The sequence below is a fragment of the Phragmites australis genome, chromosome 12 (assembly GCF_958298935.1).
Source record: "Phragmites australis chromosome 12, lpPhrAust1.1, whole genome shotgun sequence".
NCBI lineage: Eukaryota > Viridiplantae > Streptophyta > Magnoliopsida > Poales > Poaceae > Phragmites > Phragmites australis.
The window spans coordinates 1,179,741-1,251,829 of NC_084932.1; the positions used below are offsets into that span (position 1 = coordinate 1,179,741).

General features: G+C 43.9%; 4 protein-coding genes and 1 pseudogene across 4 annotated transcripts; 2 read left to right on the top strand and 3 right to left on the bottom strand.

The window, feature by feature from the left end:
• Positions 1–13,034: 13,034 nt before the first annotated feature.
• Positions 13,035–13,820, bottom strand: LOC133887494 (small ribosomal subunit protein uS9). The gene has a single exon (XM_062327469.1). The coding sequence runs from the start codon at positions 13,716–13,718 to the stop codon at positions 13,269–13,271; it is 450 nt and encodes a 149-aa protein (XP_062183453.1). The 5' UTR covers positions 13,719–13,820; the 3' UTR covers positions 13,035–13,268.
• A 3,962-nt stretch (positions 13,821–17,782) lies between these two features.
• On the bottom strand, positions 17,783–20,844 carry LOC133887133 (probable arabinosyltransferase ARAD1). Its single transcript, XM_062327065.1, has 2 exons — positions 19,824–20,844; positions 17,783–18,639 (listed from the first exon to the last, which is right to left on the bottom strand). The coding sequence occupies exons 1-2, from the start codon at positions 20,748–20,750 to the stop codon at positions 18,124–18,126; spliced, it is 1,443 nt and encodes a 480-aa protein (XP_062183049.1). The 5' UTR covers positions 20,751–20,844; the 3' UTR covers positions 17,783–18,123.
• A 9,350-nt stretch (positions 20,845–30,194) lies between these two features.
• Positions 30,195–30,911, top strand: LOC133887054 (mini zinc finger protein 1-like). The gene is made up of 2 exons (XM_062326957.1): positions 30,195–30,620; positions 30,735–30,911. The coding sequence occupies exon 1, from the start codon at positions 30,302–30,304 to the stop codon at positions 30,563–30,565; it is 264 nt and encodes an 87-aa protein (XP_062182941.1). The 5' UTR covers positions 30,195–30,301; the 3' UTR covers positions 30,566–30,620; positions 30,735–30,911.
• An 11,512-nt stretch (positions 30,912–42,423) lies between these two features.
• Positions 42,424–49,576, top strand: LOC133886142 (uncharacterized; annotated as a pseudogene).
• Positions 49,577–67,314: 17,738 nt separating this feature from the next.
• On the bottom strand, positions 67,315–68,736 carry LOC133887009 (MYB transcription factor 69-like). The gene is made up of 2 exons (XM_062326917.1): positions 68,412–68,736; positions 67,315–68,311 (listed from the first exon to the last, which is right to left on the bottom strand). The coding sequence occupies exons 1-2, from the start codon at positions 68,672–68,674 to the stop codon at positions 67,636–67,638; spliced, it is 939 nt and encodes a 312-aa protein (XP_062182901.1). The 5' UTR covers positions 68,675–68,736; the 3' UTR covers positions 67,315–67,635.
• Between the last annotated feature and the right edge of the window lie 3,353 nt (positions 68,737–72,089).

Here is a 72,089-nt window from a genome sequence, read left to right on the forward strand (position 1 = left end):
AGTTCCCCGATGACCCGAGAAGACCAAGTGCTGGGAAGAGAGTGCTCGGGGTGGTGAACAGAGGCCCCCGAGCACTCAAGTCCCCCGACGACAAGGAAAGACTGAGTACCGGGAAGGGGGTGCTCGGGGCTGTGAGGAGTGGCCCCCGAGCACCCGAGTCCCCCGAAGACCCAAGGGAATTCAGTTTCGGGAGAGAGTGCTCGGGGTCGCGAGCAGTGGTCCCCGGGCACTCGGTTCCCCGAGGACCAGGAAAGGGCGTATCCAGGAGAGAGTGCTCGGGGCTATGAACAGTGGCCCCCGACCACTCGGTTCCCCGGGGACCTCAGAAGTCCTTCGCTGGTGGCCCCCACAGAGGTCCAGCGGTGAGGTATCAACCAGTGAAAGGCCCGATGCTGCATTTAAGAGGGCGCGTGGCCTGTCGCCTCCAACTGCTCCCCCCACGCTTCCTGACAGCCCCTGCCACGTTCTGGCAGGGGGGCGTGGAGACATTTAATGCACGGGTCCCATCCCGCGACATCCGGTGTGCCTCGGGATAACATCGCGAAGCCCAAGGCGCCCCGCCTGCTGCCCTGCTGTGGTAGGCGTGCAAGACCAAACGGGCACGCTGGGCTGCTCGGTGGCTGCCCGGTGCCCCCCCCCCCCCGTGACGCCCGTTGCAGAACGGCATGATGACGAACAAGACTGGACAGGGCGCGTTTTCAACCCTCCCTGTCACCTCGCGCAGCAGCCCATGATGGTTGCTCTCCATTTATGGTGCCTTGGAACTCGTGCCCTCCCTCTCTGGGCACGCTACCACCGGCGAGTATTTAAGGAAGCGCCGGTCGACACAAAAGAAAGGACGTGGATGAAAAGGATCTCGGGGAGATCATATTTAAATGTGAACAAGCTGGAGCACAGAAGCTGAGACCACCGAAGAACAAGGAGCACGAAGCTCTAGGATAGACAAACATTATTGTAACCAGCAAACATCTCTGAGAGACATTCTCAGAGCATTTATAGCACACACAGGAGTAGGGTATTACGTTCAGTGCGGCCCGAACCTGTCTAAAAAACCTCCTGCACATTTACTACTTCTGCATCCGATCGTTCCACACCACCTGCTATCGCATTTACGTCCATTTATTTCACCCGCAAAACAGGTTCAGAATCATCCCCTCGGCCGAATCTCAAAGGGGGTCCCTCTGAATTCCTGCTTGAGGAGTTCACCCTCCGACACCTTCCTTGGACTCTTTCCCCTCAAATATCTTTCGAATCGGGCCCGAAATCGGTGGGAATAGAGGGAGGGGGCACCAGCGGGCTTTTGGAGTCCTTGCTGCTTTAGGAAGAAAGGGTTGCGTGCGAGAGAGAAGGGCCAGCGCCCGGCCTGTATACGCCAGTGTCTAGCCAAAGGGGTTGGCGTGACTCCAATCGCGCCAGCGCCCTTGGCGTGACACAGGGGACAGACGGCCGCGCCTGTATGGCGCTCTGTCGCACCATAGTGGCTGGCGTGACTGGAGTCACGCCATGCGCCCTGGCATGACTGAGGGTTGCCATGTCGGCACGCCCACGTGGCACGGGGCCGACCGCCCGCCAACGTGGCACCGCAGTCACGCCAGGCTCCTTGGCATGATCAAGTAGTAAGTCACGCCAAAGCCTGTGGCATGAAAAAAGGGGCTAGTTTATGAAAATATAGATCCCGACGGGCTATTATTAAAACATTAATATTAAATAGGCTAAAAAAATTCCGAAGCAAATGGGAGGGGGGAAAAAATCTGTAAACTGAGCCAAATTCCCGGAAACTTCCCCCACCCACCCGTAGACTTTTCGGAAAGAGACTATTGTTTGTGAATAAATGCAAGAGCTGGACAAGAGAAAGAGACTGTTGTTTGTGAATGAACTTCTCGGAAACACGTCAAGCGAATGTAGGAGAAGCGGAAAATTCAAGAGAAACAAATTAACCTCCAAACAACAGGACTTGGCCTTTGCTCATCTTGGGAACAACATGACTTTGTACCCTTTCCTTTCCTTTCCTTTGGTTGTGAATTGTGATCGATGACAAGAGTCTATATATCTATGTGTGTGTTGTGGATTTGCTTTCTACTGTTATGCATCATATCGCATCTTTTGACGTGTTGGGTGTCAGAGATGGCAGTAGACGAACAAGAAACCAAGGCGGCTTACAGTTATGGCTAAGAACATAGTTATGGCAGCGTCTGACGTGTTCGCTATTAGCGTGACCATCCGGCAGACATTTTACCGATGAAGTGGCAGGAGACGGTTGTAGATCCTGTAGCCGAAAGAGGCAGAAGAAAATATGTGCTCGCAGCCATCGAGTGTATTTGGCAAAACTTCACTAGCCCAATATATAAACATTCTCAACAATGAGAGGTTACTAAGAATGACAGCTTACTAACAAGCGCCTCAAAAACCGACACGGACACTGAAATTCCATATGCTTACTAAGAAACGTGCATTTGATACAATATTGACAATAGAAACACTAAATTCCACATGCTAAACCTGATAAGAAAGGGCCACAGATATACCAAATCGAGATCTGGCAACAGCATCACCTAAGTAGTCATACTATTGATCCAACGAAGCATGAGCAAACAAAAGATAAACCAAGTGAACAATTACAGAACAAATAGAGAGAGAACAGTTTATAGCAAAGACCACATACAAGGACCATTAGGCGTCAGGCAATTATAACACCATGACATAAGTAACAAGCAAAACCATTAGCCTCAGAATAATACTACTGAGAATACTTCCTAAACTCTACTATATAAAACAGGAGTTGGTTCGTGTATCACCCCTCGCACCTCCCTTCCCCACTCCACCTAATAAAAAGCGTCCTCCTGCCTCCCGCCTCCCCTTCCCCCTACCACGCAAAAAACAAAAAAAACCATGCATACTAAAAAACCGAGAAAACTGGACCGTCTTAACCGTTGATCCTCCTTCCCCAACCACCCGCCCCGACCTCCTCGCCCCCATCCGCGCCTCCGCTTCCGTGCGCACATCCCCATCACCCTCCCCTCCCATCGCCCCGGTCTCACTTGACCCGCGGCCGTCGCCCATCCGCAATCAGAACATGAGCCCCTATTCGCCTTGACCACACCATTCTCCGTCACCACTGCGCCGCCCCTACGACAACCCCACCCTTTGCCGTACATAGCAGACCACTCCTGCTCGATTGAATCTCGTTCTTCTTTGTCACCATCATGCCGCCTCTGTGACGCCGCTGACCTTCGCTGTGCAGATCGCACCGCCCCTGCTCGACGCGACCACATGGCTGCCGCCCCTCCGACGCTATCGACCTTCACCATCCAGAGCGCGTCGCCCCTGCTCGACTTGATCATGTGGCCACCACCCTTCTATTTGTTTATATAGCTTTTTATGTTTGCAACGTGATCATAATTTGCACTCTTTCATAGCTTTTATATTTGTTTATATAGCTTTTATGTTTTATTTTGTCTTGAAGGCTGTAATAGAGACTTCAATGCTCTTTCTGAACAAAGGAGATACCATAAGAGGATGTTGCGTTGCTCTTCCTGAACAATTCTATTTAGCATAGCAAAATTGTATATGTGAAATCTACTAATTTTGATTCCCCTCCCCCTATCTGTGTCTAATACGGTAGATACAGCTCAGATCGCCCCAGGTCGAACATGACTCTTCCCTGTTTGACTTGGGCTCTCATCACACCAAGGATTTGGTGGAGAAACTCCCTTTTCTTTATTGATTCTTGCTTGCTTCTACAACTCAATCCGACTGCCTTTATATAGGCTCTTACATTATTTATGGAAAGGGAAACTAAGAAAGTTATTAATCTAATTATAGAAGTAACAACTAAAGAAACCATTTATTCCTAAACTTATCTCATGTGGCTACATCAGCAGAAGATTTCCTTGCCATGCGCTTATATACAATACCAAATTGCTCTTCCATATAATTTCCCTCCTCGCCATGAAATAGCTTGTCCTCAAGCTAAAATTCTGGATAATTTTGTTGGAAGGACTCTAATGTTTCCCATGTTGCGTATTGTGTTGAAGAATTGTTCCACTGAACTAGAACATCTTGCACCCCTTGATTGGTACGACCTCGAAGAACTTTGGACGGAGAAGGAACTACACGGCCATGGACAAGAGGAGGCGGAGCTACAAGATCAGTTGGTGGTGCACCTTCAAACTTCTTAAGTAATGCCGCACGAAAGACATTATGAATACGTGCTTTAGCCGGCAGATGAAGACGATAAGCAAATGGACCAATTCGTGCCTCAATCTGATATGGACCATTGAAATGAGGAGCCAATTTGGATCAAATTTGATCAGGTATGCCAATTGCGAGGCGATGATGTAAGCGTAGCCATACCCAATCACCTATTTCGAACTCCATATTGCGACGAGTTTGATCAGCCCTTTCTTTCATGTAATCTTGTGCCTGTAAAAGACGCTCTCAGATTTCCAATAGAAATTCATCCCTGCTACGCAGCTGTTTATCTACAGCAATAACTTGAGAAGCCCACATCTTGTAACCTGACAATGGTGGGGGGTCACGACCATAAACCACCTTGAAGGGCATCTCTTGAAGAGCTGATTGATAAGAAGAATTATAGTAATATTCTACCCAAGGTAACCACTACCGCCAATGCTTAGGCCTATCTCCTGAAAGACAACAGAGATACATAGTAATAATATGGTTGACCACCTCCAATTGACCATCACTTTGTGGATGAAAAGCCGTGCTCATATTTAACTTTGTGCTGGTTAAACGAAAGAGTTCAGTCCAGAAGGTAGATGTGAAAATCGGGTCTCTATCACTGACAATAGAACAAAGAATACCATGCAAATATACAATTTCTGTGAAGAAAGCACGGGCAATTGAGGTAGTTGAATACGGATGTCCAAGCGGAATAAAATGAGCATACTTGGAAAACCGATCTACCACCATAAAAATCACTGATTTGCCACCAATGCGAGGAAAACCTTCAATAATATCCATGGAGATATCCTCCCAAACTGAAGAAGGAACCTAAAGGGGCTGCAATAAACCCGCTGGGTGAAGATGCTCTGTCTTATTTTTCTGACACACGGTGCAACCTTTAATATAGGCTTTGACCAAAGAGGAAGCATGTGGATTATAAACAGAGACGCAAAGATGATGAAGGGTCTTCCGAATACCCTCATGACCTGTGCCATGCGCATCAGCCAAAAACAAGGGCCAACACTCAGAAGAAGCTGGAACATAGAGACGTCCCTTAAAAGTGACCAAACCGTCCACCAAAGCCCAGCCCTCCTCAGCCACACGGTCCACAATTTGCTTGTGATGTAAGGACAGCTCCGGAAGATGTGATGTCTCATGCTAGAGTAAGTCAAAGACCTCAAAAGAGGGACAAGACATGGCCCAAACAGTAGATTCTTCATGGCAGTGAGACAGTGCATTGGCTGCTATATTTTGCTTGCCCGCTCGAAAATAAACTTCAAAATCATAACTAAATAGTTTACTAACCCAAGTGTGTTGAGGTATAGTGGAAAACCATTGATCAAGAAGGAACTTCAAGCTGTAATGACCTGTTCGAATGGTAAAAGGACGACCCCAAACATATGGATGCCAATGCTTAACTGCCTTAACAAGATCAATTAATTCCTGCTCATATGCTGCCAATTTGGCATGTTGAGGAGGTACTGCCCGGCTAAATAGGCAATAGGACCAGCACCCTGGTGTAACACAACCTTGAATCTAGAACCAGAAGCATCACAATCAATGACAAACCTCTTTGAGAAATCAGGGAGCTGCAAGAAGGACACTGGCGTGAGAGCTGATTTGAGGGCCACAAAGGCATCCTAGGACCACACAAAGGCGTCCTTTGTCAACAATTTGGTGAGTGGAGTAGCAATGGGCCGTAATTATGAATAAACTTTTGATAATAACCCGAGAGACCAAGAAAACCCTGAAGAGCACGAACTGACCATGGTTGGGCCCAATAAGAAACTATGACAATCTTATTCGGGTCCATAGCCACACCAAGTGTGTTTTTGGTATTGAATCTGTTGCTTATCTTGGCCATATTGTTTCAGCTGTGGGTGTGGCTATGGATCTATTCAGCACTAAACAGTGATAACAGAGGACCGAAAGAATACTCCGGAGGTGCTAAAGATGGGTGGCCCAGGAAGGACTATAGATCAATATGTCATAAAAAAGACCAAGGCGAAACGACGAAGATACGGGGCCAAGATATCATTTATGAGAGCTTGAAAAGTTGATGGAGCATTAGTAAAACCAAATGCCATAACCAAGAACTCAAAGTGGCCATGATGAGAATGAAACACAGTTTTTTTTTATATCATCGGGATGCATACGGACCTGATGGTAACCACTGCGCAAATCTAATTTAGTGAAGAAACGAGCGCCCTTCAGCTCCTCCACCACATGAATGGGATACTTATTCTTGATAGTTTTGCTATTAAGGACCCGATAATCGACACAGAACCTCCAAGTCTTATCTAATTTCTTAACAAGGAGTACCGATGAAGAAAATTCAGAAGTACTGAGACGAATAATACCTTGCTTGATCATATCATCACATTGCTTTTCAATTTCATCTTTGAGCAATTGAGGATATCGATACGGGCAAACAGCTACAACAGCTGTGTTTGGAAGAAGAGGAGTACGATGGTCATGTATACGGACTGGTGGAAGACCGGATGGAGCCGCAAACAGATCATCAAAATCTTGGAGCCCTCCATGCTATGCAGATGCGATGGAGTGGCCTTGCTTGGAATACCATGCCAAATGACACGGTGATCCTCCCGCCAAAATGACATTGTGAGCTTCGAAAAATCCCAAGGAATAGATCCTAAGATGCGCAGCCATTGCACTCCCAACACCATATCAAATCCTTCCAAGGGAATAATATAACAATCAACCAAAAAACGTTCCAAGCCAATCTGTAAGGGAGCATTGTGGCATAGGCATGTGCTAGTCACATTATCTCTATTGGCTACTGTGACATGAATGCTAGCATGAGAGACAGGAAGCAAGCCAAGATAGTCAACAATCTTTTGAGCCACAAAAGTATGTGTTGACCAGAATCAACCAAGGCCACCAATGTCTCCTCATTAATTTTGACACTAAGACGCATGGTATTGCTAATACGGATGCCGGACAGGGCAAGAAGGGAAATTTCCACTGTGTTGTCGGATAGGTCATCATCGGGCTCAGAATTGTCCAATTCCAAAAAATAAATCCCTTTCATGGAACATTGGCGGAGATGGTCATGGGAAAATTTCTTCGCACAATTAAAACAGAGACCCTTGGAATGACGGTCAGCCATCTCGTCCGTGGAAAGATGACGCATGCGTTGGCCAGCTGCATTCTCAGCTCGAGGAGGGGCTGGCATCGCAGGAGCAGAAGCAGGATGCCCAGATGCAGGTCCCCAGGGTGGCACGACCATAGGGGCTGATCGAAAGGAAGCTGCTGGCCTGGGTACGGGGCGGACTTCCTTTGGCACGACATTTGTGGTCTCCATTGTGAGCCGTTGCTCATAGGCTTGTGCTAAACTCATGGCAGTCTACAAACTAGATGGGTTTTGGAGCTCCATATTAGTACTCAAAGGTTTACCAAGGCCGACAATGAATAATTGGATTTGTTGTTCTACAAGAAGAGATGTACGACTCAAAAGGGACAAGAACTGCTTCTGGTAATCTTCCACTAAGCCTGTATGACATAGTTGAGCCAATTCACCCAAGGAATTTGTACGTATGGGCGGCCCAAATCGCATGTTGACGAAATCAACAAACTTGCACCAAGACAACAGACCTTCTTCTCATTCCAACTGCATATACCATAGCTGGGCATCACCAGTGAGATGATAAGAGGCCAGCCAAACTTGTTCCTCATCCATAGTGCGTTGGCCCCGGAAAAATTGCTCACATCGATTGAGCCAAGGTAGCGGGCCATCTTCTCTGTCATAGGTTGGAAAAGAGAGCTTATGGTAGCGAGGTACCCCTCTTCGATCATCGTCGACATCTATAGCAGACAGGACAACCTTCCCCTTATAGGAACCATCCTTGGAGAAATCAGCAGTGCGCTTGGACCCGTCAATGGTGTCCTGATGAGTTTTGATGGTGGTCATATCACACTTGAGCTCAATAACATCAGAGGTGAGAGCGGTGAACTTTTGCAGGATCTCCTCAAAGAGTTTTGAGGTCTCCATGGGCTGGGAAGCAGCAGCGGTGAAGGCTTGTAGGTGGCGGCTGAAGGCAGCGGCTCGAGATGTTTTGGAGCAGAGGGCTGGTGGAGCAATGGTTGTGGTGCTTGCGGCGGCGGGTAGAAGTTTGCAGGTCAGCGGGTTGAAGGTTGCAGGTGGAAGGCGACGGCTTGCAGGCAAGGTGGTAGGAGGAAAGTGGCGGCGGCTTTGGGTGCGTGCAGGCGGTGGTGGGCAAGGAATAGGAGACAAGAACAGGGCACGTCTTTGATACCAAATAATACGGTAGATACAAGGCAGATCGCCCCAGGTCGATCAGGACTCTTCCCTGTTCGACTTGGGCTCTGATCACACCAAGGATTTGGTGGAGAAACTCCCTTTTCTTTATTGATTCTTGCTTGCTTCTACAACTCAATCCGACTGCCTTTATATAGGCTCTTACATTATTTATGGAAAGGGAAACTAAGGAAGTTATTAATCTAATTATAGAAGTAATAACTAAAGAAACTATTTATTCCTAAACTTATCTCATGTGGCTGCATCAGCAGAAGATTTCCTTGCCCTGCGCTTATATACAATACCAAATCGCCCTTCCATATTAGTGTCAATTCCTGTAATTTACAAAGATGAGAGAGATTCTCAATCAGTATTACGATGATCTGTGAATTAAAATCTGATTACATGTTTGCCCTTTTGCTCATATTTTTTTAGATGACAATAGTCATCACTTCAGGTGGTCTCTCTCTAAACTCCAAGGAGATTTTTCTGTCATGTTTTTTGTTTCAGGTGGTATGCAGACGATAGTCATCACTTCAGGTAGCGGCCCTTTGAGCATGCTTTTCCAAGCTATATGCTTAGTGGAAGATATCGAAGCTCGATGATGGTGTTTTTTTTTTTCCATTTAGGTATGTGACATGGCATAGACAAGAATATGCTTGTGTGAAGTGGCAACAACAGTTTATAGTTCCTGTACCTACTCTGTGAGTAGAGTTGGGAACTAAAGATGGTAGGGTTGAAGGTAAGGTTCATAACATTGGCTTATTTGGACAGTAGAGGAGCTTAGTTTATTTGATGGCAATTTTGTGGGGTTATTGATAGTTATTTTGTATATGTACCAAATTATAGTTTCTATAATTAGATTAATAACGTTAGGTCTGCAGTCTGTATGCTAACGTTAGGTCTGCAGTCTGTATGCAAACGTAGGTTATATATTGCATCTAGATTTTTGCTAAATGCAAGATTGTATCTTTCAACTCGAGCTGAAATGCAAGATGTAATTTCTCTATAATAAAAAAGGTTTTGTTTGCTCTACAAAAGTTGCAGCTGGAATCAATTAGGGAATAGAGACCATTTCTGCACATATTGTGCTTGTTCGTTGGTTGCAGCTGTGAGCATTTGAGATATAAGATAAATATGGGAGTTAATATTTCAGCATCCATTTTAGTTTTTGTGTTGTCAGAATTTTTTTTCTTTTTTGAAATCTGAAATCAAACTATGTCCTGGTAGCATCGTCCATGCTCTTGATCCTATTATGCTCTTTGTTTATGTAATTTTGTTCCTTTTCTTGTAGACTAAGAAATGGATGTACTTGTGGAGTTCAGGTATGCCATTTTACAATTTTTATCATGAAAGATTTTATATACCTAGTACTTTATTTCTTCTTCCTTTCTTGATCGTAGACAAAGGAAATGGATTGTAGATTTGTAGTAGTCGTGAGTAAGCATATTAAATATGACGTCCGCTCCATTTACAGGATCTTCATTGAAGCTACTTGATTAAGTTGGAGGAACATGGTTTTGAAGGTAATTAAGCTTCTTCCAGTTCCACGTAGAAAAATGGATTCTTCGATGTAAATCCCCAATGTCTAAACTAAATGGATTCCTGAATTAACTCTATTCAGCTATGGCTTGTGGTCTTGCTATGTTTGTCAAGTCTCCTATGGCTGCCCTGATTTTCCCGGTGTTCAGTTTTGGTCCTCTGAATAGTTTTACATTTCATTCTTCAGAAGTAGCTAATGGTAAAGAACTACATCTGGATTTAAGACATGAAAAGCATTCCAATTTGCCCCTAGGTCAGATTTTAGAGGAAACTGAACTCTCATGACCTTGACTTTTCGACAGAGACTTATTTCTGCATTGTATCCAAAAGCATGTCATTAGCTAATCACCAGTACTTTTACCCAGTTCTCATTGCTACAAAGCTGAGTAACTCAGCAGTACTGAGAAATTGCTATAAGCTATAAAGCAGTTGGTGCAGTTAGAAGTCAGATTGATGGCCAATTGGCCATGCATCAAAGAAGCAACGCGAGGGAAATAATAAGGGAAAACTGCAAAAAAAAAAAAACCCTCAAAAGTCTCTTGGATTTTGACTTTCTCCTCAAAAATTGTTTTGTTGCAAAAAACTCCCCAAAAATTTGACTTTGTTGCAAAAAAACCCTCTAAAAATTCAAAAAAATAAAAAAATCATAAAAAATTCTAAAAAAAATTAGAGACAATTCTAAGACCTTCTATGAAATTTGTTTTCAAAAATAATATCATTTACATCATATTTCATGGAGAGGAAGTTTGAAAAAAAAAAGAAAAATATGTAGCTCATTTATTAACTCATGTTATTTTAACTTTGCCATGTCTACTATTATTTTTCCTACACAAATAATTGTTTAAGTAAACTAATAAAAGTGGTTTCACTAACTTTGGAGGTGTTATGGATTAGTTATGAATTAATCTATCTGCAACACATTTACTCAATCCTGCACATTACGATAACTATTTCAAGATTTCATATATTTTTACAAGATAGAGGATCATGTAAGAAGACTAAAAAATTTTGTTTCATGATTTTTGGATTAGTAAATAATTAACTATGTATTTAACTCGAATTAATAAATGAGTTGTATATTTTTCTTTTTTTTCAACTTACTCTCCATGAAATATGATGCAAAGGATATTATTTTTGAAAAAAAATTGCACAAAAAGTCTTATAATTGTCTCTAGTTTTTTTAGAATTTTTTGTGATTTTTTAATTTTTTTTAAATTTTTGGGGGTGTTTTTTTAACAAAATCAAACATTTAAGGGTTTTTTTGCAACAAAACAATTTTTAAAGAGGAAAGTCAAAATCCAAGCGACTTTGGGGGAGGAGGTTTTGCATTTATCCCAAATAATAAACACTTTATGTTGCACCTACTCCTCACCCCAACTGCTCTACTCCTAGGCAGTATGAGGCTCCACAAGTCATTTGTCAGTTTTTTTTTGGCTTTTTTTGTTTGATTTTTGATTTTTTTTGCAAAGATTTTTCTTGGGTTTTGAGTATAGTATCAAATATCAGGCAAAAAATGTTATACGCTATCTTTGTATTCTTCACACGTTTACTCACTTTTCATAAAATAAATGCTTTATGTTTCTATACATCTCACCTATTCTCAGCTTATTGCTTGATGAACCTAGAAGTTCTTTGACACCATCCAGAGCCATGCAGTGTGAGCTAGAACCTTGATGGCCTATAGTACGGCTACATTGGGAGCAAGCATATTGTCAGTTCTTTATTTCACAACTCGGACGGATGGAGTTCAAGCAAAATTGTTGACTAAAGGAGTGTAAATAACAGGATTCGGGTCAGCCAGCCATTGGATATTTTCAGTATTTTGCGTGATGATGCTTGTAGTTACATTATATGATAGAAATTATAGTTCTTATGTATCAATCAATTGTGTTGTCAAATTGATTGTTGTTCTGTAGCAAATGCATGTGTTTCACATGTCAACCATATTACCTGGTGGAATTTTTCAGCTCCGTTGCAACAACTGGAATTTATCTAGTTCTATTGAGAATTCTCTTGCACCTGTTGCAACCCTATTCTCTCTTTTCCCATCCAAAAATCACCTGTCTACCTATATTGTAAAAGAACAAAAGCCCAGCTGCCATTTTGCCTACTACTATGTCAAAAGTGTTGCTACAAAAAAGGCCCTCATACAGGATACTAAAAATCCTGACAACAAATAACAGAAGAGAGCAATATTAATGATAGAGCAAAATTCAAACAAACAGAGGTAACAAAAGAAACAAAAAAATGTATTAAAACAACTCTTGCCACATTCATAAGAGGCATTTCAACTCTCGCCACTAGGCAAATTAGCATATCCACAGAAACCAACTGGGCAGATCAATAAATTGAACAGAAGTGAGGATTTTGAAACTCCATTATCACATTAACATGGTATAAGTCCCCTGTATCAGTGAGACATCGAGTTGACAAATCTAGAAGGCAATGATCGGAGGCAAATCCTCAAAATTCCCATCAAAAAACAACTACACAGCTACTTAAAATCCCGTTGGGAAATCTAAGAATTTGACACTCAATTCGCATGCCTTTCAGGAGTTAACACCCTATCCTGTGTCAGAGACTCGAATCCCACACATCATTGTGATAGGAGTGTCAAATTCGGAAGGGCACGTGAATTAGGTATCAAATACTGAAATTTCCTAATCCCATTTACACTAGATACATATATGTGACCATATGGTCAGTGTCAAATGGACTTCACGGGTATTGGTAGGATCAGAAAACACAATTCTGATGCATTCTCTAGTTGGTCTTGGCACCATCAGCATGTTAGAAATCACTAAACCAACAGAAAAATACTCGGTCTTAGCACCATCAACATGTTAGAAATCACTAAACCAACCAAAAGAAAAATACTCGCCAATAACATTACCAATCATGACATCACAAGTTCTCTTGGTCATATCATCCGTTCAACTGAGAGACGCAGAAGATATCATAAATAAGCAGCACAAGTGAACATTAGCAGGAGATAGATATTGAAAGACTAACCTTAATAGCATAAATGTAAGGCAAACATATCATAATTATTCCACATAGGTAACAAGCATAACCATATTCAAGAGACTAGCCGAAAGCTTTCAAATTTCCATCACATTCATATCACAATGTCAAAAAGGTTTGAGACTACGATTCAAATGCCCCGATACTTGGAAGTAAAGCGGCAGCTAGATATAGAACCAGATGAACAGGTGCATTGATAGGGCAAAGCCGAGAACACCCACAACGATCCGGCAACATCTCAACGGTAGGACTTCTGGAACCTCGCGCGGGCACCGCGACCACCGAACTTCTTGGGCTCGCAGCGCCTGGGGTCGGCGACGAGGAGGGTGCGGTCGTAGCGGGCGAAGATGTCCTTGACCTCCTTCTTGGCGGCCTCGTCGACGTACTTCTGGTAGTAGGCCACGAGCGCCTTGGCGATGGCCTGTCGGATCGCGTAGATCTGCGAGGTCTTCCCTCCGCCGCGGACGCGGATGCGCATGTCGATGTCCTTGAAGCGGGTGCGGCCGGCGAGCATGATGGGCTCGAAGGCCTTGAGGCGGAGCATCTCGGGGCGGATCAGCTCGATGGGGACGCCGTTCACCTTGATCAGCCCGCGCCCCGGCTTGGTGTAGGCCACGGCCACCGCCGTCTTCTTGCGGCCGAAGCACTGGACCGTGCCCGCGGGCGGGCGGGTGAGCACGGCAGCCATGGCTGCGGTGGTGGTCTCAGTGATCACAGCGGCGGCGGCGGCGGCTAGGGCCTAGGGTTTCGGCTGCTTGGGGAGGTGGCGGCGATGTAAGCGAAGCGAAAGGAGAGAACGCTTTTTTATAGCTAGGAAGCATTAGGGTTTCGTGTGATCTCATTGGGTATGAGAATGACAATGTGGGATCATACGGATGATTGGGGCCCATTACACAGCCAGACAGGAGTACAATTTTTTATTTTTATATTTTAATTAGACAGCCGTTTGAAAAATAGTAAATATAAGCGTTTGCCGCATGTCGGAAGGTCTATAGGCATAACAACTGTATTTTAATATTAGGGTTTTATTTCTCATTGTATAAGTATTTTTTTTAATTTTCGTAAGAACGGGATGGTAGTATCTTTTATATTATAATTATTTTTAGAATTTTTCGTGATTATTTATATAGTATTTTTAATTTTGAGAATAATGTAATGTTGTATTTTTATTTTTTTTTAATCTGTCGTCCATTGTAAGGTGACAGATTTATTTTTAAAAACATATTGCTCGTTAGATGTAGACACGTGATATACGTCTATTCGTGTTACTTTTTCAAATAAATGTTTAAAATTGTTGAATTTGAAAATTTAAAATATAAAAATAAAATTGACGGGATTATGGACGGGCCCAATGGGCCGGTAAGATATTGGCCCATCTCCTGCTTCATATCTGGGCCCTTGGAAGATTTTGTGATAAAATGCGACGGCCGAAGGAGGAGAGAGCTAGGGTTTCGGCCCTCACGAACACTACTTGATCTTATCCGAGCCAGCCGTCTAGCGGCGCCGCGGCGGCCGGAGTCGCCTCTCCCGCGTCCGCGTTGCCCCCCGTTCCCCCTCCATGGATTGTTCGTGGGATGGTAGCGCGGTTCGTTGGGGGGAAAAGAGGCGGCGTTGGCATCCGCGGCTGCTGCCGGCGGCTCGCGATGACGACTGCCCGCGGTCGGAGCGCGCGCGATGATGGCCGCGCGGGCTCACCCAAACGGCAAACAGTTCACAAGATTTTTGCTTTCTTTTGTCTCTCTTGCTGTTGTTTTTTTGAAAAAATTGGCAACATATGATTTGATTGTTGTTTTTTACTTTTGTTTTAGGTTTGTTCTGTACAGCTGTGCTGGAGTGATTCTGCTTTGTTTCAGCTTTACTGTTTTCGAACCTTGATTGGCGCTTAATCTGGTTCCAGAATGATGGATGCGGTTAAAAGGTCACCACTTTAGATTGTGTAGAATGTTGGGCCGTTGCTATATACTGCTGCCTCCTCTTTCGATTTTGGTTCTGTTATCAATGTTTTCATTTGGTGGTTATAATGTGTTTTTACCTTGCTGGGTTCAGTGGTTTGCTGTTACGATGATGGATGCAAACTGCCTACTGCCCTTGTTCGCACGAGCATTAAGCTTTTACTATATGTTGTGTTCATTTGGACATCTTAATTTAGTTAGTATCAATGCATCAGTAGACATCCACATGCTTAAAGATTTAGAACATCAGCCTGTGGATGTGTTAGGCTTGTAATGTTTTGTCTTACTAAACAATTAGTTTTGGCATATCAGATGCTTGTCTGGTTTGCTCATCTTAGGTACTGGACTGGACTGCTGATCAAATAAAGGGTCGCGGCATTGCTCGACATCAGTTATGTGTCTTTTGTGACCAGAAAGAGGAGTCGATAAATCACCTTCATTCCAGTGTTCATTCATCAGGCAGCGGGCAAATTTGGTATTCAGTCCTCCGCTGTCGAAATGCAAGGTCACCTTTAATAAGCTCTCTATTAAGGATTGGTGGCTTTCGATTCAGAACAGAGTCTCCTTCATCAACCGCAAAGTTTCAGTTCCCTCATCATCTTGTCTCTGAGGACGATATGGTTGGTAGATCAAGAAAGAAGCCTTCTATGGTGTCAGGCAGGAACGACTTCTTTAGGGCCTGTTTTTTTGGGCTGAGGAAAGCTGGTTTTTGCTGAAAGTTGGCTTTTGACTTTTGGCTGTTGGCTATTGGTTTTTAGTTCATTTTAGCGAGAAAAGCCAAAGTTCGCTCTCCGTCAGCTTCTCAGTTTTTAATCCATTTTATCAAAAACCAGTTTTTCAGCTTTTGAAAAGCCTGTTTGTTTCCGCTTAACAAAAGCTGAAGCGGAAACAAACGCAGCCTTAGGCCATCTCCAGCAGAGGTGGTAAATTTGCAGATTCGGGCGCTACAGTGATTTGCGGTGCACTGTTCATGAACTGTAGCAACTCCAGGGTATCCGGTGCTACAGTACTGTTGAGAGAGAAATTGTACTGCAACTTTGCGGAGCTACTGTAGCACCCGCAACACTGTAGCACAACTGTAGCAGTACTGTACCGACGGTGCTAAAAGAGACTGGCAGCGGGCCCGGAGGGAGAAAACAATGTAGTAGTACTGTTCACAGAGGCTGATAGCGGGTCCGCAGAGAGAAAAGAGGAGTATAAGGTAGAAAATAGGGTAGCTGCTGGAGATGAAAAAATAAGGGATGCTGTAATAATGATATGGGATGCTGTAATAGTGTTTTAGAGGATGAAAACTTAAGGTAGCTGCTGGAGATGACCTTAGAACAGCTCATCACTTAGCATTGGTGTTGTAGTTAGCTTGCTGTGGTTAGATTTTCGGATTTACAATTCATAGTATAATGATATATTTATTTCAACCCCTTATGTAATTTTCCAATTCTTAGATTTTTCAGTTGGAAAACTAGTTGTTGTCTTCAAGTTGTATTAATTTCTGATCTTAATATAATGATGTGAATCTCTGATGTGTTCCAAAAAAAAATGTTACTTGGTCGGTATGAATATCTTGCTTGCAAAGCAAATTACTTACGGACCTAATTATATTTCATTTATTTTGCACTGTTGTTTCATTTCAAGATATCGTGTTTGCTACCCTGTTACATGTAAACTCAAGGATTTCCATGGTTGTTACAGCTAGCGAGAACCAAGGCATTTCCAGCTTTATGTTCTATGCTTAGCATAAATCATGAAACCGAAATCTGCAAATAGTTTCTCTTTTTTTCTCTCTTCAAGGAAGAATATTCCGCATGATAATGCACTCCATGATATTAGCTGGAAGCCATATCCGGTTTTTCAGATGCTCACATGTATTCACAATCAACTTCCCAATTAACTGCAAATTTACACCAGGTACATCCTTTGAAATTTAAAGAAGAAAAAAATAAAATGTAAATGTGGTAGATCTTCTATATCTTGGATTTCTTCACAGCAGAGAATGAAATGATAACTCCAGCATATGCAGCGGAATGGCAATAGTGGCTGAATACACAAGACATACTAAAACCCACTACATGACTGAAGAATTATATTTGAATATAACCACAAAACTATGGTCCTCTTTTATATTACCTTGAATATATGTTACAAAATCGACGAGCCTTTGCCTTGCCGGTATACACTTCAAATGGTTGTATGTGACGAACTTCCTTACTATAAACAATTATTAAAATGAAGTTGTTGTAAACATATTTCAGCTTTTTCAAGACCTTCATTCCCTAAAAAAATGAAGTTCAAGACCCTGTGTCTTTGACTTTATATATAAGTGTCTTTGCATTATCTCTGTCGTTTTATTTTAAAGTTGTGTTTTGCTACCCATTTAAACGCCAACCCAAGGATTTACGTGATTGTTACATCCAGCGAGAACCACGGGCTTTTCCATCTTTATGTTCTAATCTTAGCTTTATAAAAGCAAAGCCTACAGGTAGTTCCTTTGTCACTCTTCAATGCAGCATTTTTCACTCTTCAAAGACTTCAAATCAGCACATTTTGCAATTGTTGTTGGCATGACAATGCTCTTCATGCCCTTAGCTGGAAGCGATATCCAGTTTTTCAGAAGCCAGCATGTATTCACAAACAACTTATCGATAAGCGCCACACCTGATGCAACCATTGAAATTTAAAAAAGTACATGTGTTTGGTTAACGTTGACCTTCTCTATCCTGGATTTCTTCATAATAGAGATTGAAATGATGGCTCCAGAATATGCCAGCGGCAAAATGGCAATAATGGCTGAGTACGCAAGACAAATTAAAATGTGCTGCGTGACATAAAAATGTTGTTTGATCCCACAATGTTCAGAACAGCAAACCTACGTCCCCTTTTCATAATTATGTTGAACATATGTTACAAAAATAATAAGCCTTTGCCTTGCTAGGATACACCTTCAACTGGAGCAACAACTCACAAGTTATACCGCTTTTGTATGGAATAACTAAATAACTAATAGACAGCCTGAATGCTGTTAGCTTATAGTCTAACATCATTCCTTTGTTCCAATCTATCTGTTTTTGTGCAACTGAGAAGAACTGAGAGGCTGTGTCAGTGAAATGTTGTTTTAGATTAGCCAACAGATACACCCCTATTTGTTTATTTTCCTCCTCTGTCAGATCTTGAAAATCTACTAGATCTATGCACCTTCAGCCGGATTGCTGGCACTCTTCTAGCCAATGATTGCCAGGTCATCTGGACTGCATCATCTTTCTGGGATGGATACTGATATTCGAAGTGTTTATCCACCTCTTTGAGCCTCTTCCACATCCTTGTCCATTGTTGCTTGCTTATGCCACTAATCAGTCTCATCAAGTAACCCTTCTTAACAGCATCAGATGAACGAACAAAGATGGAGAACATCGAATAATCTAATACATCCTCGTAAGGTAGCTCAATGTCGTCACTGATGATAACAGGGACACAGTGGCTTACTATCGCGTCAAACAAGCGATTGGAAGAAGGGGTGTCCCCAGCAATGTTTAGGCAAAACTTTGATGAGTGCATTCCCTGGCTGGCTTTGCTGGCCCCATGGTCCTGGACGCTTCCGAAGGAAAAATAAACATCCTTTTCGTCTTTGAGCATATAATATAGCTCCTGCCGAATGCTCCCTCCCTGGAAAAGATGATGCAACATATTAGCTTATGAAACAGAAATTGTCAGTAAACGACAGAATATGGCTGTATCTATATTAGCTCTTAAATAAGGATTTGCAACTAGCAGGCAGCAATCAAAGCAGGTTCACATAGTACGTTTTGGCTCAATAAATTTGTTTGTTTCCCTTGATACTTCATTCTTGGCATAAATTTGTAAACTAAATTGGCTGGTATATTCCTGCACTGATTTTTTTAATGTCAAAGGGTTGAAAAAAGGGAGCATATGTTAATCTCTTAATCTCTGGACTTTGGAAATTAATAGTTTGAGAATACAAACATAACCCAGGAGCTTTTCCCAACAACGATGGAAGATCGACAGAGTCTTGTGCAAACCCCACCGAGAATCTTCAGACTACATATAAGTATAACCACTGAGGATCCAGAGGTTCAATTGTTCAACTAAGGCGATGGATGTAGATTAATCAAAAAAGAGCACCGTATGAATAAGTATAACCACCTTATGGTAGATATAAGACTCTGAAATTACAAACACCAGAACTATCAAATCTGTTTTTGTTCAAGAGAAACATTTGACATGTTCCCGCATAATAAGCTTACTTTATTAGTAATTACTATTATCAGGGGTAACTCAAAATTGTGGCACTTTGTAATAGCAGTAACTTGTGCTGTCAAAATGCATCAAGGTTTGAACTCACAATTGAATCATGAGTTATGAACTTTGAAGAAACAGAATAACTTTTGCACTATATGCCTGATGAAAAAAAATCCACCGTTTTAGCAGATTCATTTGGTATAAACTAGTTAGATGTAAATACCCCCTGTTAAACGTCCAGGCGCCAACCCTACCTCAAGTATATAATGAACTGCTTGTGCAATAAGCAAATTTCACCAAATTCCAAATTACACTAAATTCTCACTGTACAGCTTGCTGGTTTCTATAGATGATTTATGTTTTGCCAATTTTTCCTAAGAAAAGGAGCCTTTAGCACAAAAGACAAGTTTTTTGTGACGGTACTAGACGACTACTCTTACTAGAATGTTTAAGACTTTAAAGCTTCATATAATAACCAATGATTACTTCATAAAACCAAAGGAATTAGACACTAAATTGCTATGATATGATTGACACCTCGTAGAACAAAAGTTTGCGATGTGCTGAGTCAGATTACCAAGCACATTTACCTCTTTCCTGTAAATGGCTCCACGGAAGTATAACATGGTTGGCCGGTCATTAAACTCAGCCGAGTCATTCATGAAAGTCTTTGCCATGTGCTTGTAGGGCGCGATGACATCCTTCTCCAAGCTGGCCACCCTGGGGTGGTACCTCCCGAAGTCAGAGAGCACAAACACCGCCGGGAACAGAGCTGCTCGGGCATGCAGCAAGCTGTTGGGGTGGTGCGCGACGATCACGTGGTCTGCGCCACCAGACCTCTTCCACTCCGGCTGCGCCGTCAGATACCTCACCAGCTTTTCCTGTAGGGCCTTGTCCCGGCTGACCTTATCCGGCGGCACGGCCCTGGAGTGGCGGTTGTAGCTGAGGGAGGCGAAGAAGGGGACGAAGACCAGGTCGGCGTCGCGGGAGTCGGCGACCCGCACGGCGGCGCCGCAGGGAGCCGAGGAAGAGGACAGGAGATCCAGCGTGAGCCAGTACTCGACGCTGTGCTGCTGGTTGAGTCCGCCGGGGTAGCGCGGCAATTCGGCGCCGTTCCTGATGTCCGGCCAAACGACGCCCCCGGCGGACTGGGGCGGCGACCAGCCGAGGAGGCCGAAGTGGAATTCGGGCGGCATGTCGTACATGAACACCCTGAGGGCGGCGTCGCGCGGGTCGCATCTCCGGTCAGCCGAGGTGGAGCCGGAGCCGGGGTCGTCGGGGCGGCCGTTCTCGTCAAGAAAGGAGAGATCTTTGCCGCCGCTGGAGTTGGAGGACGAACTCACGGTCACGGGGACGGCCGTCGAGAAGGAGGTAGGGGTGGCGGTGTCGGCGGGGACCGGGAGGCTGGTGTCTGCGGGGCGCCAGCGCGCGCCGACGGCGGCGTAGAGGAAGATGGTGGAGGCGACGAGGACAGTGGCTGCGGCGAGAGGCAGGAGGAGGGTGCGGCCGCGGGTCATCGCTGGATTGAAGGAAGGAACATGGCGGATCGATCTGGAGTGGAGTCGCTACAAAGGGAAGGGAAGAGGAAGGACGAGGGCAAAGGCAGTAATTTTTCTTTTTCTTTTTTCTTTTTTGCTTGGAATTTGTGTGTTTTGAAATTTTGGTTTTTGTTTGGTTCGAGGTTAAAGTTTGGTTATGTTTTGAAAAATTTTGGTCGGTTAAAATTTTTCTACAGTGTTTCTGGATAAATCTTGGACGGCTAAATCATTCGTCAAATTTTTGGACGATCAAATTTTAATTTAGTATTAAATCAAACATCATTTTAATAGCTAAAGTTTGATAGTATCTTAATTTGATCTCTAACCAAATTTTAACTTAACCTGTTGAGATAAAAACCAAACAACCTCTAGGCCATCTAGGTCTCATAGGCAGGCGTGAAAGGTATAGAGAGCGTAGTTGTACATAAAACAAGCTAGTTCCTTGGGGAAAAAACATGTAAAAACTTCTTATTTGTCATAAAAAATAAGATAATTCCCACGCAACCGTCCTTCTCGCCTTCTGCGACTTCCTCTTCCGCCCGCTCTTGTCATCATAGTCTCATGCTGCATCCATGTGTTGTATCTATAAATACTCGATCGTTGCCGGACTCGGCATAATTCAATAGACTCCGCGGGTTACAACACAATCTGGATTCTTCTTCTTCTTTTCTTCTTCTTCTTCTTCTTAGTTCAATTTGGTTCTACAGTGAGTATTTGTATCAACTTGTGAGAAGCTGCAGCTGCAAATACAGAGTGCATTTGCATTTGCAGTGGCCTGTATCTTTCTTTTTTATTGGGCTTGCTTTCGGTCTTTGTTGGGTAGCGAGTGGGCCTCATTCGTGGGGTTTGGATTAGATCAGTTTGGACCTTGCCTGTTCTCGAATAATCAGTTTGAGCAGCTGGACTGGCTAGAATTCACTTCACTTGCACAGCACTGCCTAGCAGGCAGCAGCTGATGTTTTTGTTCCTCCATGATGACTCTTGTGGATGCTTTTGTGTCGGCTTTGACTTCTCCACTGATGAGGAACCTGGAGGTTTTTTTTGTCCTCGGTGTTTCCGCTCTTCTGTTGAAGTTTCTTGCGTCGACCCACGGCGTGAAGTTACTGAGATCATCAGTTTCCTCATACTTTTGGGGTGCTTACAGATTGGCTCCCCTGTTTGAGGTTTTCTCCGACCCGCTGATCTTGCCATGACGTCGTTGCTTCTACTTCCTTCAAAAGAGGAAGGTATATGCTACTTCGTCTGAAGGGTTGCCCGGTTTGTTCATCGTCCTCATCGTGCTTTGTGCAGCTCACGGTGGCTCAAAAAAATAATGGCCTCCAATGGCTTTCTTTACCTCGTCAGCTCCTTGGATCCAGCTTGACCAAAGCAATAGGAGAAACTTCGGAGTGTTGGTGACCAAGACATGTATTTGTATTACCTTTTAATCTTCAGATTTCTAATTGTATTTCGTAGATCGAATAAAGTCACCCCTCCTAAAAAAAAGCTGATGTGTGCTCTTCTTCCTCTCAAAAGAGAGGAGAGAGAAAGAGTGCCACGGTGTTGCAAGCAACATGGCGCACTGAATCTGAATGAACGAGACGCCGTTTCGGCTTTCTTTGTTAATCCTTGCCGGCTACTCTCCATGTACACTCGCTTAATCTTCCCACATCACACCGGGTTACTCTCTTGTCCTTAAAGAGTAAAAGCCAATCACTTGGACTTACTGCCAAGACCCTGCACGATCAAATCAATGATTGATCACTACAATCGATCAGGATTTGAGCAACAGTTGACATGTGAAATCAGGCACAGATGCTATGCTATGCTATGCTTTGCTACTCTACTCCACTCCACTAGTGACTGCATATATTGCTGCTATAGGCAGGCCAGGGCACTCACTAGCCATGAGCAGAGATGCAGGTAAACGATGCCTTTTCTCCATGGGCGACCAACCAATCCCCGATCCTTCCGTTTCTAGGTGTGTACCTGCAGTGGCCTACCCAATCAACTCATCTGTATCTTTCTTTCAGTCCATGTGTGTTCTTGGCGTCGCTGCTAGCAACGCCCGATTGGACGCGAACCAGAAAAGCGAAGCGATCCGCTCACAAATGGCAGACACGCTGGCCCTGCCGGTTCCTGTTGCCACCTTCCCCTCCGGTCGGTCACGGGATATGGATCAATCGTTTTGATGTCAGCAGATTTTCATCTCTTCACAAATATAAGCACTGCAAGGTTCTGCATTCTGATGGCTTTAAATTTCTTTCTTCACAAAATCGTACTGCTCTTCTTCTTTACATCTCAAGTCGCTGTTGCAGAGCTAGCTGTTCTTCTTTTTTAGATGGGCAACTGCATATCCAGTTGGAAGACATACGTGCACTCGTCTTTCTTCGACCTGCCAAACATTCGTAGAAGAAAACAGCTAGCTCGAATCCAACCAAATTTGCGGTGCCGAGATCAAGTTGGCCGAAAAGAAAAGGCTTTCAATTGCACGCAACCCCTTCACATGCAAATTCACATCCGTCACAAAGGTACCAGCCAATTCATTCATCAAACCACTGTTCCCCACACCACATGAAGCATACAGCAGCAGCAGCTGCTGCTGCAGTTGGTAGGGGACCTTCCTGTCTCTGAAATAGTGTTTGATTTGTTTGATGATAGCTAAGGTGAGAGGAGAAGATGATGAGTGCTCAGAACCTGAATTATTCCGGTGGTGGCAACTGAGGACAGTGTAGTCTGGTCTTCGATGCCAGTGACATGGAAAACAAACATTCTGCTGGCCAGAGTGCAGAAGAAAATGGCAGAGTCGGTGAGCCTTCGATGACAGTGTGTGCCCCATCTTGGCATCTTGTTGCATGATTGGATTTGATAGGTGGAGCCCTACTAATGTCACACTATCCACCAGCTATTAGGGCCCTCTCCTTCTTTGGAACTTCATAAGGTCAAAAAAATTGAGCCCCTGTTTTTACATAAGAGTAGTAGTACTTGCCAATTGGCAATCATTTTAATCCAATCTGATGCACTTGGCTAACTTTTTTAAGATTTGGTTTAGTGCAGCTCGTGGTGTACTAGTACTACTAATATATAATGCCATTGTTCATTATAGTTGTTTGTGATAATGAAAAGTAGAATTTTTCTCAAGTCAAAGTTGGGATGTTAGTACTTAATATTTAAGGCTAATAATTAAAAAAATGATTGAACTCCATTCTTTTAGGTTGACAGAAGTCCATCAACTTGCCAAGGGCATATGCTCTTAAGTACTGTACTGCACCTCCTGAAAAGATTAGTAGCATTCTCATCATTTTAAACCATAAAGGCTAGAAGTAAGCTCATGGAACAGAGATAATGACATCTAACGAACAATATAGTATGCAAACAATTGCATTTTAGAAGTCTAACAGAGGGAGCAAAACTGTCACTGTATATTTAGTTAATAGAGGGATCAAAGCTCTCAATGTGTTTTCATGAAACGGACTTCAGGTGTCGCTAGATTCAAGTTAGCTTTCAGTTTTCCAGTGATGTGTATTTTAGAAAAAAATAGGTTTCCAGTGATGTCTTATATAATCTTGAGAAATATTTATGATGGTTCGCTTCGCATCATATTGCAAGTAGAATATGAACAAGTAAATGTTAAGTTGCTTGGACTTACAGTTGTACATGTGAAAACCTGACGAGTTCGTTTCAAATTGGATCTGGCTTAATTTTTTTTTGGCAAATACGAGAAGACAAACAATGGTCTACAATATTCTCCCTTTTCATTACAAGAAGTATTGTTAACCGATGAATTGCAGCACATAAGCAATTGTTTCATAGGTCAGATGTCTATCAAAAAAGATGTCGATCAAAAAGAAAAATAGAGAAGCCGGAGGACAGAGTCAATTGGAGAGGAGTGCTTCTCTATCCAACCTCCTATGTGCATCCAAAGGAACTTCTTTTCATGCCTAACTTCCTTTTTCTTTTGCTCTGTGTTCCCACACAAGTAGCTGTGAATCTCTCAAATTTTGACCAAATTGGGTCTGTTCTTTTCCCTTTCCTTTTCATTTTTTCTTCGTCAAGATGGCAGTGTCAGTAAACAAGAACCTTTCTCGACATTAGCAGATATATGAATCTCTATCTACCAAAGACGCCTAAGACGTTTTGTCAAGTCAATTCAGATGTAATCTTTTCTGCTGATGGACCTACTAAAAATGCTGGTAAGTTGGTCATGTTGGTCTTCATTGCTTAACAAATAATAACACGACTCACCAAATTGCTGCTAAAGTCGCCCTCTGGTAGCAACAGCACAAGATAGGATATGACCTTTGTTACTGCAAATATTCATGCAAAGTGTGCCAACGGGATCAGCAAAATCAATTCAAAAATTAAAAGGCAGAAAAACAATTTGCAAGTTCTGATTGTCTCTTTTTTTTAAAAATTGCCTGCAAAATAATGAGACAGTATGAAGCGAGGCTTAACTCGGAGTGACATGGACTAAAAAGATTAGTCGGTGGTGATTTATTGTGACAAGAGGAGTTATATTCTAGCATAAGTTACTTTACACTTGCCATACTTATAATATTAATATAGATCTTCATATAAGAAAACTATAATATGTTATATATAATGTGATAATAAGAGCATGAATATTATACCATATATCAAAATACAAGAGAGTAGCAAAGAGTATTCATTACAAATGAACTTGGGATAAAAAGACAGTAAGCCAAAACGAACAATACCCATCATGATCATGTGTGCAATAAGTAATAGACAATAAGTACATATCTTGTGTAAAAGTGCTCTCAGATATTATATAAAAATTGGCCCCAAGAATATCTAAGTCTTGCTCCCTAATTATTCTAGTGAATACATCATTGACTGAGCAATATTTCTAAGCTCTTAGCTAGTAAATAAAACTTGATAGAGTTCTCAAGATTTAAAGTATCATCATGGACAGTGCTACTATACCAAAACAAACTACACAAGTTCTGAATAGAAGAAATAAGGTACTGCCGAGACAGAAATAAGATTGAATATTAGTTTGCAAAATGACAGTACAACGAAGCTAACACATTATTTTACCAAGCATCAAATATATTAAGCAGACTTTGAACTCACAACATCATATGTCCAGGGATCAAAATGACATGTATTGCACTGGATAGCCAAACCAACAAGAATTTCTTAGTGTACATGAACAAAATAGAGATAAACACCAAGAACCTCTAGGTGCTAACAGTGACAATCAATTAACTAGAGAATACATAGACCTACACTAGTGTACTCAGAAACATGCCCAATCTCAACACACACATTCATCCTTGAGCAAGAAAACCGTATATGACATGGATTGTCCAGAACTTAGAAAGAGGAGAAAGATACTCACAAAGTGATTTGCTCAAATGCACTGAGGACCGAGGCAAGGCACAACTCTCCAGCCGCTATCTCAGAAATCCTATTCGTTGCTGTTGCTGCTGACGAGGAAGACGGAGATACAAAGCCTCACCGCACCGCGTCAACGTATGCAGGCAAGCCTCGGTAATCACTGCTCTGACCAACACCAACTCAGGGGCTCCTCCACCCAATCCTTGCAGTTCCGAATCACCAAGCCAAAGCCAGAGCTCCACTTGGATCTAGCTCAGATGGCAATCCCCAAAACCAAAAGAGAAAGTAATGAGAAACCAAGAAGATTGAGGAGTTTTTCCAATCAGTACTCAAAGAAGGAGCTAGCCTCCATATATTGGCAGCACCAGCCTCCAGCACCCCACGAACCCCGAAGGGATCGGGGATGCGGTTGCGCCACCGCTGCCTGCTCTCTCTTCCTTACTTCTCCATTTTCCATCTCCAACCCTAGCCGGACCAATGCCCAGTTCTTGTATCCACCACCGCATGGGGCTAGGCTTCACAAAAACAAATGGGCCAGCATGTCCAGCAAGAGGAAAAAGGACTAAAAAACATTAGAATTCATATTTTCCTCAACATAATATAGATAATGTCCGATACCACCACACCAAACCACACATGCATGCCACTCCAAAACAGCTGAGTGTGTTATCTAAGATCTTAAAACATAAACAACAGAGTGCACACTATAATTATTCCGTGAAACAAAAGGTTGCCCTAAAATAACCCGTTGCTCTACCAGGCTACTACGTGACTCATGATCCATTAAGCAAAGTAATTACATGTAACGAAAAAAAGAATAAACAAAGAGTGCAAGTATTACTATTCCGGAAAACAGATGGCCGCACCAAGACAAATAGTTAACTTTAGTGCGTGATTCATAAAGTGGCACCCGATTACTACATGACTTACAACCTATGTGAAAATGTTAAATTACATGTAACTAATAAAAAAGAGTGCACGCATTTATTTTTCGCAAGATGGCCGGCCGCAGCCCCAATGCATGGTTTGTAAAGTAGCATCCCATTGTGCTTCTCAGACCCATGATAAGTTTGAAAGAAGTAAATTGCTCGTAAATAAAAGATAGCAAAGTACAATATAAAACAAGATTACTATTATGTGACTAGTATAATGCTCGTACTAACGCTACAATAATATTTGGTAATGTAAATAAAACAACCAAAAAATAATATATATTTTGATAATCAAGTATAAATGAGATAGATTTAAGATTCACGAAAAAAGGAACGATACAGAGAATTATTATATTGTTGGATACATAGTCATATGCGAAAAATAACATCGCAACTTTTGTATCTTTCGAAACCATCTAAATCCTGATGCGCTTAAGAAATTCCTATATAACTTTAGAAATGTTGTCTTTAAATTCATTCTCGTTGTACTTCAATATGTCTATCAAGAACTTAGTCCTCAGTATATTCCCATCCTGTACATGCATTATTACGGATCATTATCAGAAAACATTAATTATACAATGTTATGAACCAAGTACTAAATAAATGAGAGTACTCACAGTGCAAATCGATGGTAATTTTGTTCGTGAAGTTTCATCCTGACATTTGGAGTGGTGAGTTGATGTAATTAGTTTGGAATATGCATGTACATTTCATTGAAATCCAACAAATTTCGTTGTTGCATATGCATTGAGCAGGTACATATATAGTTATTACTTTTCTACCTGTGCGTTGCAACGGGAGCCGAATATTTTCACGCTATAATATATGTTGCGACGGTTGAACATGCGACGACAAGTGGATGCCAGTGTCCAGGCTGAGGACAACCAAAACTAATTCATGGCAAAAATATTGCCATCTCACTCAAATGAATAAAGATGTGAGAACCGACTCATGTTTCAGATAGTAGAGATAAACTATAAGGTCAACAAACCAGATACCTCCTAAAGTGGATGTACGCATGCAGATTGAGATTTTCGATGATATGATCGATTCGTGCGCTCACCGAACGTATAGTTTACACACGCAGGCCATCAGATTACAACAGCACGTCTAGATGCACGGGTCAACCCTAGCCAAGTACAACATGTGCATGCATGCATGTTTGCACCTGCATTGCGTTGCTGATGTGACACATTTCCAAGGTAATATTTGGAGTCCAAATACGCTAATGATGTTTAAAATCTAACCTTTATATTATGGTAGTTTCAAGTTTTTGGATGAAATAGAATCTAGTATTAATTCAACATAGGGAAGAATGCTTAAAATGACTAATACTAACCTAAATTTCCACGGTTTTTCCTCTAAGTACTATTCAACTCCACTAAACATTACAGACCATTTGGTACCTACATATTCCCTACTCCCACCACCTTTTGATGAAGCAGTACGTTGCAACGATGGGAATAGATAAAAATGTTTCACTAAATAAGATAAACACAATTATTAAGTTGTTTAAAGTTGATCGCTTTAAGCAAGATGTGTTGAAGTACATTGTCAATTATCTAGAGAACGTCATCTTTAGTACGTAACAGGGTTGAAAGTGTAGGCCACATTAGACAATGGCAGTTATCTAATACAAGTCTGAAAATTTATATAGAGAAGAAAGTTGGACCTCTTCATCAACTTCTGGATGTCCCTGGAAGCGTAAAAGAACTGGAAGAATAAATGATTCATCATCCTGCAGTTCAAGAGATGGCATGAATATGATAAGCTTCAACTCACTTTATAATTCAATAGGAAAGTTCCTCGCAATAACGATTATCTTGCTAATCAATTAACTAATCACAAATTCAATTTATTCAATATTCAAAGGAAGAGTAAATTCTTTTTTAAGGTGCGAAGAGTAGAGACTTAATCCAGCCTAACAAAATAAACAATACTTATTAGCGCTTTGGACCAGAGTTTCCATGCCTTGGGACTGTTCTGACAGTGGTGGGACATCAAGAAATGGTGCCGGTTCTTTAGCTGTAACAACTCCACCATTTGATGAAATATACTGCCCATTCTGTAAATTATTCAAAGAGCTATCAGAAATTTGTAATAGAAAAAATGAATATGCAGTAAATGGTCATGGTAATTTCAAATAGTGGAAGCCACATTTTCTCTGAAGAAAATAAAATACCATCTTCAGGGCGCCAATAGTGCAAGGACGGGAGCCGGTCGGGGGCGATGCGGAGGCGGAGGGAAAGAGAGGAAGGGGAGAGTAGGAGGAAGAGGGCATGTCGCTTGCGGGGAGGAAGAAGGGGCAGGCGAAGATGGAGGTGGAGGGAGAGAGAGATGGAGGCAGCGGTGGCGACGGCCATGGTGGGGTGGTTTGGGATGGGTTGGGGCTGAGCAGGAGCCTCAACGCTGGAGGAGGAGGGCCCGACGGCGGTGGAGTCGTCCATCGTGGGTGCACGAGCTCGGAGGGTTTGGTTGAAGCGGCAGAGAGGGGAAAGGAGGTGGACCTGGAAGACTGTAAAGACAATAGGGAGGAGGCGACATGGCGGGTATGCTAAGGTTCATGACGGAGTGGAGGTGTTAAGGCAGTGCAGAGCGAGCGGAAAGGGCCCAGATCTGGAGGGAGCGAGCGGGGAGGAGGTCGCACACGCACGGGAGGCGTCAACGAGGCGAGTTGGTAGAGGAATTGCACGTTCACGACTCGGAGAGGAGGCGAAACGATCGTGGTCCTGTGAGTGTTGGATGAACCGGGTGCTTTGGGCCATCGAATCTGATGAAGTGCGAGAAGAGGTTTGAGCATTTCATTTTGAGGAAGCATGATTCTTACGTGTACAGATTAGAGTGGATAGAGGAAAGATCATCTGTGTGGATGTAGAAGATTGTGTGAACATAGGAAAGAGTTGAACTGGTATATTATATAGGGGTATAAAAACATATCCCGGTATCAAGATAGTCTATTCCTAATACGTGTTATGTCATAATTAAAAGTGGTATTACATTACTTGGTAACTCATGATCCTTTTATAAAAGCAAATTGCGTGTAAAAGTAATGATAAATGAAACGGCAAATTAAACAAAAGAGTGCCGGTTGCTCTCTAAGGTTGGGTCGTAACTCGTGAGCTCGTCCCACCAAGTGCTTTTCCCCGTATATATAAAAATGCCACCCTCCTCCAAGGTCCAAGCCGTCACAGCAACAAAGCCTTTCTACTCCTCCCATCTCAGCTCAGTTTTCCTCCGTCGTCGCCGTCGCCTATGGGGCCTCAGCAAGATCGGTCCATGGCGAACGGCACGGCGGCGAGGAAGCCGGAGACCAAGGTGGTGCACTACAGGGAGTGCCAGCGCAACCACGCGGCCACCATCGGCGGGTACGCCGTGGACGGGTGCCGCGAGTTCATGGCGTCGGGCGCGGAGGGCACCGCCGCGGCGCTCATGTGCGCGGCCTGCGGGTGCCACCGCAGCTTCCACAGGCGCGAGGTAGAGGCCGAGTGCGACCGCTCCTCCACCACCTCCGGTTGAATCATATCAGTGCTCCATCGCTTAGCGCATGTGATCGAGCTGATGGGTGCACGAGGTGAGATCAAGATCATGTGGGCAGGCATCGAAATGATTTGGTAGGTGCATTCAGCCGTAGCTGGACTAATATTATTTATTTTCTTCCTTTTTCCTCTTTGTCTTGCATTTTCAGGGAAATTTATGTGTGATATGATGTAACATTTTTTTTTAAGAAAAGAGAGCTTTATTAACTCTCGTGGTTACATATGATGTAACACATGTGTTGGTTGTTCGTGTTTGCGCTTGTAAGTTGTAACTGGTGTGTCTTTGTACATAATCGAGTTATTGCCTTGTAATTTTCTTATGGAAATGAACGTCTTATAATTGTAGATGCTTTTTCGTGTGGAACTTGTGTCTGGTTTTAGTTTTCCCGGTGATGATAATTCCTCGTTGTGATGTCTTGCTGTGATCTTACTTTTACCATCCGAATTGTAGTTGATTGCTGGAGCATTACTGAGTTGATGCAAGCCTTTTCTTTCACTGAAAGAAATCACTAGCACACTCTACTTTTTTAAAGTTGTACCATAATCATTGTTCCCTGAAAACGGGGAGGGGGCAGATACTTGATCTTGCAATCTCACTTGAATAAAATGGAAAAGTTCAGGTGGGCTTTCTTTAAGGCCCCCGTTGATTCCTCGAGAAATATATATATCATGTTATCTTCCTCTTTTAGTAGCAGCCTAATATACATTATTGTGCACGTACGTCTTATCTTGACCGTTTATCTCTCCTACCTAACACTTATTCATTTATTGATTCTCTTACCTACCTTATGATTCATCTCCAATACGGATCTCAATACGAATGAATATTTTTGATAAGCCATACTTCCTCGCTTCTGCTTAGCCGGGATGGATGATCGTTCATCATGTGGATCTTGATGCCAGAAATATTGTGAGAGCTATAGTTGTCTCTGGATTCTGGTCTATTGTTAGCCACTAATTTGTTAATTCATTGATGCTGCTGCTATGTTTGTATCCCAGCCTACTGTTGAAGATCGTTCATGGATGCGAATCAACTAAGTGGAGTACTGCATGTTGTTGTCAAATGTTGACATTGGCGCCATATCTTGGCATCATTTTCACCGCTGTCGTTGCTGCCTCCGACGTACTGTCACTGCATTCCGATGCCGCCATACACATGCTCCAGTACATTCTGATTTTCCTTAAGCTACTTTCCCGAGAATTTACGGTGGTTTCAGATTAAGACAGGTCTGCAAGCATGCTTAGAACAGTGTTACTGGACACAGTTGTTAAAATCTGACTTAGATTTAGGTGTTCGATTCGGTAAAAAATTTTAGATATACGAAATACAACTCGAATTCGAGTCGGGTCTCAGGTAACATTGGCTTAAAGTCATAAGGGACTGGTAGCACTGTAGTACGCACGGTTTATGTCAATAGGTGATAGATGACGGTGAAAATAGGCAACCGGAATTGCGGCATAGTATATGTATAATTCGCTGTTCGTCCTCCTGATATGCTGCAGTTCGTTTGGTGTTGATAAATGATATGCACGAGCGGCACGGCGGGTCCGGCGGCGGCCGTGGCAGACTGGCAGTATAGTAATCAGTGCGGCGCCCAGCTAGCTTGCCGCCGCCCTCATCCATCGATCCGCCGCTCTTCGATTGGATCGGCCGCTGGCCAGACCGGCCGGTGCTGTCCATCGCCGTGGAGATCTGCCGCCATCCGAATCTAATCGATCCATTCATGTAGCAGTAGCATGTGCCTGCAAGTTGATCAGAGTTGGAATCCTGATCAAGTTGGATTGATTCTCTTCTCGCAGAGTCAAGCGTGCAATCAAATCGTGAAATCGTGGATTCTACGGAATTTACAAACAATAGGTATGTTTTGTCACATGACTAGATAATAATTATCAATTTGTATGGATACTAAATAGTAAGTTATTAGAATTGTTACCCGGTTTTTTTATATAAAACAACTCTCAACAGAAACTTGCAAAATATTAATGTCAACTTTCATAAATGGATCACAAAAGTTAGCAATTACATGCGAAAGGTGTAGCCTTTAGAAGACAAAACTTTGTTGAATCAATTAGAATTAATATACTCCCTTCAGTCTAAAATAAATATCGTTTTATGTTGCATACAGTTAAATGTTTCAAATTTTAACTACAAATTACTTTTTATGTATTGAGTTTGGATACTTGAAAATGACACGGGTAAATTTGTCTTGAAAAATATTTTATAATAATATACTTTTGCTATGCTCTATCAATATATTATAATAAAAATCAGTAGTCAAAATTGTATTTTGAGAACCGTGTTAATATCTAAAACATCATTTATTTCAGGTTAGAGAGAGTAGTCCAAATGGACTTCGGATCGAATCAGAATTAGGATCGTCCTAACTGAATCAAAGGCTGGGATTGAGATTCTATTTTGATTGGGATAATGGGATTGACGTATCCCCATAGCTAGAGTAGTATCCTTATCCTAGGATTCGAGGATACAAATTGAGATTTTAGTTACCTTGTGTACTGTGAGGCCAAGGTTGTCAAAATTCCAATCATGAATCGGATCGGTGACTCTCCGGTAGGATCGCATTTTAGGATAAGATCGTATAATCTAAGATCCTTTCCGATTCTATATATACAATGTTCTTATTTCTTTTATTTATTTCAAGAGAGGTATGGTTGCTTATTTGGTCATTTGGAACCAAATTTGATTAATACATATCTATCTTATTCAGTTAATAGAGTTAAAAAAAATGATTACCTATCATTTGTACTATTTGTAATAGCAGTAATTTCAACCATGCCATTACAAGTCTCTTATGCAATGAAATAAAAAATAAATAATCAAAATATTTTTTCAAACCTCAATATCTCAATCTAAAACAGTTAATACCTTGTACTCCTTAGAACATAGATTGAGAGATATGACACAGCAAAATACTGAAATCTTTCACAAAATGAGAAAGTTCATGATCCTACCACGATTCTACTATGATCCTACACAATTCTTTGACTAGGAGTGTGATTCTACCATGATCCTACTGATACAACTCTTGATATGACTTGAGTCGTATAGGTGTTAGTGGGATCGTAGAATCATATATACAATCTTACGACTAGGATCGTGACTTTAAAAACCTTGTGTGAGGCCATATATCAATAGGTGTTATGCGCGTGTCACATCGAATCCTTTGTAGTTTTGCTAAGCCATTCACCATATATTTTACGCATCACCAATTGAACCTTCCTCCAAAGACACATCATGATGCAAGTCATTCGCATAATGAATCTTCATCCACCATTCTTGACTTTAAGTATGTTGATCGCCAAAAGGTCAATTTTTGGTCACTCCATTGCCCGCCAGGTATATCGTCAAGAGCATCATGCATGCATGGATCGACGGATGAGCTCCTTTAGTTTGGTAGCGCCCTTTCGCTTTCAATGTATGTATCATGCACTAGCTCAAGAACAAACAACCATACGATCGATCTACATGCATGAGTGGATGTTTTAGGGCCTCAATTTGTTATTGATTGATTGGGGTTGCTTTCTTTTCTTGATAAAGCTGGTTGTTTGATTGATGTGGATTTTGCAATGCTGGGTTGCATCTATATCACGGCTTCTTTTTTGCTTTGATGCATTTCGAGAGCTTTCAGCTTTGGCTACTCTTCGTTGTTGACTATCTGGTACTTTTGTTTTAAATTTAGCTTTTGTACATTGTAGCGTGTCGAAGTGGCTTTGGTTGCAAATACACGAGTGATAAAAAAATTAATTTTAAGATGGATGCCATTGTCGTGCCTTTTGATTTCAAATTAATAGCCACCTTAATCCCTAGAGGGCCGTTTGGTTGGAGGACAAGATTGGATAGGATATAAACATCCATGTTTTATTGGATAGGGTTATCTAGTTTTTTATTTGGTTGTCAGGATAGGGTGATTCAATTTTGTGTACGATTGACAGCATAGGTCCCGCAAGTCAGAGGGGAGCGTCGGTGTCTGGATAGTTCCCACGCGTGCCCTCACGTCAGGGCACCAAGAGTGCGAGGACGGGAGCCAGTCGGGGGTGACGCGGAGGCGGAGGGGAAGAAAGGAAGGGTAGAGTAGGAGGAAGGGGGCATGGCGCGGGGGCTTGCGGGGAGGAAGGAGAGGCAGACGGAGATGGAGGTGGAGGGAGAGAGAGATGGAGGTAGCAGCGGCGACCATGGTGGGGTGGTTTGGGGTGGTTGGGGGCTGAGTAGGAGCCTCAACGCTGGAGGAGGAGGGCCCGGCGATGGTGGAGGCGTCCATCATGGGCGCGCGAGCTCAGAGAGTTTGGTTGAAGCGGCAGAGAGGAGAAAGGAGGCGGATGTGGAACACTATAGTGACTACATGGAGGAGGCGGCGTGGAGGTGCTGCGGCGGTGCAGAGCGAGCGGAAAGGGCCTGGATCCGGAGTGAGTGAGCGGGGAGGAGGGCGCACGCGCATGGGTCGGTGACTCTCCGGTAGGATCGCATTTTAGGATAAGATCGTATAATCTAAGATCCTTTCCGATTCTACAATATATACAATGTTCTTATTTCTTTTATTTATTTCAAGAGAGGTATGGTTGCTTATTTGGTCATTTGGAACCAAATTTGATTAATAAATATCTATCTTATTCAGTTAATAGAGTTAAAAAAAATGATTACCTATCATTTGTACTATTTGTAATGCCCGATGTGGTGGGTTCTTGATCTGAGCTCCCTTTACCCCTTCCTCCTTTTCGGTGAAGCCTTGTGCCAAGTAGGTGAATAGGTGGCTGTTGAACCAAGCCTTTTGCTCGAGCAAGTTGATGGGATTCGGTTTTTTGGGCTGTGAAGAGGTGCTCCGGTGCCGTGTGCTTCCCCTCTTTCTTAATCTGCTACAGGTTGTGCTCCGGCCAGCGCTTGCGCTATGGCCGTTAGAGTTACAGGTTTTGTTCTGGCGTTCGTGCCGTTGAAGAACAGGTGTATGCTGACCGGCGCTTTCTGTGGACGTGCGAGAGGCAGGTGCTCTGGCCGGCTTTGTGCCGCGACCGTCGAGGTGATGGTTGTGTTCTGGCGTGCGTGAGTTTCTATGTGCTCGCCGCCACTGAGGTGAGGTGTGCTCCGTCGGCCTTACTGCCGTGGCATCGAGGTGTTCTCAGCTGGCCTTTGTGCCATGGTCGTAAGGTGGGCAGGTGTGGTTTCCGGTCGGCCGTGTGCCGTTGCTGTTGACATGTTGTTTTTTTTTTATCTGTGATGGGCTCCGTCCGGCGTTCACCGTGTGATTTGATTGGTGTGTGCCTGTGCTATTCTCGCGTGCCATCACCGCTGAGGTGTACATGTCTTTTCTTTGTTCCAGCCAGCTTCGTGCCGTCGCTGTGATCTGTCATGCGCCGGCTGGGAGTCAGAGTGCCGCCGGCTTGCCGGTAGGGCGTCTGAGCGCTGCCGTGCATGTGTTTTTTTAATTGGTTTGATTCTCTATTTCTTTGGCCGACGTGATGTTTTCCGCCATGCTTGTTGATGTGTGGGATGCCTTTGTGCTGGTGTGTGTGCGCCGCTGGTAGGCCAGCGCTGTTCTGATGGTTGGCTGGTGTTACTTTGCCTCCAGTGTTCTCGTTCTGATCTTTAGCCACACATGTACTCTATGCCGCTAAGCCATTCTATTCTGTTGCAATTGCCGGTGAGCTGGGTATCGTTGTCATGGGTTGGCGTGCCACTGCCATGTGCATTTTTATGAGGTGTTGTCACTGGTATGTGTGTGCTGCCGACCGGGAGTCGGAGTGCCGCCGTTTTGCCAGTTGGGCGTCTGAGTATCGCCAGGTTGTGATAGCTCCATATGTTGGTTTACCACCATGAACATGTGTTGTTGTTCTCGCCTTGCTCTTGCCGGATGACATGTGGTGTGACTTTCTTCTGCTGTCGCATATCTATCAATTGAATCATTGGCCAGAGGAGAATAATGCTAAGCCTTCTATTGTCATATGAGTTAGGATGGCTATCTATTACTTTGGCTGTGGTGCTAATGCTCTTCTAGCTACTAGCTGATGTATGTTTCCCTTGGGCGTGGTGCTAGTTCTAGTGTCTGGTTGTATTCCCACTACTGTTGTGTTGAGTTAAGGCCGCATATGTATTGATGTCATTCGCTACTATGTTTTCTGATGCCAGATCTTGCTGCTCGCTGTCATTTGGTAGCTCGTCTGCGTGTTGGCTTTGTAATCAACACCCTGTTGTGGAATTGAGGGCCCTATGATCACGTAGCTTATTGTTGGATGATCTTTGTTGCATTGTTGTCGACCCTGATGAAGGTGTCGTCCCTAGTCATTTATGTTATGGCAAGGAGTAGTGTTTGCCTCTCTATTGTATGACGACTTGAGGCTACGTTTTTAGTCTTCTCTACTGTTTGTATGCTTGCGGCTATCTCCTTGGTGCTGCCCGTTGCTGTACCAATCCTAAGTATATTTAGCTGCTGGCTTTGATTACCTATTGAGGGAATTTTGTAGCCTGTTATGATGGTGATATGATATAGCAGTGGGTTGTTGCTTGTGCCCTGGTGCTGTTGCCTCTAATATGTCCTTACAAAATGATGGAGCATTGGTTTTGATCTTTGATCATGTTGTTAATGCCTTTATGGCTTGGTGCGTTAGTGATCACCCTTTGCCTATGTGGTTTTTTGCCGCCTTTGTGGTGTTAGCCTGTGTGGCTTGTTGTCTCTGGATTTGACCAATGACGCTGATATTGTTGCCTATTGGATGCAATTGAGGTTAGGAGGCTAGAAATACTGTTTAGTTCGCCGGGCTCCCCTGAGGTTGTAGCTTGTGAACTGCCGTGTATGTAGACTCTCTCTCCCTCTGCTCTCTTGTAGTACCTGAGGTTGAGACTGATGATGAGGGGGCTACAAATTCCGAAGCCTATGTGGCTGATGATGACCCGGGATATATAGACAGTCCATAAAGCTCACGCTAGACTGTTTGTCCCGTCTTTTCCTTTTAATTATTTTTCTAATGCTTACTTTGATCTGTTTTTGATGCATGTGACTACAGCCTTGCAGACTCGAAGATGACTTGACGACGACCAGTGAAGTAGCTTAATCAGAGGTTGTTCAGGAAATCAAACGTAATTAACCGGTGGCCTTGCAAGGCCACGGGAACCAGGAAGACACGATGGCCGGAAGACACAGTCAGATAGCGTGTACGTATGTGTGTGCGAGAGCAAATTGTAATCTATGAAATTGTACTTTATGTTGTTTGTGGTGTCATCCCACAATGCACCACTTAGATCACGCAGCTTGCAAATCTTCACCCACCTAGCCCTCCACTTGCGTAAGTGGTTGTACACCTGATGTCTAGTGACCTCAACTCCAACGTGGTCACTCGCGGCCCTTGTAACGGTGTTCAAGTGCACTTCCTTAAATCCCTTCTTAGTCCTCACTTCCTCCTCAATCAGCTGGACCATGCAACGTAACATGAAGATAGACATGAGAGAGGTCCACTTCAAACTTCCACCAGCATCTCCAACCTTGGCCATGTCCTGTTATAGAACAAAAAACAAAGGCCATAGAAACCTAAAGACTAAATAAATCAACACTAACAGATGACTTACAAAAAAATAAGGAACTTGAACCAAATAAAATTATTGCATAGAATAAATCAGTTAGTACACTCATGCTCTGCAAAAATAAAAAAATAATAGAAGATACTCAAATATATGCAATACCTCATATTGCCATACATAGAACAAACTCATATTGTCATACATAGAACATACTCATATTGTCACACATAGAACATATTTATATTGTCATACATAATCATACATAGAACATACTCATATTGTCATACATAGTCATACATGCTGCATCAAACACGCAAATTGCCACGATTCATCCACATAGCAAGTGCCTACTCGTCTCTCCTCGCTGCCCATGAGTTGTTGTCTTGTGCAATATCGTTATGTGCTTCAGGCTCTATAGGGTTAGAACTCCACTCTTGCTCTAGTGGAATACACTCATTTGTCTTGTGCAATAGGATCCAATTGTGTAGAATGCAACAAGCTAGAACTAACTTTACTTGGTTCTTGTAAGGATGGAAATACTTGTTGTAAAGAATTTTGAATCGGTTCTTCAAAGCACCAAAAGCCTCGCTCCACAGTGACCCTAAGAGATGAGTGCCTCAGGTTGAACAACTCTCTCTGGTCATGAGGGTGGTTCCTCCCACCATACTCCCTCAAGTGGTACAAGCAGCAACGGTATGGTGGAAGGAACCCGGGCCGAACAACATATCCAACATCGACCAAGTAAAACTTGCCTAAGAAATGATAAATTAATTTAGGTAAGTATTTTCAAGTTGACTAAACTATTAATTGACCTAGGTTGTATACTTACCCTCGAGAACCCTTAATCCAACATCCCTTTCCAACGCATCTGAAAGAATAAGTGCATCATATACATAACCTTCCCATCCAGCTAACACAAAGGTGAACTTCAAGTCAAAATTGACGGCTGCCATGACATTCTGTGTGGTCACACCCTTTCTACCACGAAAGGCAGCAACCATATTTTGCGACACTCTAGCTAGCACATGAGTATCATCTAAAGTTCCGACGCAATCCTAATCACAATGTATACACTATTAGTATGACTACTAAAATAATGTACAATTATAATCCCTAATGACATACTATAGTACCTGAAACTATGGATAGTACCTGTGGCTATTCAAAATTCTTGGGTGGACGTCGTTACATGGGGTCTTAATCATCTCTTGGCTCAACTCTCGGATAGCATACACCACCTGTTGGAAGTACCGGCTAATTGTTTCAACTGACCTCCGAAATGACAGCTTTATCAACCTAAACCTTCGATTATAACCTACCACTTGAAGGAACATCACAACTTGTTCCTCCACTGAGCTATGAATTGTCTTTGAGCAAATGCCTCGTCCTAAGAAAAGTACATAAGTGAAAAAATGGGGCTCTCCTCATTCTAAGTTGCTCCACACAATAATGATCATCATTGAGAAATATGAATCTAAGGTTATCCATCCTAATTTGATCTCTTTAGGACATAGGACCGTAGGTGTCGGTGTATCAGGAACCGGGGGTCCCCGAATCCCGAGGCCAGGCCAGCCATCCGCCACATGACGCCATCCCGCGGGGTCTCTCCTGCAAGATGAGAAAAGATCAAGTCCTGGGAGAAGGCGCTCGGGGCCACAGTCAGTGGCCCCCGAGTACCCCAGTTCCCCGATGATCCACGAAATCTAAGTACCAGGGAAGAGCGTGCTCGGGAAGATGTACGGCGACCCCCGAGCACCCTAGTCCCCCGACGACCAGGAGAACTAAGTACTGGGAGAAACGTGCCCGGGGCCGCCGGCGGTGGCCCTTGGGCACCCAAGTACCCCGAGGACTCACCGAAGGAAGTTCCGGGAGAGAGTGCTCGGGGCTGCGTGCAGCAACCCCCGAGCACTCGGTTCCCCGAGGATCCGTACAAGTGTGCCCGGGAGAGAGTGCTCGGGGAGGTGAATAGTACCCCCGAGCACTCAGTCCCCCGAGGACAAGAAAGGGCGTTCTCGGGAGAGAGTGCTCGGGGAGGTGAACAGTACCCCCGAGCACTCGGTACCCCGACGACCCAGTAAGTCCCCTGGTGGAGGCCCTCGAGAGGCCCACCGATGAGGTGTCAGCCAGTCAAAGGCCCGAGGCCGTATTTAAAGAGCGTGCGTGGCCTGTCACCTCCAACTGCTCCCGCCGCGCTCAGCGTCAGTTTCCTGCCATGTTTTGGCAGAGAGGCGTGGGGTTATTAATTGCACGGGTCCCGTCCCGTGCCATCCGGCCTGTCTCAGGATAACGTCGTAAGGACCAAGGCGTTCTGTCTGCCGCGCTGCTGTGGCAGGGGAACAAGACAGGGCGGGCACGCCGGGTCGCTCTGCGGCTGCCCGGTGGGCCCTCTCCACGGCGCCCATTGTAAGGGCATTAATTGTGACGGATGACCGGGCGTGCGACGCATTTTCCACCCCCGGTCACTTCGCCTAGATGAAATGATGACACCCTTTCCATTTATAGTGTCTCGGAACTCGTGCCCCCCCCTTTTGTTCGGGACACGTTGCTGCCGGCGGGTACTTAAAGCAGCCGGCGGCACAAAAGGAAAAAAAAACGAAAAGACAGCGCAAGAGAAACATGGCTGAGAAGTGAGCAGCACGAGACAGGCCGACGAACAAGGAGCCCCAGGCTCTTAGGTAGATTAAGATTCTTGTAACCAGCAACATTCTTGAGGGACTTCCTCAGGACAGTTATAGTATCCATACAGGAGTAGGGTATTACGCCCCCGTGCGGCCCGAACCTGTCTAAATTCCGATGCATTTACTTCTTCTTGCACTAGGTCACCAAACCAACACCGGTCGTTGCATTCATTCCCATTTATTTCTCCGACGAACATATTCAGGATCATCCCCCCGGCCGAATCTCTAAAAAGGGGTTTCTCGGGATCCCTGCGACTGGAGTTAATCCTCCGACAGTAGGTGACAACAGATGTTCAGCTACCGGAACGCCTTGATACATACATCATGTATGCACACATTGCAACAACTATACTTGCACTCTGAACAATAAGTTCACGACGCTTAGAAGCCAATTCCTCCATCTATGCATAAGTAAGAATAATGCGATCATGATTAGTGTATTCAATAGAAAGGACCAATCAAAAATCAAACTTTTATAGTACAAAATATACGACAATCAGACCATAAAATTGGTTTACCATTGGACCACACATAGACAAACTAAAATTTCTAGCAACATCCATACACAATACAACCAACTTATATTTTCTTATCAACATCCATACACAAATATAACAGAACATTGCATATGCCTTTTTTTAATCAACATCCATACATGAATAATGCACAACCTACTGAAAAACCCATCAACACCCATGCTCCAATTGAGTCGGTGGAGGGAAATTGATCTTACCTCGTCGGAATGGAAGTCCAACTCGCCAAGGAACGCGAAACTCATTAGCCTCACTCAGATATGAAAAATAGAGCGGTGAGAGATGGGCCAAATCGATCCATAGGGGTCGGCCAAATCCGTGGGGGTCACCTGGCCTATGCTGACGTGCGGCTCAGGCCAAGGCCCCTTGTCCCCCGCCACTCAACACAAAGCAAGCTGAGAGAGAGAGAGAGAGAGAGAGAGAGAGAGAGAGAGAGAGAGCGGAGAGGGAGAGACCAAGCTAAAAGAGAGATAGAGGGGCAACGGGAGGGCGAGCTGAGAGAGAGAACCCGCGAGAGACCGAGCTGGGAGAGGGAGAGAACTGCTGCCTACCGATGGTCGGGCGCGCTGCCACTCTAGAGGGAGAAGGAACCTGCGAGGGATGATGAGCGAGCGGTGAGTGAGCGGTGTGCGACTGATGGGGAGACTCGAGCATGATTGGGGTTACTACCTGGGGGGGGCACGTGCTTGCACAGGGGGATGCAACACGATTGCATCCGTTCGGCCAGACTCCCCAGCGAATGTCGTTTCCAGGTGCGTTCACAGACCAGGCTCCGGGCATAGAATTGCATCTATCATACCTAGTTGCTACAAAGGATGTAGCGAACCGAACACACTTTGTTTCGCGAATATATGCATACAATGAGCCTAGATGCGGTGCATGCAGGCTACCAATCACGCCCTTTGGCGAAAAAAAATGGTGGGTCTTTCTAATAAGTTGGAATGCGATGGGATGGATCCCAAAACCCGAAATCGGTTTCCCTCCCAAACAAAAATTTCAAATTCAATCCTCCTGCGAAGCACCCAAATAAAGTCCAATTCCAAAGCCCTCTCCACTTGCTCCAGATCTCTCTCCACCAAACCTTGATTTCAATTTTGATGCACCAATGGTGCACGAGCTCCGTGCCGATTCCTTCTGCTCCTGCCTCTGCACGGCTGCATCCGCCGCTACATCCTCCTCCCTGCTCCTGATCCTCCCTTCCACCACCGACACCGAATCCCTCTGCGCGTTCAAGGTACTCACCCATGTCCTCTTAGTCGACTCCGTTCACTTCTCCATCTACCCCGTTGCCTCTGTAGCCACCGTGTCCTCCCTCCTCGCCTTCTTCTCCTCCTCCAACAACCCACTCTGCCTCCTCCTCATCAACTGGGGCGCGCGCTGCGACCTCTACACGATCCTGCCCCCCCCCCCCCCCGACTGCAACCACCTTCGTCGTTGACTCCGACCTCCCCGTCCACCTCCACAACCTCTGTACGGCCAATGATCACGTCGTCGTGCTCTTCACCGTTGACGATGAGCACACGACCGATCTATCCTACGACTTTGATGTCTCCTCATTCGCCGATGCGTCCGACCTTGCCGCCGAGGGTGACGCGAACGACCATCTCCATGTCCTCGATGAGGACGAGGACTCTGATGCATCGGACTCGGATTTGAATGTCGAGGATGGCGGCAGGAGGAAGATACACCAGTTCTCCAATGATGCGGTGGTGGACGGTGACCCCGTGAGGCTGTTCGAGAAGCTGCAGAGGGACTACTACCGGCTCGGCACCTTCCATGGGAAGCCGTCGAGGTGCCTCATGTACGACCTCGCCCACACCCTACGCAAGAACACCAACGAGCTCCTCTGGCTCTCCTGCGTCTTCCTCACCGACCAGTTCGTCCATGAGAGCATCACCAACGAGCGCTACCAGGCCGCTGTCATGGAGCTTGTCGGACCCCTCCTTCGGGTCACCTTGTGCAACTCATGCCAGTCCCTGGATCAGTAGCTAGTACACATATATTTCCAACAGAAGTAGATATCACATGCATACAACGATTAAGTACGACATTAGGGGACAACACAGAGTCATTACAATAAGGGCCCATAAGCATAATTAAATAAAGCCTCACAACGCAAAGGAAATAATGCAAAAGTGACCCATGCCCTTCAGGCAACTTGAGTGCAGACGAAACCAACTTTTCTATTCTTCATCTTCCCCTTCGATGAATTTGGCGTCTGGATCATCTGGGTCCACAAATAGAAAGAGTGAGTACATAAGGTACTCAGCAAGTCCTACCTCAAGAGGAGACATTAGATGCATATAGGTAGATCGAGGATAAGGCTGTAGAGTCTTTAGGTTTTGCAGAAAGCTAGTTTTTTGATGTAAGGTTCAATTTGCAACGACCATCTTAAAAGCATTTTTGAGGATAACACATAAGTCGAGCTTATGGGGGTTGTCAGCCTTGGAGGAGATACTTACATCCCACCAGTTCCCACACTTCTTTTGCCGGTGGACACACAGTCTATGACACTCAAGGCACATAGCCAACCCTTTTTGAAAATACGAGCACACTGCCCACTCACACGCCAAGGAGGTACTCATGCTGAAAAGCTAATCATTATGACCGAACCATAGCATGTCCTTGATCGAGGACACGGCTATCCGAATAGGTCTAACACTCTGCAAAGGTTGTATACTTTACCCACAAGATATGCACAGACTCCAACCTTAGCAACTGGTGGAACTTTCATAACGAGGCGCAAAGACCTCACAACATAGTCACAATATCTACTCATGGGGCACTAAGATACCCGGGGCCTTCGAAGATCCACGGGAAGGACCACTTAGCAATCCCAAGGGTCTGACATAGTCTCAACAATATCACCAGCCGAACCTTGGGTTACGTACTACCCAAGTCTTCTCCTGTTCCCCATCGCCACTACCGGCCTCATAGTGGGTACCGAGCTAAGTTGGAGGGGTTGGGTCAAGTCTTGCCCATTCAGGTCATGTGGTTGTATGATTGGATACTAGGTAGGATGTCACAGCAAACCAGTCCTTATATGACTGAGGCAAATATCTCCCAGCAAGAACACCACAAAGGCAAACCTTGCTCCAAGGTAGTTCCCACCTTTGTGGGGCACCTTATTCCCCTTGTCAACAATAAGCACACTAAGCACACTCTAGAGTTTTCCAAGAACACAAATCTTACACGCACACACACTAAGCACACAACACTTCACATTTTTGAAAAGGCATGATTGACATATGTAAATATCCTGGTTCTTTCTTTTGAGCAAAGCAATCATAAGCATGCTAGTAAACAATCATTCATCCAATCAATCATTATAGTTGATGTTGGGGACCTTCTAGGGTTTCAACAGAATAAAGGTAACAATATCAAGGTATGGCATAAACAAGCTAGGTCATAACTATATTAACATATTCTTTAAAGTTACAGTCATTAACTTAAGCATGCATATCCCTATAGTTTGAAACAATGGCTCTACGGGTTGTATTTGAAAACATAGGATCAACATGATCAATGGTGTAGGACTTGCCTTCGTTGAAGTCCTCGCCCGCTCCTTCGAACTCCGAATCCTCTGGGTCTTCCTCGAACGCGCCTTCCTCTAACAATCACAACATATGACAAAAGCGTACACATAAACAATCAATCAAATGATTATATTAAAACTTAAATAAATTACAAAAATTATGGAATTGACATGATTGGGTAGATCTCGAATTTAGATAAATATCGGTGGAAGAATCGTCGAAAACGGAGTTAGGACGGAGGAGAAACGAGCTTCGGAAGTTTGCCAGGAGAGAAAATGAGAAAAAGGAAAAAGGAGGGAATATTCTTAGAATATTCCGGTTTTGGAATCGGCTGGGCTCGGGGTCGGCTGGGTTCAGCGGTTGGCTCAGTGGTCGGCTCGGCTCAGCGGTCAGTCGGGCCCACCTGTTAGCGAGGGAGAGAGAGAAAACAAGGGAGGGAGAGGGGAGCCAGCCCGATATTTGACAGGGAGAGTGAGAGGGCGAGAGGGAGAGAGAGGTGATGGGGTGGTGGCGGGCATGGCGGTGGCACACCGACAGAGGACGCCGACGGCCCTGCTGGCCGATGGAACGAGGTGGCGGTGACCGGATTTGGCTCGGGCGGGGGCGAATTTAGCCGGGGGGGGGGGGGGAGGGCGTCGACCGGTGACAGTGAAGAAGTGGCGGCCGGTGATGACAAAAGAGGTGGCTAAGGTACACTCATCTCTGGGGGGAGAAAAGGGAGAGAGAGAGACGATGGAGCTCATCGGCAGTGCTCGGAGAGGAAGAGAGGGAAACGGTGGAGGTGAGGGAGAGGGGTGGTGTGGTGCGGATGAGGGAGAAGGGAGATGGCACCGTTCACCTTTTATAGGGGGCAACGGCGTTGGCGCTGGGCGCGAGGCGAGGCAAGGCGCGGGCGCGAGGTGGCGGCGTGGGGCGCGAGGAAGCGGCGCAGGGCGCGAGATTCGCCTGCGATGCACAGCGACGGGATGGCGCGGTGCAGCGCAGAGCAGGAGCGGTGTCAAGTCAGGGGGGAGAGAGAGAATTTTTTTTAATCCTTCTGAGAACATGGGTGTGACATAGCTCGAGTAGCACATCAACTGGTGTCACACCCGATTTTCAAGAGAACAACCAGATGTATTCTACATGTATGCTAGGATCAAAATTCTATACATGTAGTGACTTCATAAGTGATAACATAACAATGTCAATAAATAACGATAATATTCATTACAAAAGGACCCGTAGGTCTTAAAGAAAATACTAAGATAACTTCCAGCGGCAGCAGGTCTTCCATCCATCCACAGGTATTGTCCGGTGGAGCACCAGCCTATGACATGGTCTTCAGGTCGACGTCTTCCTTCACCTAGAACTCGCTCCATCATCCGGAAGGTCTTTGAAAACTTCGCCTTCTGAGCAGCATCAAGAAGTTGGGAGAAGGCAAGAGTGAGTACATAGAGGACTCAGCAAGTATGGAAAAACATGGCATGTAGGCCTTAAGACAAGGATAAGCTTGACTCAGGCTGACTGCAACTATGCCAATCTAATCTAGGACTCAAAAGACATAGCAACCTATTTATTATGTGTGATGACTCCAACATTAAAGGGGACAACTCATCGGATTCCATCCGACTACCAGACTCACCAGATATCCCATATCCGGCTACCAACTCATCGGGGTTCCACCACCCGACTACCCAAAACCAAACATCCAAGATCCCCACTAATTATGAAGAAGTCCAAGCCCGCTCTTAACCGCGAGCATGGCTGATCGATCAGTTTTACACTCTGCAGAGTTTGCACACTTTACCCACGAGTTGTGATTCCCGTTTTGCTTTACACTTCCAAGGTGTAGAGCTGGGGTCTCACTACAAGACCTTTACAAAGCTCCTCCAAATCCGTATGCACCCACTAAGGTTTTACGGCTAACAAAGATTTCATCCACTGCAGAGGCCCCTCTTGTGCCACTTAACTATCCATTGGTGCGTACAGAATATGGAGGATATCTAATTATTTGGCCAGGCCGTACCCATATAAGCCTCGTGGTTGCGCTGTTATGCCGGGTAACAGGCTTCACAAACCGGTCCTTAGGATCCCCCACAGTAACAACCACAGACCTGCTATGTAGCATCACCTCAAACTAACCATCCAATTGGGATCCCTATACCATGTTACTACAAGATTACCATACTCAAATTCTTGTTGTATAAACATTAGTGTAGGTTAACCTATACCCCTACCATAATAGCACTAGCATATCTACCATTTATTTCCCATGACTCATTAACGGCGATAAGGATAGTCAAATAAAATATAGTAAAACCCTAACCATAGGATTCCAAATTAGACAAGCATGCATCTAGAAAAATAAAAGCTACATTTTTCTACAATGGGTCAAAGTGATCAAGGACACTTGCCTTCGAATGTGGGTTAATCAAATTCCTCGAACGTTTGGTCCTACAAGTTCACACACTGCTCGCCTCCTAAAGCAATCGCGCACACCAAAACAAACAAACACAACATCTAAGAACAGTACACAAAACAGTAGCAATGCACTAAAAAAGGTTACCAATGGATAGTACACGCTGCTACGATCGCGGGAGCGCAAGAATCGCTTAAAACGAAGCTCGTATGAAAAAGTTGTAAAGGTTTTAAGCTACATGGGCTTTTCTGAAAAGGTATAAGGGCTAAATTATAAAAATAGAAAGTTCCAGGGACTTATTTGTAAAATTTAGGGACCTATTTGTATTTATAAAAAAGTTTAGAGAGATAAAAGTAAAATACAGTACTACCAGGGGCATATTTGTGAAAACAGAAAAGTTTGGGAGCTTAAATGTAAAATTACCTAATTTCAGAGAATAAGAGAATTATTTTTTTGCTGAAAAACCTATTTATTGCGTCACGTTGACCTCATCCTGCTGACCGGGCTCGGTGGCTGACGTGGCGGCTTACGCGGCTACTGACTCGGCTCAGTTGGCTGATGAGGTCGTGCCATGTACGATAAAAGCGTCTGCGTGGCACGTTGACATGGCCTGGGTGGCTGACTGGGATTAAGTGCACATGTGGCGCGATCTAACTGGTCATCGAAATTCGGGCTTCTAATCTTAACCGCACGCGGGAGATCCGACGGCTCAGCGCGATTGGGAAGGTTTAACGACCAGTGGCGACAGAAAGACGGCGGCGCCGCCTCGGGTCTCGCCGGAGCATCGTCGGCGAAGCGTGGAAACGAGCTACGGTCTACCAAACGCGACGGGAAATGGCGCAATCGAACGAGATGAAGGCGTGGAGTCTCACCGAAGGTTTTTTGATGGCCAGAGAGGTCTCTGCGGTGGTCGGCGACGGAGAGATGCGGCGGCGGAGGTCGAAGCTCGACAGGATCTCAGCTACAGCGGTGGAGGAGCGAAATTAACGACCAGTGAAGCTCCCTCGGGATTCTGCGGTGCAGAAGAGATGATCAATTGGCCAAAGGATGCAGTGTGTTAGGGCTGTCGATAGCGAGGTGGCGGCGGAACGGCGTTGATAAGCGGCGAAATGGGGTCCCCGTGTTTCAGCGAAGCTGATGGCGGTCTTGGGTGTGCGGGGGGAGGGCTCAGGCATGGCGGAACGACGCTCGGCGAGCTCAACGACGGCAATGGCAGCTTGGCGACAGGTGGGGGAGTGCGGGATAGGGGTGCGGGGCTGCAGGCGCATCTTATAGCGCAGAGGGCGTGCATGCCGTTACGGAGATGTGGGCGCGAGTGGTGAAACGGGCGCCGGCGAATTCGGACGACGCGGTACTGTGGTTACGGACGTGAGCGCGGAAGAAGATGCTGACAGGCGGGACCCGGCTGTCAGAGAGAGACGAGGAGATGGGCTGGGCTCCGCGAGCGGGAGAAATAGGCTGGGCCGCGCCGAAACGGATGTCACGACTGGTCGGGCAACCTCGACCCCTCCAGCGTCGGATCGGTGGTCACGCTTAAGGACGACACCAAGATCCGGGCGCCGGAGACCTCCCGCATTGCCTACGAGGACGAGCCGAGGCTGATGCTACTCCGGCAGTGGAGCTTGTTCGACTCCATGCTATGCTCCTCCTATGTCGTCACGAAGCTCAAGACATGGAGTGATAATGGCCTGAAGAAGCTCAAGCTGCTGCTGGCGAGGATGGGATTCCCGCTCGCCGACTGCCAGAAGAACTTCCAGTACATGAGTATGGAGGTCAAGCGCAAGATGCGTGATGAGTTCGACAGGTTCCTCCCCGAGTGTGGGCTCACTGAGTTCTACTACCGCATCTTCTTGAGGGTTCATGGGTACAGGTCCAAGGTGTCCGCTGCAGATGTTGTATATGGTGTCACAGCTTTGCCCGAGTCCAAGGACTCAAATGTGTCTTCTACTGCAGAGCAGTTTTGGGTTGCATACTCAGCAATGTCCCTGAGCAACGTTGATCAGTTGCGGAAAGGGATGCAATCTGCAATTGAGATACAGAGGGCGATATTGAGTCAAGGAAGCTCGGCGATTACTAAGACAGGGTTTATAAGGGATGCAATCTGTGCTTGCTTAGCAAAGGAGCCAGAGAAAGTGCTGGTCGTTGGGGTATGTGGGAAGCCAAGGCTGGGCGCCGTTCAGGGGAATGCATTCGGCAATGCATTCAGGTCAGCGGCAGAAGAGATCGGTGCAGACTACTTCCATGACATGTTTGAGTCATCATGGATTGTTCTGGATATTGTTGCTGTCAGTTCTTTCATGATTCGGTTAACAGAGAAGCTGTGATGGCATGAGCTTCTATAATGTGGATGATTCTTTCAGGTTCCAAAATGGGAGCCTCAGGTTTGATTCTATCTAAATGAAGGAGCTTGACGCCTGGTGGCACATGAAATGTATCTTCCTCAGTAGTCCACTTGACATTTCACTAATGTAGGGAAAGCAGCCTGACAAGCGTTCTGCTTTGGTAAGTTTGAGCTGCGCAATGATCAAGTCTTCATAAATTGGGAAGTGAGGAATTTCACACTGTTTTAACTACCCCATTAGCAAACGATAGATCTATAGATTCAGATGCGAACCTGATTCTAACATAGAGGGGGCAAGGTATATTTGCTTACTGATTTTCTTTATCTGAGAGAATAGATGTTTGTATTTGTATCTGCATAAACATGCCTGTAAACATTTGTGTATTCAATTCTGTATCGCTAAGTCTTTTGAAATAGAACAAGTTTGTAACAACTAACAAGTGCCTTTCTCTGATATTTGAGCAAGCTCTTATTTGATCAAAGCCATCTTAAGAGCAGATATGCTCATATTTACCACTAGTATATCAAAACCCTGAAGCATTCATTGTCTTATCAGATGACTTGTTCATGACCTTTATTGTAGTGCTTTCATAAACATTCACAGTTGATCTTCGCACAAAGAGATCAGGTATGCCATATCTCCTGCTCTACATAGTTCAGGACTTCAGGTATCTTAGCTACATCTAGAGTTCCATTTCCTCATTGCGCTGGACTAGTGCTCTTGAGCGTCTTATCTGCGCATCCCTCATTGCGCTGGACTATCTGCTATTTCAAAAAAAAAAATCCTATTACTGTTACAGAGAAGTAATTTCTGTGTTAATCCACTATGCTACAAACAATTTCTTGAATGTTGTGTGATCTTGTGTTGAGTTCGGAAAACATTATACTTCAGATATTTGGCAGTACAGCCATCTTATGTGATTCAGATCCTGTTGGTTAATATATGATACTGCGTATTACTGTTCAGTGATGTCATATGTTTTTAGTATAAAAACAAGGAATTCTCAATCAGTTATCACAAATTCATGGTTCTACAGTGAGTATGATGAAAAATAGAGCAGACTTCACTTTCATGATGTTATGTGTTAACTGAAATGCAGGCATGTTATTCTTTTTGCTTTTATGTGTACAATTTATATGCATGAGGTGTTGGTCATCTGAATTTAATCTAAGAAAAATGAAAGGTTGTTTATGGCAACAAATAAATTTCCTGTAAGAACGTTCTATTGCATGATAACCTGAAGATGTTTGACATCCCCTAATATGCGGATGTATTGCTGTTTGGTCATATATGTATCAACCGAAACATTCCAGTATGATTGTTTCCTACTTCCTCGTTATACACGCATTCTGCTAAGTTTGTCAAATTGCAATTCATCATGTAAATTACAGTTTTTTAAACCTGAATAATATTTTTGGAAGATGACAAGTTCATCTCTTTGAACATACTTGAAATAAACAATTGTCAAGTCAAACTCTGGGGACTTCGATTTGATAGCCGTTGCACCACCGCATTATGGTATATATGTTAAGGTTTCTGATGAGGCGTGCTTCCAAGCATACTTCCCATTCCCCTTCCTTGAAGGAATTCATCAGTGTCCTGGAAGTTCAAAGCGCTTGCTTTTGTTTCAGCTGCAAGGATTTTCAGTCCATGCTGCGAGTCTGATAAATTTCCCCGAAATGAAGCTGAAATGGGCCTAGAAGATTTTGAGTTCGAGTGTTCTTGGGCCGTCGCCGAGCACTGTCTGCCTCCCCCGCGTGTCCCATTTCCCGGCGGCTGCCGGCACCCGTGCTCACATCCTCTTATCTGTTTGATTTCTAGAAACCTGCTTGATTTTTATTCCATACAATTTTTCCGGGGCATTCTAATCTTAAGGTCCTTCAGATTTTCTTGTCCTCCCCTTTACCCAAAAGCCGCCCATATACTTTCCACCTAACAACTAGCAAGTCCTCGTGTTTTCCTGTATTTAGGCCTTACAAGGATGTCCAATCGAATGTTGGTTCAGTCTGACAGTCATTGACTAACTGTTTAACCAACTGTTGATGCATAGACATCAGCTCTATGAACAATTGAAGCTTTGACAATGACATCACAACCACTGATGTATTGTGTACCGTTATTCTGTCCTGGTGCATTTTCTGGTTGAAAAGGGTCAATTTGATTGTAAGCGGTGAACAATTTCCGACCACATCGTCAACTGAGAGCTTTGTATCTATAGTTTAGTTTGCATCAATCAGAAAGGCCACTATCTACTCCACAATAAACATCTAACTTAATCGCAAAAAAAATAAAAAAAAATAAACATCTAACTTCTTGCCTAGAGTTTTCAATGTGGCTTGACGATCTGGTCTTCTTTAGGTTAAGTTAGTTATTCTCAATCACCGATACTGAAAATTGATTGCCCAATGAAGATACTTTTATTCCTGTAGGAATTGCAAACAAGTAGTGGTCCTATGCTAATTCCTTAGAACCAGAATAATCTGTGGTGATGCTTCCCTACAAAATAGTTGACGTGTCACATAAGGCTACAAAAAATTGTCATGATTTGTTAGTCCATACTGCAACTGTGCTTCCTCTTGCTTTCTACACGAAGATAAATAGTAGTTGATGCCTCAAGAGCATACAACAGCCTTTTCTCGAATTGAGAGTACAATGGTCATTTTGCAAATGTGTTTTCTTTAGAAAATAATGACCATTTTGAATTGTCCACAATTTATTGCAAGCCAAGAAATTTCTGCACTGGTTTGCCTTGACATCGCCACTTCCTACCAGCTTTTGTTTGTGAAGTTGTGATAACTGTCAATTGGCAACCATCCCATATCATTTTCTTATCTCAAAAATGTATAATCAATTGATGGTCCTGTGATGATAAATTCATATCAATTTTCCCAACTTGCAGATGGTGCTATCTGTCTGTCTTGGTTTGAACTTACTGATGGCACTAAGATGTGCCTGATGGCTTGTCCAACATCTTAATCTAGCCCTTTCCTCTTCAATAGGAGCTTGACAGATTAGCTGGGACATATAGAAGGTAATGTGATATGTCTCACAGCCTCTTGAATGCTATATCAATTCTATTGATTAATTTGCAAAAAAAAAATCTATTGATTGTACACTGGTGCAGAAAACCTGCATTAAGTTAGTTGGTTACATAATGTTCTCATATATATGCCTATGATGTCGAACAAATGAAGTAGGGTTATGACGACGATGATGATATAGTGTTAACGCATTTTTCTATGCACAAAAAATACATCGATGACTTACCTATTGATGTTTCTCAAACAGAATCCTGTATTGGACAAGTTGTGTAAGTGCAAGATTTGCAGTGAATGTTTTATGACAGTGAATATTCACTGGTGTAACCTAGGTAATTAGAAAGGTCCTCTTATTTAATATTGTACCTTATGCGGCATTCTGTACTAAATATTAGTCTTAAGCAAGTGCGTTCTTGTGGACATTCATTAGTTTAATTTAGTAGTCTCAAATACTGACATTTCTATCATAGCAGATGCACTATATATATATATATATATATATATATATATATATATATATATATATATATATATATATATATATATATATATATATATATATATCCTGAATTCTGATAGCCACCTAAATCTTGTCTATCTTTCCTTTGCACTTTGTGGGCCCTTGTACAGATGGATGGATGCCTAAGCACTCCGAAACATTACTTACATAAGAGTTCCAATATATAACTTCGCGGCATTTGCAAGGTAAAATAATCTTGCATGATATGGCTGAGACTCACTCTTTCTACATGCAAAAACTTTTTTTCTGAGCATAATAAATACAGAAAAGATTGGCATTCATAATATTCTCATAACAGTAAGAAGGTCGTAATTAGACCAGTAAGTATTTATCGGTGACTATGGTGGTCTTGCTCAACAACAAAAGAATCGGCTGGCTGAGGTGGTCCTTGTGGTGCCAGTCTGGTTGGTAGTTGGGAGGTAAGCTACTAACTCTATATCATGATTATCTTGTACAATGGTACTTTTATGTGAAATAAGATATGAAAAAGTTAAAGCATTGTCCAAAGGTGTCCTCCTGAAACACTCTTGTTATCTTGTATTGTATGCCCCACACTCTTTTCATCTGTATCAGGCTGCCAGATGCTGTATCTGTAGTTCGCAGATATGGTTTCAGTCTGGTTGGTTTTAATTACTTGGAGGATTTTTTGAATGAAAATATTCCAAGCAGTGTTACCTGGACACCTGTATCTAAAATTTGTTTTTATAAGTCTTGATTGTCTCCCTTCTAGTTGGGAATTTATCGATGACAATGTTGGTTCATAGATGTTAATTTTCTGCTGCGTAGTTTCTAGTTTTGGTTAGGAGGTGAGCTTTTCTTTAGTTTTGGTTAGAATGTGTAATATAATTTAATTGCTCGCTCTTTCTTAAGCTTTGTTGTGATGTTTATGTTGGAAAACATATATTCTGATCTTGGGCACAAAATACGTGTTGGGACTACCAGCATAATATTTTAATTAATCATTGTACTCATGATTGTGTAAATGATCGACTTAATGATTAATTAAAATATTATTTGGACGGTTTCTCACACTGGCATTCATAAATTCCTTGATTTATATCCAGGATGCTGATTTTTTTTCAAGAATTATACCTAGTTATGCATTATTTTTCTCTTTTTTGGATAGAAAATGCATTATGGTTCCATAAGACACACTATTTTGTATGTGTTTTCACTTTATTCTTCTATGAACACATTATTCTGCAGATACGAAAAAGATCCACATGTTAGTGTGAATTTCCTCTTTTCTTGAAACTACTTGAATTTATGGTTGTGTCACATGATGCTCTGAACAATTAGCAGTCAACTTGACACCTATAACTGTAAGACTTGAAAATTTGCAAAATTCAGAAGTTGATTGTGGGGCCTGCAAAAGGTGCAAAATTTGACCTTTGATTCATTGCCTGGATGGACGATAGAAGACCATGGATGTGTAGATCTCGTCGAGACGATTCTGTTTTGCTATCTAACGTCCCGTTTGAACCCTCGATGAATCCGTAGCGAGTCCAATGTGTTTAGACTGCTGATTGGGAAAAAAGATAAAAAAGGATAAGGCTTCGGTGGGATCGCCCACCCCACTCCTCATGATCACCCCTATCCACCCGCCTTTAACTCTAACTAGCCACCACACCACCGTTGGCCATCGCCTCGACGCCGCTCGGCCACCGTCGTTGGTGCCTCCATCGCGTCCACGCTGCCCACCGTAGCCGCACGCCACTGCTCATCGCTAGGCCCTATCACTGCCTGGCCGCTGCGCCCTGCCATCACCCGTGCCACCGCGACCTGCCATCGCTGGCCACTGGGCCCTATCACCCACCGACCAGCCAAGGCCTAGGGGATTGAAGGCAATGAGCAAAGGAAGATGAAAAGAAAGAAAGGGAAAGAAGAAAGAAATGAAGAAGAAAGAAAGAAGAAGGAAGAAAGCAAGGCGGAGAAGAGAAGAAAAGAAGAGAAGAAGGAAAGAGGAGGGGCTTTCGCGGGAAATCACTGAATCCATCGTTGATTCAAGTCCCTCATCGTGAATGTGACTTCTAATTAGTCCTTAGTTCCTTGTGGATAGTTGGGAACGGACACTTTTATCGTTGGATTAGTGTTTGATGATCCGCCTAGCGTGTGAAATTTTAAAAGTGAAAGTTGTGGTTTAACCTAATTCAATCATATGGTTTTAATAAAAGTCATAGGCCTCATCGATAGCATTTGTTGGTGTTAATCCTATCCATTTGGTTAAGCGGTTTAGGATTTTAGGAGTTTTTGATTAACCGGTGTTGTTGTCTATGCTCATTGTTTTGTTCTTTGGTCTTTGACCTAGTTAGAGGAAGTCATCGCTCGGTGTTTTGCAAGCAAAATGGTAGATGTCTCTTCGTCAATTTTGTTATCGCCTTGTATGCGGGGTTTTCGGGTGTAGTAGCGTCTCTCCTTTTTCTTTTGTTGATGCGGCATTTTAGTGCTAATTTATGCACTTGTTCAGGTGGTACCACTTTGGAACGCAGAAGTTCCCGCCTTCGTCGTCAGTAAAGGAAAGTGAATGTAGCGTATGACTATAATTTATCTTGTTATTTGGTTACCTCCATCATTTAATTGCTGCACTTAACAATATTTTATTAAATTAAATGTGAGCGTGTTACTTACTTTTTTTGTTTCAGAAGATTGGATGTTTTCCCTGGATTATGAGGTAAAGGAAGTAGGATATGTCTTCCTTCTTATAGTTGTTCATATTCCCATATGTGAAGCATGAACTGTATACCTATGTTGGAAGTTATGCATTTTGATTATGCATGAGCTTGTTGCCTTAATATTTACATTTTTGAAGTTTACCTGATTCTTAAGTTATGAAGTGCAAGAAGCGAGATACATCGCTTTGCGGTTGTTCTTTATCACAACATGCAATTCTTGAAGTATTATGTATATCTTGGAAGTTATGTTGTTAGCTTTGCATGAAGTATATCCTAAACATGGTATCATTGCATTGGAAGTTTTGTTGTTATCTTATGGCCACGATCGTACTGATAGCCGTATATTTCCCATGGAGGGATAAGGGTGTGGAAGAGCATGACATGCGTACATATGCATCTATATGGATGTCTTTACTTTAATTGCTTTGTGTTGTGTTATGGATGTCTTTACTTTAATTGCTTTGTGTTGTGTGGTGGGGATTGAGGATGTCCGCGTAGGTTGTAGGAGTGGTCAATGGGAGGATGAAACTTGAACCCTCGTCTCCCCGTTGCTGATGATGGAGTCGCCGGTGCTTTGCACTAAGCGAGAGAGAGAGAGAGAGAGACAGAGAGAGAGAGGGGGGGGTAGATTTGGGGATTGGATTCTTTGCTTGCCTTTATTCCTCGATCTAGTGTCTCCTTATATAGAGATCACTGCCTAACAATCTTGCTAACAAACTTAACAAAGCAATCTACTATCTAACAAACTTGTCTAATCGAGCTACTAAACAAATCTTAACAAATGAAACATAACTGATTGAATGGCAAGCAATTGGCGCAGAACTGTTCACGGTTTGGCACTGATCTTCTTATGGCGTCGGTTGTACGTGTGTCCCCATATAGCATCCCTCCCTCTCTCGACCAACAGCTTGTCCTTGAGCTGAAATGTTGGGTAACGCTGCTAGAACATGCGGACATCTTCCCATGAGGCAGCCAAAGCTGGTTTTTCACACCACTGGATCAACACTTAGCGGATGCCCCGAAAGAGTTATGCCTTCAGCGTGCGGGCAGGGCTTGGCACCACAGCACCATTGTGCATAAGTAGCAGTGCTGGAGGAGCATTAGGTGGAGTGCCGATGAATTTCTTCAGTAAACCAATGTGAAAGACATCGTGCAGCCGAGCACCGAGCGGCAGCGCCAGCCTGAACGCCACAGAGTTGATGACCTTGATGACTAGGTATGGCCCGTAGAACTGTGGTCGCATCTTGTTGGTCGCACTGGCGGCCACATAAGCGACTGGTCGGTCACGCAAGCGTAACCACACCCAATCCCCAATGGCAAATGATGTCTCCCTATGATGAGCATTGTAGTGCTTCGTGGCGAGTTGTTGTGCCTTCTCCAACCGATGTCGCACGTCGGCCAAGAACTACTATCTTTCCTCCATTGTCCGCACCACGGCGGCGACGTGCACATCACCTAGCTCGTACGAGCAAATGGATGATGACTCCTTGCCATAGACAATCTTGAAGGGTGTGCCACGCAAAGCCGAATGGAAGGAGGTGTTGTAGACGTACTCCACCCAAGGAAACCAGCGCACCCAAATGCGCGGTCGGTTGCCAGTCATGCACCTCAAGTACATTGTGATCACCTTGTTCACCGCCTCGGACTGGCCATCGAGTACAGATGGAATGCCAAGCTCATGTTCAACTTGGAGCATGTGACGATGAAGAGGGACTGCTAGAACGCCGATGTGAACACCGGGTCACGATCAAAGACGATGGACTCCAGCAAGCCACGGAGGTAGACGATCTCAGCAAAGAAGACTCAAGCGACCGTCTATGCCGAGTACAGGTGGGCGAACGGCACGAAGTGTGCATATTTGGAGAAACGGTCCACCATAGTGAGGATCACTATTTTGCCACCGACCTTGGGCAGCCCTTCAATGAAATCGAGCGTGATGTCAGCCCACACCTACGATGGCACTGGCAGTAGGTGTAACAATCCCGTCGGGTGGAGATGGTCAATTTTGTATCGCTAGCATGTCGTGCACCCATGAACATAATCGTGCATGCATTTGGTGTGTGGCAATCACGACGCAGGCTGTGCAGGGTCTTCTGGATGCCCTCGTGGCCATCATCATGTGCCGTGGAGCAGCGCCGTGGAGGGCGGCATGTAGAGCCAGTGCTGGAACATGACTAGGTCATCCACCAGCCCCCACACTGATTCCAAGGCTCCCATCATGATGTGCTCCTTGAGGGCCATCAGTGTCAGGTTCGCTGCTACCAGTGTCCAGAACTTAGCCATCAGATTGAATGATGGCCCCGACAGCGCTATGGTGGTCCTAATCTCCGCATCACGTCGTGACAGTGAGTCCGCCACCTTCTTCGAACATCCTGGTTTGTACTCAATAGAGAAATCAAATCCTAACAATTTGCTTACCCAATGGTGCTACGGAATCATCGCCAAGCGTTAATCGAGGAGGTACTTCAAGCTGTAGTGATCGGCCTTGACCATGAACTGGCATCCCCAGAGGTATGGCCTCCAGTGGCACACTGCTTGCACCAGGCTGATCTGTTCTCGCTCGTAGGCTGCCAAGGTGCAATTGCGAGGAGACACCAGCCGACTGAAGAATGCAAGGGTGTTGTCGCCTTGGTGAAGCACCGCGCCAAAACCAGAGCTTGATTCGCACTCGACCACAAAGGTGCGCTTGAAGTCCGGCAATTGGAGCACCGACGCGGTGGTGAGCGCCACCTTGAGGTCTTGGAATGCCATCTCCGAGGCAGCTGACCAAGCAAACCCCTCCTTCTTGAGCAGCTGTGTCAAGGGTGAGGCAATGGCGCTAAAGTCTTTGATGAACTTTTGGTAGTAGCTGACAAGTCCAAAAAGCCTTGTAACACCCGTGCGGACCTTAGTGTGGGCCAATCCGTGATCGCTTGCACCTTGACATCGTCCATGGCGACGCCGACGGCCGAGACCACATGCCCCAGGTAGGTGACAGAGTTGGTGCTGAATGAGCATTTGGACTATTTGAGGAACAGTTGCTATTGGCACATGATCTCCAGGATGGCCCGAAGATGGCGAAGGTGAGATGACCAGCTATCAATGTAGATAAGGATGTCTTAGAAGAAGACGAGCATAGAATCACGAAGGAACGGATGAAGGATGCTGTTCATCAGTGCCTGGAATGTCTCCAGTGCGTTCGTGAGCCCGAATGGCATGACGAGGAACTCAAAGAGGTCGTCATGGGTGCATTCAGACTTGATGGTACCCAGAACGGAGATCTAACTTTGTGAAGAACTTGGCGCCATGCAATTCATTGAGCAGCTCATCAACAACGGGAATGGGGAACTTATCCTTCACCGTCTAGTCGTTGAGCGCGTGGTAGTCGACATAATCCTTGAGCCTCCATGTTGCGTAACCAGGAGCACGAGCGAGGAGAATGGTGATGTGTTGCGCTTGATCAATCCCCTATGCCTCTATGTCGCGGCATTGGCACTCTAATTTGTCCTTGTGAGCAGTCGGGTAGTGATAAGGAGAGCATGACCACTGGTGTAGTGCCTGGCATCAAGTGGATCCAGTGGTCACTGGCGCGCGGTGGCAGAAGGCCGGATGGCATTGGGAAAACTCGACGAATTCTGCCAATAATGCCGCTAGGAGGTCCCGATTCGTGTGCATCTAGAGTTGTTGACTCGGTGGCCTGGGCATGCCCTGTCACTGGAAGTGGTGATTGTGGTGCCAGAAGGATTTGGTTAGGCGCCAGAAATCCTAGAGAATCGGGCCCAAGGTCGCTAGCCATTGGGTGCTGAGGACGACATCATAGCTGCCGAGTGGCAGGACATACAAATCTGCTGAAAAAGCTTCGGTCTCGATTGAAAATGTGGCACAGTGGTACACTCTGGTGCACAACATGCACTCGCCATTGGGAACCGTGATGTGGAGATTGGTGTGGAGTTGGAATTGGAGGCCTGTGCGCTGCGCTGCCGCTTCAGACACAAACTTGTGTGCCGAGCCAGAGTTGAGGAGTGCGTGGAGCACGAAGTGGCCAAGGTGTAGCGCCACCTGCATGGTCTTGGTGGTCTTGATTCCCACAATGGCATGGAGCGAGATCTGCGGTTCATCATTGTGTCTGCTCGGTGGCCTACGCGTCATCGTTGTCGAGGTCCAAGAGAAACAACCGTTTGCACGATTGGTTGTGGCCACGGCCGTACTTCTCGTCATAGTTGAAGTAGAGTCTGCGATGGTGGCGATCTTCCATTTCCTCTGGTGAGAGACAACAGATGGTGCGACTGCCCACAATGACCGTGCGAGGCGACACGGTCCCTGCGGTAGAGGGATGCGCCACATCGGTCTTCAAATCAGTTGGTGGTGGCATCATTGTCAGTGTTGTTGGAAGGAGGCCATGATAGCACGAACCGCAAGTAGGCGAGTTGCTTGCTGGACTACCTACTCGCGGTGGTCGAAAGATTGTGCGAAGCTCATTGCCATCTCTAGGGATTGTGGGTTTTGCATCTGAATGTCCAAGCTCATGGGCTCCTATAAGCCGATGGTGAACAACTGGACTTGTTGCATCACATTGAGGGGCCCGATGCGAGCGAGCAACTGGAGGAAGCATTCCTGGTAGTCACCCACCATGCCCATGCAGCAGCATGCCGCCATCTCGTCGAGTGGATTAGATCGAGTGGTGGGCCATAATTGAGGTTAAGCAGCTCCGTGAAACAGCGCCTGGAGGGTGTGCCTTCTTCCTGCTCAATGCACATGTACCACAGTTGCGCTGCATTTTGGAGGTTGAAGGATGCCATCCAGACCTTCTCCTCTTTTGGGATGCGTTGGGCATGGAAGAAGGACTCGCAGTGGTTGAGGAACGGTAATGGGTCGCGCGTGCCATCATACTTGGGGAAATCTAGTTTGTGGAAGCGCAATGGTCGATCCTTGTGACGGTCGTGGATGGAGGCTGATCCTCCGTCACGATGGTGATCACGCTGGTTCGTGCGCTCGCTGGTGCTCGTGAACCGCACAAGGTTACTATGGTGTTTCTCAAGACGCATGATGGCGAGGTGATGCGCCTGTTGCTGCTGGTTAAGATCGGCCATAGTGCCCTCGATGGTGTCCAATTTGGCGATCTTTTTCACGATTGTCGCCAAAGAGGCTTTGAGGTCGTTGGTGTCATCGTGGGAACCCAACATTGTGGCGACGGGCTCAGGAACGCCGGAATTTGATACCAAGATGTTGTTTGGTGGGAATTGAGGATGTCCGCGCAGGTTGTAGGAGTGGTCGATGGGAGGACGAGTCCTGAACACTTGTCTCCCCATTGTTGATGATGGACTTGCCGGTGCTTTGCACCGAGCGAGCGAGCGAGCGAGAGAGAGAGAGAGAGAGAGAGAGAGAGAGAGAGAGAGAGAGAGAGAGAGAGAGAGAGAGGTAGATTTAGGGATTGAATTCTTTGCTTGCCTTTATTCCTCGATCGGGTGTCTCCTATATAGACATCACCGCCTAACAATCTTGCTAAAAAACTTAACAAAGCAATCTGTGATCTAACCAACTCGTCTAACCAAGCTACTAAACAAATCTCAACAAATGAACTAACTTAATTGATTGAATGGTAAGCAATTGGCACAGAACTATTCACGGTTTGGCACTGATCTTCTCATGGCATTGGCTATACGTGTGTACCCACATAACATTCGACAACATTCTTATATTGCAAAAAGATCTTAAATACCGTTTGGATGAAGCTGTTATGGTGAATCATAGCTAGCAAATGATAATATGTGGTTGTTGTCGCTTTGTCAGGCTTAATTACATTTTTCAGTTATTGCTAACCTGTTTAACTTATTATCTTTGTTAAAGATGAATGTTTAATTAATTATAGCTCAATAGCTTGTTAAAATAATTCACTTAATCAGATTTTCGAATCTTACCCTTGCTATCTTTCCCAGTACACCCTGAGCTGACATCGAGCATGCGGGAACTGTAGCAGCGTGACTTTTGCACAAATCACCTCCACTTGTTTTCTTGTTAGTTATAATATCAGTTTGATATCTCTTAGTTGCAGTGTTGTATGCCTGTCTTGTTGTGGCATGGATATATGATCAAGACTTGTTCCTCGTTTTGGTAGGATGTTTATTTCTATTAGTGTGATGATATATTTATCTCTCTGTGGTGCTTGGTGAGTTATACTCTAGATAGAAGAGATGCGTTGCCAATTTTTTTAGGTTTGGTCTCTTGTAGATTGGTTTTAGTAGCACTCCGGGCTTGTGGTGATCCCCGGGGTGTTACAGTAACAATGCTTCTTTAGGAAACAACACAATCTTTTGTGACACTGAAAGATGTTATGCATGCAGATGTGTCTTTGTACATAAAGGTACCCTTGGATCTAATGGGAATATGTACACACAATCTCAACAAAAAAGAAGTGGCATGAGTTCATATGATATATATAGGTAAAAAACATAATTTTGAAGCATTTGGTACGTCAAACGAATCAATTAACTGGTTAAAATCCTTTTTGATATTGATATTTTAAAGCTTATGCTTGTTTTCATCAGCTGTATCCTAGATTCACATATTAAATCTTGTCACAGTTTCACGTATTGCCGCGAATCTTACAAACCTGGACTGGAAAGTGAAATCCTTTGGCAATCAAATATTCGAGCATGGCACTGTCTGGGTTGTAACCTTTCTTTCTCTGTTACATCAGCTGCCTATTAAAGAGAAATTAAACAGTTGATAATGACACTATCCTTATGCTATTGCATGTGCCACTTTCAGATGCCTTGTATTTATTAGGGGCCAACTGGTGTTAATAAGGTTCAGATTTGAGTCTAGTGTATGCCTTTGTGCAGGAATAAAAGAGATGGCAACTTATGCCTATCAATTGACAATATAGTGCGGAATGTGCATCTGCATATACAAGCAATGCAGGCCTCAGAACACGGACCCATTCTCCCAGAAATGGTATCGGTCCGCATGAACAGATGAACGATTGAACTGTAAGGTAAAGCTTTGCACGAGACTTCAGTATTCTTTAGAAACGAGGATCAGTGGTTAGACTAATCTGCCCATTAGCATGTTCTTCAAACTTTTGAGGAACAGTTTTCATAACAGAATATCAGTTTTACTCTGTTTTAAGACAGATATGCAGCACGAGGCTTTTGAACAAAACTGACACCCAACTAGTGCTTACCCTTGCTTACTATGCTGCAAGAAATTTCCTGAAAGGTAACGTTAATTGACCTTTCACACTTAATTGCTACCTGTGGGTTGGTTGTACTGGCACATTCCATTGGTGCGATTAAATGATGCGTGAGCCATATGGTCCTGCGTTGGTCTTTCCTGTACTCTGATGGCTATATCGAGATTGAGACCGAGATTTATGCTTCTATTTGATGCTTATCGTGCTCTCTAGATATGCTGTTAATAGATGCAGTTGAGTAAAATAAGCAGAGCACGTTGAGAACATGCCTGAAGCTGACCCTCAATAGATGCTGGACAGCTGATCGCTTTGCGTGTTGAGGCCTGTAGCACCCGTCGTGTTGTCCGTTCTGTGATCATGCGGATGAGATTGTCCAACACTTACTCACGAAGTGTGTTTTCGTCAGAGATGTATGATTTAGGTGCTCCAAAGAGTTGGTCTGCAAGGGTTGGCGTCGGATGAATTCGAGGCTGTCTTCCAATGCTGTTGGCGACATGCTCAGGGTCGAGTAACCAAAATTATTCGTAAGGGCCTCAATTATTTGGTGATCTTGGTGGCTCGGTCCATTTAGAAGCTTCGTAAACATTGCGTGTTTGATGGCGACCGGCCTAGGGTGACTAGGCTACTGCGAGAGATCTTCGAGGAGGCTAGACTCTGGGGAGCAGTGGGGTGAAGGAGTTATCTACTTTGTTGCTGGGTTGGGGTCGGGGTCATTCTTTTTTATTCAGGTGCGCATGTAACAACCTGCAAACGGCACGGCTTTGTACTCAGACGGTTCTTGATCTTAATTAAATGACACGTAGCTCTCCTACGCTTTTGAGAAAAAAATCAATTCATACAACATATACATATGAAGTTTGATTACGTTCATTGATGTTTCATATTTCATACTTTTGAATCACTGCAGAATGTGCACAGATTGCTTTTCAGGCTTGATGGGGATAATCCTGCAGCTTCTTTTTTTTTTTTTTTTGAGGGGGGGGGGGGGGGGTGGCGGCAGAAGGTTGTCGTCCTTTCATTTGGTTGAAGTTTAATGATATCAATAACTTAGACCATGACTAAGCATTTCCTGACGTTCATTGATGTTTCATATTTCGTACTTTTGAATCACTGCAGAATGTGCAAATATTGCTTTTCAGGCTTGATGGGGATAATCCTGCAGCTTCTTCTTTTTTTTTGGGGGAGGGGGGGGGGGGGGCGTCGGCAGAAGGTTGTCGTCCTTTCATTTGGTTGAAGCTTAATGATATCAATAACTTAGACCATGACTAAGCATTTGCTGGTTGTGGTTGGGCCAGGAAACGACGACAGAACAACGATGTATGCTGATATGATCTCTGAACTCTGGTCCAGCTCTACCTGATTTGAGACATACCAAGCAAGCTGGGTCAGGTACTGATATTTCGGAGACAGGCTAGGGTTTGTACAGGCAGAACAATCAAAGCTTGAGACTTCATCGGCTTAGACTTGCTCAGTCAGGCCAGGTTTTGCTCTCATCTATGTTTTACGATCTAATATACAATGAATTGCACCTTTGAATAAAAGAAATATACGATTGACTTGTGCGGTTTGCACAGTGTGTTATAAGAGATCAGAGGTCTCTGTTTTCTGCAGATGATAAACAGGGACATTAAACAGGGACATGTACCAGAGAAGGATGTGACAGACGACGTCTTAATCATGAGTTACTAACGCATTTCCCTGGATATCGATGTCATCATTCTCAGTTCTACCGTTGGCTTAATTTGTTGTGTAACTAAATAGCAATGCATTTCCAGTGACGTTGAAGACTTGCTAGGAGTTACGATAACCAACTTGTATTCTACGAAAAACCTAGGTCAGTACATATATATATATATATATATATATATAGGTGATAATATGTAAAGAATCCTTATAGTCTGGGGATATTACACAGAGTAATATATATATATATATATATATATATATATATATATATATATATATATATATATATATATGCACCCTCTTTTAAACTCATAGGAGATCAACCATACCGAGTTTAGAGAGATAGAACCTGTGTTGAGCTGTACTCTGTGTCTTCATAAAAAAATCAGCTAACTGAAGCTCAGAAGGAACATACTGAAGAGGAATCACCTCATCTTGTACATGTGTCCGTGTGTAAAAAGCATCAATACCAATATACTTAGTGAGCTCATGTTTCACCGGATTGCGAGCAATACTGATAGCGTATGTACTGTCTGAGTAAAGAGGAGTAGGTGCAGGAGAAGAAACATCAAAATCCTCATGTACTACCATAACCAATTGAACTTCGCTGTCAACAACGACATGCTTCGCAACTTAGCCTCTGCACTAGAACAGGAAACTACAGTCTGATTTTTAATCTTCTAAGCAATGAGTGAACCACCAAAGAAAACGCAGTAGGTAAAAATAGACCGGTGATTAGAAAAATCACTAGCCAAAGTAACATCAAAGTAAGCATGAAGCTGTAAAGAGCTGGAGTGTGGAAAGCATAGATAATAGGAGATAGTCCCATGAAAATAGCGTAAAACACGTAGGAGATGACTATAATGGAGCTGAGTGAGAGCATAAACAAACTGATTAAGGATGTACACTGCATGAGAAATGTTAGGATAAGTGACACCACGGTAAACAAGACTCCCAACTAGATGGCGGTAGCGAGTGAGATCCATGAGAGGCTCAACATCAGTGGACCAAAGCTAAAGATTAAACTCCATTGGAGTCTCAACAGTGCGCTCATCAGTTAAAGAAGCATGATGAAGAATATTCTGAATATACTTCTCTTGTGACAGAAAGAAGCCCTTAGAAATAGAAAAAATCAATCCTAAGAAAGTAGCAAAGAGAAACGAGATCAGACATAAGAAATTTCTCATTAAGACAAGCCTTCACAAAAGTAATATACTTAGAATTATCTCCTATAATGATCATATCATTGACATATAAGAGAAGAAGAATCTGATCACGAGATGAAGTGTGAATAAAGAGTGCAAGATCATGAGCACTAGTAGAAAAACCAGCGGCAATGCTCACAAAAGAAAAGCGATCAAACCAGGCTTGAGGGCTTGCTTAAGGCCATATAGAGAGCGACAGAGATGACAAACTATGCCCTTAGGAATAGAATACCCTAGCGGTGGGTGCATGTAGACCTCCTCACGCAACTCACCATTAAGAAAGATATTCTTGACATTAAGCTAGAAGATAGACCACTAACGCACAGACGCAACAACAAGATTAGTGTGCACTGTGGTCATGTAGGCCACCAGAGCAAAAGTCTTATCATAATCACAACCATGCTCCTACTGGAAGCCACATGTGACAAGACGAGCTTTGTAGCGCTTAAGAGAACCATCAGAATGGATCTTAACTTTATAGACCCACTTGCACATGATAGGATGGACACGAGGAGGAGGAAGAGGAAGAGAGAGCCAACGGGAGGGAGGTGAAGCCAGTGATGGTAGGCATTGCTGTGCACGAGCAGAGAGCGCAAGAGCATGCGGCCCAGGCGACGTGGTCGTGTAGAATCGGCGAATCAGAGAAAACACCGACGGGATGATACACTAGATCTAGATCTAGATCCAGAGAAAGAGAGGGAGCTAGCCGACAAGAGGGAGCCGGTAGCGGGTTAGATTGGATCAGGACGAGTTACGATGTCTAGAAAAAGAAAACCTAGCTGAGATACTATGTTAAGAATAACAACTTGTATTCTAAAGGGGCCATATGCTAATATATACATATGTACATGTGACAATATGAAAAAATCTCTTATAGTATGGAGATATTACACACACATATAGAGAGAGAGAGCGTATTTGTGCACCATGGTTGCAACTTGCAAAATTCGAAAGATACTTGCGTGAATGTTTTAAATTAGACTCACAATTTTCTTTGGAACCATTGAAGCATTTGAAGGGGGGAAGCACTGTTTACTTTTGTACTAAATGATTGAGATTAATATAGTAAAAATAAAGTTGAGTGTATTGGTTTACTTTCTGCACTGAATGTGATGAGGGACCATCTGCATGCCGACAGTGACGGCAATAGCTTCATCTCTCTGCAGCTTCTATCTATAACAAAATAGTATACTAAAATTATATTCATATTTCAGGATTGTACAAAAGACGTGCTTCAAGAAGTCATGGCAGAGTAGTCTACTCCATGCCAGACACAGGTAGAAGCTATCACTGCTTCAGACAAAATTGAGTCTAGTTTATTTACCTCTATTTCATAAAAAAATCTAGTTACATTTATAAGCAAAGCACGTACGATTCCACATTGGATAAACTAAACTTCTAAATCCACCTTAATATATATATAAAAGAATCTGAAGCACAAAACACGTTAATTACATCATGCTTACATGTCATATGGTCACACTTACAACTTACAAGACTTGCTTATTCCTGTTACTGTCTCTTATTCTTCTGACTTTTGATGGGACTGTCAGATCTACTATAAGTCTCTCTAACTAGATGGCAGTGGCTCATTCGGGAGTTTAACCAGTATGTATGCATTGTTCTTGTCTCATTTATGCATGCAACATATATATAGCTTTCTTCTAAAAGTAAGTTGCACCAACTAATTAACCTATCTAACTGACGTGTATCCGAGGGGCTATCATATGCTCTTCTTCTTTCTTTGAGCTAAAACATCATTGGAACTGAGCAGCAGCCATCGGAAAGATCCATCAGGTCGACGACCTGCTCGGCGGTCTCGTCCAACAGCCACTTCTCGATCGAAGACAGCGGCGCTGCCTGTGCCTGCTGTTGCTGCTGCTCGGGCTCGTGGTAACTGCCGTGTTCCATCAACACTGGCTGTGGCAGCAGCACGTTGGCGAAGGCCGGTAGCGCACTACCGGGCATGTGTTCGAAGGACAGCAAAGGGTTGACCTCGGCGGCCGAGGGCTTGATGTCGGCAACGTCATTCTGCGGCGGGGAACTCTTCATGAACCCATTGAGCAGCTTGGATATATTGTCCATGCTGGAGGCGTACGACGACGAGGAGCTGGAGGCGTCGAGGGAGGCCGGGGCGGCGAACGGCGACCGCCGAGCGATGAGCTGGGTTACCTCGGCTGGGTTACTGCCGGCTGCCCGGACGTTGCTGTCATTGGAGACGGCAGTAGTAGTGATCAAGTGGTGGTGGTGATTGACATGGTCGGCGGCTGTGGGCAGGGTGGTTGATAGATGAGAGGAGGGAGGTGGCGCGAAGATGGCGCCGATGGCTTGGTGCTTCTTGAGCTTCTTCTTGAGGTGGGTATTCCAGTAGTTCTTGATGTCGTTGTCCGTCCTCTGCGGGAGGTAAGACGCTATGGCCGCCCATCTGCGTGCATGCGTCCATGAATTCACATGCATCATGCATGCAAAAGGTTAATCACCATGACACCATGCCGTGTAAGAATTTGAGCATATAACAGGAGTACCTGTTGCCTAGCAAGGATTGGAGGTGGATGATGATGCCTTCCTCGTTGGGGGTGAAGTTTCCGCGCCTGATCCCAGGGCGGAGGTAGTTGGTCCAGCGGAGGCGGCAGCTCTTGCTGCACCGCATGAGGCCGGTGTTGATGGGCACCGACCTCCAGTTGCCGGGGCCGTGCTCCTGGATGTAGGAGACGAGGATGATGTCCTCCTCCGGCGTCCATGGACCCTTCTTGATCCCGACCTTGTCGCAGCACGGCGGCCTCCCCATCGTCCACGGCCCCGATCAGTCGAGAGCTCCTTTCGCTAGCTGCTGGGCTTGCTACCTTCTACTGGCGGTGCCGAAGTGTCTCATGAAGCGTGTGTGTGTGGTGTATATATAGGAGGAAGGGTGAATGTGAGTGAGCTCCTTTTCACTTGATAATAGTTGATATCATCTAAGTAACCTACGAGAACCGGCCTGATAATTTCTTTTTCACTTTCTATCAAGCCAGTCTAGCTTAGCTATATGCATACATCAACACATGCTTTCCCTTTCTGTCAACAGCATCACATGAATCATAGAAATTGACCTCACTTCAAGGCAAGGACCAGCTAGAGTACCTGCTAGCTAGCTGTTGCTGCTGTGTGAAATTTAAAGCTAGGCTTCCTGAACTTTTGCATACAAGTCACCGGTGTACTCACGCACTAAACTTGGTCAAGGCATTTTGTTCCGCCGTGTAGGAAATAGAGATTGCCTTCAGGATGATTTGTTCAGCTAGAGAAGATCTTGCAAAAAGTAATAAATTTTGGATAATTTTGTCGACCTAGTTTTGTCTATCCACGGACATACATGTTTTATTACTCCCAACAATCACAAATATTTGACGTTTTGGATAAAATCCAGTAAATATTTTAGAAATTTTACTATCAATAAATTTTAAAATATTTAGTTTAAAACATTTAGTCTTGACAAATAGCAGTCAATGATATACATTAGAGATTTGTAATATCCAAAATGCAAGTATTTTTTACTGGAGGGAGTAATTTGATGTCGGTGGAGCTACTTAGCAGTAAGAATAATATATCTATTTCGAAAGTTTATGATTACTATTTCTCATAGCTGCACATTCCGAGTGAGAAATTAAAGTATGTCATTTTGGAGAATATTTGCAGCCCAAAATTTCAAATTTCGACTGTAATTATATCCATGATCTCCTTGAGCAAAAGTGCGTGACCAAGGTCTTCTCTAAGTCACCGGTTAGTTGATGGACCCACATGATTTATCAAGTGCGTTCAGGCATGTCCACTTCGTGCAGACAATTTTCAGTCTGGGTCCGTATTCATTGGCATACACGTTGTGCCTGCACTCCGGCCACATCCGACATAAAAAGGGAAATGGAGAAAAATAGAAACCAAGTCTAACAATAAATTGTTTCCCCCCACACTGGGTGACTGGGGTCAGTGTTAAGTTAACTATTTTATTTGTGTGGATCACAACAAAATCGATGAGGATCCCGTCCCTCTTGATGAGTTTGCAAGCTAGAATAGAATAGAATAGTTCTTTTAGTGCTGTTAAGGATTTGCATCACCCGGATGTATATACTTCCGCTCTAATAGTTGTTAAGAAATAAGTATGTATATCTTAAAAATTAGTATATACATCTTAGAAAATAGTATATATATACATATAAAAAGTAGTATATATTTTAGTTATAATAGGATCAACTATGGATCAAACCATGAGTTTTAGAATGATGTCGACCCAAAGGAGTGAGAGCTCAAATATGATGGTTAAGAATTACTTCGACGATAAGCAAACTGCTTTGTACAGATTTACAAAGCCAATGCTATGCATTCAACAACGTCGAGGGCTGCGGAGGGGAAAGAAACATATTGTGGAATGGTAAATGTATTGATCATAATTGTTTCCTTTTTTAGTACATTATATTACAAATATTTCGATATAGTTTTACTCATTTATTAACCGCAACATCTGGACCTTGATAGAGCGCTGTTTATTTAGAAAATTGCTGGCCATTTGTGGAACAACCTGAGAGATTGTATACAAGGCAAATATTTGAAGACTTAAAGAGAGATATGGCAGCAATTACAATCGATAGTGACCTTACAAAGGGGGAAAAATAACTATCTCATTTCACATACTAGTAGATGTAAGAGAATATCTTACGATCAACATAAGTTTGAAGTTTGTATTGACATTGATAATGAAGAATTTAGATGTGAATGTAGAGCTTGGGAGCATACCAGTAAGTTTGTATGATTTATTATCAATTGTATTTTCAATTATCATTTAAAACAAAAATAATAAAATTTTCCAACAATTTTAGGTATTTTTTCATACATTTACTGCACGTGTTCATGCATTGTCAAGTCGAGTGTATACTAAAGTATGTGCTCAGAAGGTACATCAGGAATGCTAGAAAAGAAAATTCATATGACACATGATGAGAGGCGCGAGGGGTTAGATGGTAAAACGGAGCGTCTACGTCATAACAATTTGCTAACATAGGCATTAGCATGTGTCCAAGGAGGTATCAGATCAAAAGCAGCTAATGACAGAGCTACTAATGTTCTATTGGCGCTCCAAAAATAGCTTGACAAAATTCCTAAAGATACAATGCAAAACTCAACATCAGTTTCTGGTGGAAGTAATGATGTTGCAGATCGTGTTGAGGAAAATCAGATGGCTTCAAATGTGGTGCAAAAAACCCTTACTTCCAGAATTCACCCTCCAACAGATGTTATCAGCCGAGTACCACATCCCAAAACAAAGACTAAGGGGCGAACAATGGAAAAAGGTGAGGTGCAAAGTTTGGGTGCAAAATGTCCTAAATTATGCATTCGAAATTGTGGTAGTTGTAGAGTAGCAATAGGCCACAACACCGCAAGCTGCTCTCAAAATCCAAAAAAAAAAAATCGAGAGAATTGCTAAGCTTGCAGAGGTTAGTAAACACTACTTAAAAAACTATTTTTAAGGAGAGTCATAACCTATTTTTACAGGTATTTATCGCACCCGTCTATAATCGAAGGTCGGTGAAAATGGATGATTTTCTATATACGCAAAATAGATCATATGTGGAATAGATTACCATAGACGGTTCATTTAAGGAGAAGTATGTGAAAACCTACTATCATAGTCGGTTCATTTAAGAAACCTGTATGTGGTAATTTCTATTTTTATAGGCGGTTCTTTAAGCTGACTGCCTATAATAATCGGTCCTTGAGGTCGGGCACCCCCGCGGTAGCGCCGTCACAAACTACAAGTCATGCGATTTTTCGTGTGAAATACGCATACGTGCTGTTTTTTGCACTCGAACCCGAAAACTTTTAGCTCGCGCGAACCCTCTTTACCATCCTACCACAAAACTATTAGTGATACAAATAGCATATGCAATCCTTTATATATCTTCTATCTGAAATCTTAAATGATTATTTGAATATCTAAATGACTTCAAATGAAAAACTTTTCAACTAAAAAGTTGTAGATCTCGTCGAGGGCTATAACTTTGTAGTTGAAAATATTTTCAATTAAAATGATTATTTACACATCTAAATGACTTCAAATGAAGAAAAAAATCAACTACAAAGAGTTAGATCTCGTCAAAGGCTATAATTTTCCTATAATTTTTTTCTTATCCGACTTTATATGAAAAAGTTATAAAAAAAATTTATGTAAATCGCCT

Coding starts and splice junctions, on each gene's coding strand:
- LOC133887494 (XM_062327469.1), bottom strand. CDS start 13,718: ATGGCTGCCGTGCTCACCCGCCCGCCCGCGGGCACGGTCCAGTGCTTC.
- LOC133887009 (XM_062326917.1), bottom strand. CDS start 68,674: ATGGGGAGGCCGCCGTGCTGCGACAAGGTCGGGATCAAGAAGGGTCCA. Junction 68,312..68,411: donor CAATCCTTGCTAGGCAACAG/GTACTCCTGTTA, acceptor GCATGCACGCAG/ATGGGCGGCCATAGCGTCTT.
- LOC133887133 (XM_062327065.1), bottom strand. CDS start 20,750: ATGACCCGCGGCCGCACCCTCCTCCTGCCTCTCGCCGCAGCCACTGTC. Junction 18,640..19,823: donor GAGCCATTTACAGGAAAGAG/GTAAATGTGCTT, acceptor CATCTTTTCCAG/GGAGGGAGCATTCGGCAGGA.
- LOC133887054 (XM_062326957.1), top strand. CDS start 30,302: ATGGGGCCTCAGCAAGATCGGTCCATGGCGAACGGCACGGCGGCGAGG.